This window comes from Adiantum capillus-veneris, chromosome 9 (genome assembly GCF_014529385.1).
Source record: "Adiantum capillus-veneris isolate H3 chromosome 9, ASM1452938v2, whole genome shotgun sequence".
Taxonomy (NCBI): Eukaryota; Viridiplantae; Streptophyta; class Polypodiopsida; order Polypodiales; family Pteridaceae; genus Adiantum; species Adiantum capillus-veneris.
The window spans coordinates 62,254,103-62,326,191 of record NC_140939.1 but is presented as its reverse complement, the minus strand read 5'-3'; the positions used below and the strand labels follow the sequence as shown (position 1 = coordinate 62,326,191).

At 40.9% G+C, this 72,089-nt stretch overlaps 1 protein-coding gene across 1 annotated transcript; it reads left to right on the top strand.

Annotated features, from left to right (window-relative positions):
- The first annotated feature begins 38,151 nt into the window (after positions 1-38,151).
- LOC147450565 (uncharacterized) lies at positions 38,152-39,879 on the top strand. Its single transcript, XM_086520483.1, has 6 exons — positions 38,152-38,296; positions 38,640-38,725; positions 38,805-38,855; positions 39,442-39,522; positions 39,617-39,718; positions 39,835-39,879. Exons 1-6 carry the CDS (start codon positions 38,152-38,154, stop codon positions 39,877-39,879), a joined length of 510 nt encoding a protein of 169 aa, XP_086376609.1.
- The last annotated feature ends 32,210 nt before the right edge of the window (positions 39,880-72,089 follow it).

The window sequence follows — 72,089 nt, the reverse complement described above, 5'->3', positions numbered from 1 at the left end:
GTTTAATAAAACACACACCTAGGTATAAATATTTAAATAAAATACCAAAAAATTTATAAAAATCCCTATATTTAGGCCATATATATAGTGAAATATTTATACACAAAAAATACCATAATAAACTTTTCTTTTTTTTCCCTTTTTTTTCTTTTTTTGGCTCAACTAGCCTCTTGACTAGCTAATTGAGGGTTTTAAGGAGATATGGGGAAATTCGCCTAGCTCACACACGCTGTGAGCGGGATGAAAACACACACAGCGCCTCTATAACGACCCGACACACACTCTTGGGAAGATACACACACACACACACTATGGGGCACCACTCGGCTTACACAACACACCTGGCCAAGACAGGGAACACACCTCTGGAGTGAGAGGAGAGAAACTATCCACTTGCCCACTCCACACAGAGACACACACACACACACACCCAAAAAACTCAGCTCAAAAGAGGAGAATTTCTGATGTTTAGATACAATTGAGCTTGGGCCAACACCAATGGGGCAAATAGCTCACACAATATAGGTAAAATAAGCCAGATACAATCACAAACTAGAGCAGAAACTTCGCTCATAGGAGAAACTTACACAGAAAAACAGCAGGAAAAGAGTGAGGAATTTGGCAAAATGGACAGCGCCATCGCGTCCGGAACGGCCCAAAACCCCAGTCTACAATGTCAAAGTGCTCAAATCCGACCTCGGATGAGCAGTTTACGGCCAAAACAGGCTCCAAAAACACCAAAAACACACCGCGGCTGTTCCTCCTCTCTTCTCCACGTTTTTTCTGGTCTTCTCTCAGTTTTTTCAGTTCCCACACTTAGCTTTATTACTTGGGCACCCTTGGCCTTTTAGATGACCTCAAACGGACCCCGAATAGGCCAAAAACTGACCTCGCAGTGCATAGTTGTCACCTTTTTGCATCATTCGCACACCTGGCACTCAGCTTTTTTCCAATAGTGCATCTCGCCACCACGTGAAGTGGCCCCAAAAAGTGGTCCTAATGATGACCTTTTTGCATAACTCTCACAAGAAAACACCCACGTTGTGTCCGTCCTCATCCGCGTGCAAATATTGACCTCGTTCGCCCTCCTGACGCCACTAGATGCCATCTGACGCACCTGCTGACGTCACGTCGTCGGCCCGCGGATAGCTTCCTCGAGAATTTTTACGTGCTATAAACTCCTCATTATTGTAGAAAAACACAGTGGTACTGGTAATAGTGAAAATCCATGCACTATGTACATGCTGTCCTACCTGTACACATGTGGGCCCCACATAACCACCTGGCTAAGAAAAATGGACAATCGTTTATTTGATGCACCATGCATGTATATGTACATATGCACAATCCCTTGCTCCAAAAAAATCCTGACATAATTTGCCCATCCCCTAGCCTGCTAGATCATTCATGATCAGCAACAGCAAAGAGAGATATGAGACTCGCCGCATCACAGGTCTCCTCATCCCTCACCAACACTGCTTGATCCACAGACAGCTCATCTTGCTCCACCATCATCAATCTAGCATGATACAGTTTAAGACGCAACCCATTTACCCTTGACGTATGTAAAATCCCATCCAGGTTAGCCAACTGATATGTACTATTCGGGAAACACTCCACTACCTTGAAAGGGCCTTCCCACTTAATTTGAAACTTCTTTTGGAAGGTGTTGTCCAGTTTGCTGTTGTAGCGCAAAACCAAGTCATGCTTCTTGATACCCTTACTTTTGACCTTTTCATTTATCTTTGCCAAAGCCTTACCCTGCATCTGCCCATAATGCTCCAATGCGCTCATCCTATCCAACTGGACCTCTTGTAACTGCAAGAGCCTCTCTTTGAATGCATCACTAGGCGACCCAAGCAACTTCTCTTACATCTTGACCGCAGGCAAGTTGACCGCAGGCAACTCTACCTCCATAGGCAATAGTGATTCCTTTCCATACACCAGATGAAATGGAGTAAACCCTGTACCTGTCTTCACCAAAGTACGGTAAGCCCATATTGCACTAGGCAATTCCAAATCCCAATTCTTTCCTTGGTGCTCTGTCACTTTAGAAAGAATTTGTACCAACTCACCATTGAATCTTTCATTTAAGCCATTACACTGTGGGTAATAAAGAGTGGTATGCTGGTGCCTAATCTTCATCTTTGTGCATAAGAAGTCTAGCAGTTTAGCTCTAAATCCTGGCCCCTTATCTGAAAGTAGCTCTAATGGCACCCCAAACTTGCAACATATTTCATCATACACAAATTTTGCCACATCCTTTGCAGTGATTTGTTTTACTGCTATAGCCTCTGCCCATCTAGAGAGATAGTCCACTGCAGTCAAAATATAGCTCTTGCCCCTGCTTGTGATAGGTAACGGGCCTATTGCTTCAATCCCCCACTTTTCAAACACATCAAATGCCATAATGGTTTTTCGTAGCTCTGGCTTCAACACTCTCTTCCCAAATGCTTGACACCTATTGCAAGACCTACACCAATGGTGAACATCCTTGTGCAGACTAGGCCATACATACCCTTCTTGCAAGATCTTATGCAAGGTGATCTTTAGAGCAAAATGGCCACCACATGCACCTTCATGATTCTCTTCCAACACTCTGTAAAGCTCCTCCCGCCAAGGTACACGTCTCAACACGAGATCAGCCCCTTTCATGTATAAGACATCACCAATCAATTTGTACCTGTATGCTCTACGCACAAAGCCATACTTCTTAGACTTCTGAATCTCCTTTGGAATGATTACTGTTAGCAAAAACTCCTCTTCTTGAGCCAAACTTTCCCGGCCATGATAAAGAGGTAAATTGGTCCTCAACACGAATAGCTCCCCAATCATGCCTTGAGCTGCTTCATGTGCCTCTCCATTTAGAGCACGTTCAATGTGTCTGATGCTCCATGCTTCGAAATTTTTTAACAGGCCTTTAATTCTGAAGCACATTTCCTTCAATGAGGTGTTCTTGCTCTTCCACACACCCAGCACTTGCTTCACCACTAACAAGGCATCACCTTTTATTCTCAACCTTCGAACCCCATGCTTCAAACAAATGTGTAATCCGGCTTCCAATGTAGCATATTCAGCCTCATTGTTACTATGCGCATCCAATTTGAACCCTCTCTTGCATACTAGCTTCCCCTCTGGATCATAAAGTGCTATACCCCCTGAAGCTGCATCATGGCTCTTTCTGTATGAACCATCAAAGAACAACACATGTGCATTGCTGATCTGTGGCACTTCTTCAACTACCTTTCTCACCACCTCTTCCTTAACAATAAGGGGATTCTCCTTGTAGGTCAACAAATCAGCTAGGGTAGCCCTTGTACTATCTTCTACTAGAAAAGAGAACTCAAACTCTTGCAGCTCAATTACCCATTTCTTCACCACATTTGACATGTTAGTACCATTAATTAACTGTGGCAAAAAGGCATAACTCGTCAAGAAAACAAAAGGCCGTGGTAGCAAGTAATGACGAAATCGTCGACAAGCAAATATTACACTGGCCATCACTAGCTCTACTTCCGATAACTTTCTCTCCGCTACCAACTTCACCCGGCTTGCACAATACACTGGCCTCATATAATGGCTGCCCTTCCCCTTTTGCAATAGCATGGCTCCAATGGCATCATCCCCTACTGATGGATTTACATAAAAAAATTTCTCCCAATCAGGAGCCTGGATGGCTGACAAACCCCCCAACACCTCTTTAACCTCTTGAAACACTTCTTCACACTTGTCATCCCATTGCAATGGATCATGCTTTGCCACTTGTTGTAATGGATATAGAATCTGAGAAGACAATGGAATAAACCTTGCCATGTACTTCACTTTGTGTATAAAGGTTGCCAATTGCTTCGTACTCGTAGGTGATGGAAGAAGAATAATAGACTTAACCTTGTCTGGATCAGCCTCAATGCCATTTTCTGACACCATGTGGCCCAATAACTTCACCCTTGGCTGTGCTAGATGACATTTCTTTGGATTTAGTTGTCCTCCACATTCATCATATCGAGCCAATACCATCTGCAACTTCTCATGGTGTTCAGCCCTACTGCTATAAACACAGAAGTCATCCATAAAAGCTTTAACACAACTACCAATGAATGGTTCCAACACCCAATTCGCTCTCTCTTGATAGAAGGAAGGTCCATTTGACAACCCAAATGGCAATACTGTGTAGCAATAGCAGCCCCATGGCGTAATAAAAGTGGTCTTTGTGCGGTCTTTAAGAGCAATCTTCAATTGAAAATAGCCTGAAAAACCATCACACACAATGTACCTCTCATAACCTGCCACTGAATCCAAGATCTGATCGATGAATGGAAGAGGATATGGGTTCTTCTTAGTGGCTACGTTTAAGGGCTTAAAATCTACACAAATCCTCCACTTCCCATCCTTCTTTGGACTGACTACTACTGGACTCACCCATTCTGTGGTCTCCACAGGGACTATGAACCCTGCCTTCAACAACTTGTCCACCTCTTCTCTCAAGGCTTCCATTTTCTCTTGACCCATCCTTCTTAGCCTTTGCCGCACTGGCTTAGCACCTTCTTTTAGCTCTATATGCATCTCTTCACCCTTGAACCCTCAGATCTCTTCATATGAAGTAATGAACAAATCAGGAAAACTAGCCAGCATATGCAAATATATGTCCTTCTCCATAGTTGAGAGGTCTCCACTGATCATTTGTGTCATTAATTCCTGCTTCTTTGACAACTCAACCTTGGTTTGCATCAGCCCTTCAATCACTTCATAAGGCCCTTCACTTTCATCTTCAACCCCATTCGCAAATGCGGCTAAACCAAACTCCTGTATTTCTTTGTCCATCAAAAGAAATGCAACATCAGCATCCTCATCACTGCTGGTAGTGCTATCACTGTCCTCATCTGTCACCGTGGAAGAGTCTTCATCACTAGAATCATCCTCATCTTCATAAAGCTCCTCTAATCGTTTCCTTGTGTCCATATTATAAAGCTTCTTGGTACCTGTCTTTCCATAGAGGCTAATCGTACCATGTCCCCAATCTTGAACAGCTCCCACTGCACGTAACCACGGTCTGCCCAGTATAATAGGATATGCTCCCAACCCTGCTGGCATCACATGAAAATCAACCACTGCCTTTGCATCATATGCCTCCACTTCTAAGCTCTTTACAACACCCAAGCATTTTACTTTTTGATGGTTTGCCAATCTGATCCGAAAACCTGACACCCCAGCCACTGTGAGACCCATCTTCTCAACGCATGAGTGTGTTATGACGCATATTTGAGCTCCTCCATCCACATAACCTTGTCCCAAATTTTTCCTTTTATGCCACACATCTACTATTGGACAAATGTCTGGTAGCTCGTCCATTGCCAAAACCTTCACTGAACCTCTCTCTGGCTCTTTCTACATTGGGTTAACCATCCTCTTCCACTGTCGCTTTAGCTTAGGCACCATCTCTATAAGCTACCCAAAAGTAACATCTGCCTTCCTGCTTGTTAGATCCTCCCTCAAGTCATAGTTTAATTGCCCATCCCCTAGTGGAAAATCTGAAACATGAAACTTTCAACGAGCTCTCCTTTTCCTCTTGGCCTTGACATCCTCGCCTTCATGGCTCTTTCCCTTCTTCTTGCTAGGACCTGGGACACTTCTTCCTTCCTTATCCTCTGTGGTCCTCTTCCCAATAGGCATCACTAATGTATCCTCTAGCTTTGATGCCTTCTCCAAGGTGACTACACTTAGCACTTTTGTCTTTCCTTTTTCCACCTGGGTCAGTCCACTGGTTCCTTCATCTCCCTTAATTTCGATGCCATAATCATTTGACCTAGTTAGCACCTGTCTTGGCAATGGATACATGTCTCCCCCCATCCTTGGTGGCTTATCACATTGCGGGCTGATGTGACCCAACTCTCCACAATTATAACATGTGGGCGTCTGCCTCCAAAACCTACCATTGCTTTGTCCAACACCATTCCTAGGTCTTTCTTCACCTCCTGGCTGATTTGCATACCTCCCTCGACCTCGATTATTTCCCACTTGACCTAGCATGTTTAGGCTGAGATTCTTCATCAAATCAACCATTTGCCTCATGTCTTGCCTTAGCCCATCATCTTGCACTGCTGTAGTGACCACTGCTGGCATAACCTGAGTAGTAACAGGAACCACTGGTTCATGATGAACCCCTGACATGCGACCTTGTAAAGATTCTATAGGCTGAAATTCAGACCTCATTGGCAAAGACTCCACCCCTAACTGGCTCATTTTCCTCAACTTCCACTCTGTGTTCCTTGCTACCTCTAGTGCATCTTCATATGTCCTAGGCTTCTTTAGCTCCACTCTCCAACGTATATTCTCCCAAAGACCAGCCAAGAACCTGTCCTTCTTCATCATGTCAGGCGGGGGTACCTGTGGTGCTAAGGCCTTGCACATTCGCTCCCATGCCAATGAAAACTTACGTATGTACGCATATACTGGCTCACCTTCCTTCTGCACCAAACCTTGTACTTCTTGCCACACTTTGTCAGGATCTTCTATCTTCACAAACTCCACTTCCAATCCATGCCTTAGATTGTCCCAACTCAATCTTACAGGTGGATCCGCTGCACGCAACTCCTCTTCAAATGCCTTGGACCAAACTCGTGCATCACTCTTCAAACAAATCTGGAGAAGGCGTAACATTTGCGTAGGGTCATGAATCTGGTTGCTAATGCAGGCAACCTCCATCTTTTCCAAAAATTCTTCCACATCTTCATCACTTTTTCCATGAAACTCGGGATAAGAGAAAGCCATGGCTACCCAAGTTACAATGCTTTGAGAACCCCTTCGAACACACGTGCCAGAACCCAAGACTTATGACTACCCAATCCCCAAAAACTTCAATGGAGCTCAACTTTAGATAAGGACAAACACATGCACATCAAATGAGTTTTCATAGTTAATCATCGGAATGACAACAGGCAAAGGACATTCCAAGATCTCTCGTAACCTTCTTGGCCCAAACATAAAGACTATGCGCTGCTGGAAAAAGATCTTCCTGGACACATGAACATTAATCTGAATTCTTTGAGTTAAATGAAAAGGAGTGAACTGAGGGCCATTTTGATCATCCATTAAAGCCAACCATGAAGCTCCCAAGAAGGCACACCTGACTCAACCTCTGATTTTGCCAAAATTTCAGCAGCATAACAGCATAAATGGCTCAAAATACCAAAAAACCAGCCATCATAACTTGGGAAAATTTCGACAGAGTTTCCCCAGAAGTAGAGCAGTAGGAACCCAAAATACAGACTGTCTATGTATGCATAAACTGTCAACAATAGAACCCGAGCATCAAGTAGGACTCACTAGTACATAGCCTATGGCGAGGTCACAAAAAGGGTGCTCCAGCTACCTGTATCACCGAAAGGATCTCCACATTTGAGAATCCCCCAGCTCAATAAAAACCTCACCCTATCGACCCTCACACGAAGGCTAATGCAAATCGCATATAGTCAAGTCTCAGAAATGACTATCTTCCAGACCAAGTCTCAGAAATGGCTGGGACTGCCGAATACAACCAAGTATGGCTCCACAAATTTGTACAATGGCAGTTTCCACAAGTAACGTACAATCCAGCAGACAATGCGCTCAAACAGGCGCCAAGTGATGCATTCCCACAACAACTGCAAGTGACATCATAGCTAGTATATCATTGTACTCCAGCTACATGTACCTGTGTGAATCACCTGTACCTGTACCTGTCCCTGTAACCTGTAACCTGTAACCTGGAACCTGTAATCTGCAACCTGCAACCTGTAATCCCGAAGCTCAAAGCTCGAAGCTCGAAGCTGAAGGTACTCGAAGAAGATTCTCCGTGGGGGCACCAAAAGAATGTGAGCGGGATGAAAACACATAGAGAGCCTCTATAACAACCCGACACACACTCTTGGGAAGATACACACACACACTATGGGGCACCACTCGGCTTACACAACACACCTGGCCGAGACAGGGAACACACCTCTGGAGTGAGAGGAGAGAAACTATCCACTTGCCCACTCCACACAGAGACACACACACACACCCAAAAAACTCAGCTCAAAAGAGGAGAATTTCTGATGTTTAGATACAATTGAGCTTGGGCCAACACCAATGGGGCAAATAGCTCACACAATATAGGTAAAATAAGCCAGATACAATCACAAACTAGAGCAGAAACTTCGCTCATAGGAGAAACTTACACAGAAAAACAGCAGGAAAAGAGTGAGGAATTTGGCAAAATGGACAGCGCCATCGCGTTCGGAACGGCCCAAAACCCCAGTCTACAATGTCAAAGTGCTCAAATCCGACCTCGGATAAGCAGTTTACGGCCAAAACAGGCTCCAAAAACACCAAAAACACACCTGCGGCTGTTCCTCCTCTCTTCTCCACGTTTTTTCTGGTCTTCTCTCAGTTTTTTCAATTCCCACACTTAGATTTATTACTTGGGCACCCTTGGCCTTTTAGATGACCTCAAACGGACCCCGAATAGGCCAAAAACTGACCTCGCAGTGCATAGTTATCACCTTTTTGCATCATTCGCACACCTGGCACTCAGCTTTTTTCCAATAATGCATCTCACCACCACGTGAAGTGGCCCCAAAAAGTGGTCCTAATGATGACCTTTCTGCATAACTCTCACAAGAAAACACCCACGTTGTGTCCGTCCTCATCCGCGTGCAAATATTGACCTCGTTCGCCCTCCTGACGCCACTAGATGCCATCTGACGCACATGTTGACCTCACGTCGTTGGCCCGCGGATAGCTTCCTCGAGAAGTTTTACACGCTATAAACTCCTCATTATTGTAGAAAAACACAGTGGTACTGGTAATAGTGAAAATCGATGCACTATGTACATGCTGTCCTACCTGTACACATGTGGGCCCCACATAACCACCTGGCTAAGGAAAATGGGCAATCCTTTATTTGATGCACCATGCATGTATATGTACATATGCGCAATCCCTTGCTCCAAAAAAATCCTGACAACGCTTATGTACAATGAAATGGTAGGGATAGCCACAGTGTTTGGGTTATTTTGGTAGGGTGAGGTAGCTCACTATGGCAATTTGGATAGCCAAAAAATGACTATCACTACAACTATGTGGTTTGTTGGAGTGAGTAGTAGTTATATGACAAAATGGTTTTTAGCAATGTGTTGTATGGTTTCCACTTTTGACTAGGTCGTTCAAGTAGCAAATAAAGAGTTATAAATATTTATTTGAGAGGTTTCTAGCTTTTCTTGTCAGGTTTCTATCAATGCTCTAGTGCTTTGGTGAGTGGACTACCGGGTTTCTAGCATTGAGTGGGTCTCTTTTAGTAATCCTTGACAAGTTTGTACGATTGTTTTCAGGTAGTGCTGGACTTGTTTTTGGTTTCTAATACTGAGTAGGTGCTTCTAGTATTTATTGGGAGGTTTGTACTGCTTATTGACAGGTTTCTAGCTACGACTATGTGAATTGTTGCACTGAGTACATGATCGGTAGCTCTATGACAAGGTGGTTTCTAGCAATGTGACATATGGTTTCTAGCTTTCACTAGGTGCTTTCAAGTAGCAATTAAATGGTTATCAATAATTCTCTGGACATTTATAGATTTAGGTTGTTGTTTTCGAGCACTACTTGAAAGGTTATTAACAGTTCTTGAGAGGTTTCTAGGTTTTCTTAATCATGTTTATAGTGCTTTGTAGAAAAATTGTGATTTGGTGATTGGACTACCACATTTCTAGACTGAGTCACTGTTTCTAGTAATCCTTGACAGGTAGGTACAAGTGTTTTTTGGTACTTCTTGACTTCTTTCTAGTTTCTAGAATGAGTAGGTGCTTTTGAATAGTTATTGAGAGGTTTGTACTGCATGTTGACAGGTTTGTAGTTGTGACCATGTGGTTTGTTGCATTGAGTAGATGATTGGTAGTTCTATGAGAAGGTAGTTTCTAGCAATGTGACATATGGTTTCTAGCTTCGACTAGCTGCTTCCAACTAGCAATTAAATGGTTATCAACAGTGCTTGGGAGGTTTCTAGTGATAGATTCTTGTTTTCCAGCACTGCTTGTGGAAGGTTTCTAGAAGTTCTTGAGGGGTTTCTAGCTCTTCTTGTCAAGTTTTTAGCACTTCTCTAGTGCTTTGTAGCACTCTTGTGCTTTGGTGATTGGACTATCCGGTTTCTAGCACTGAGTAGCTATTTCTAGTAATCCGTGACATGTTTCTACAAGTGTGTTCTGGTAGTGCTTGACTTGTTTCTAGTTTCTAGCACCACTAAGTAGGTGATTTCTAGTAGTTATTGTAAGGTTTGTACTATTTGTTGACAGGTTTCTAGCTATGACTATGTGGTTTGTTTTGCAATGAGTAGATGATTGGTAGTTCTATGAGAAGGTGGTTTCTAGAAATGTGACATATGGTAGCTTTGACTTAGTGCTTGGCAGGTTTCTAGCGGTAAATTCCTATTTTCTAGCATTGCTTGGAAGGTTATTAGCAGTTTTTGAGACGTTTCTAGACTTTCTTGTAAGGTTTCTAGCAGTTCTCCTCTTTGTAGCACTATTACGCTTTAGTGATTGGACTATCGGGTTTCTAGCACTCACTAGGTGTTTCTTACTAGTCCTTGAGAGGTTTTACGAGACTTTTCTTGTAGATCTTGACTTGTTCTAGTTTCTAGCACTAAGCAGGTGCTTTCTAGTAGTTATTGGGAGGTTTGTACTACTTGTTGTGACAAGTTTTTAGCTGCGACTATGTGGTTTGTTGCACTGAGTAGTGGTTATATGACAAGGTGGTTTCTAGCAATGTGTTATATGGTTTCCAACTTTGACTAGGTGGTTCAAGTAGCAAACAAAGGGTTATAAATATTACTTGGGAGGTTTCTAGTTGTTGATTCTTGTGTTTCAGCATTGCTTGGAAGGTTTCTAGCAATTCTTGAGAGGTTTCGAGATTTTCTTGTCATGTTTCTAGCAATTCTCTAGTGCTTTGTAGCACTATTGTGCTTTGATGAGTGAACTACTGGGTTAATTTCTAGCATTGAGTAGGTGTCTCTTAGTAATCCTTGACTGGTTTGTAGGATTGTTTTCACATAGTGACTGACTTGTTTCTGGTTTCTAGCAATTTAAGTGTTTTTAGTAGTTATTGGGAGGTTAGTACTCCTTTTTTACAGATTTCTAGTTGTGATTATGTGGTTTGTTGCACTGAGTAGATGCTTGGTAGTTCTATGACAAGGTGCTTTCTAGCAATGTGACATATGGTTTCTAGCTTTGACTAGGTGCTTTCTAGCAATGTGACATATGGTTTCTAGCTTTGACTAGGTGCTTTCAAGTAGCAATTAAATGGTTATTACTAGTGCTTGGGAGGTTTCCAACGGTAGATTCTTGTTTTCCAACACTGCTTGGAAGGTTATAAGCAATTCTTGAGAGATTTCTAGCTTTTCTTATCATGTTTCTACTAGTGCTTTGTAGCACTGTTGTGCTTTCGTGATTGGACTACAAGGTTTCTTGCAGTAAGTAGGTATTTTTTAGCACTCCTTGACAGGTTTGTATGAGTTTTGTTTTATAGTGCTTGACTTGTTTCTGGTTTCTAACACTAAGTAGGTGCTTTCTAGTAGTTATTGGGAGGTTTGTACTGCTTGTTTGACAGGTTTCTAGTTACGACTACTTTGTTTGTTGTACTGAGTAGATGATTGGTAGTTCTATGACAAGGTGGCTTCTAGCAATGTGACATATGGTTTCTAGCTTTGACTAGGTTCTTTCAAGTAGCAATTAGATGGTTATCGATAGTGTTCTAGACATTTCTAGCCTTAGATTTTTGTTTTCTAGCACTACTTGAAAGGTTATTAATAGTTCTTGAGAGGTTTCTAGGTTTTTTTGTCAGGTTTCTAGTGCTTTGTAGCACTCTTGTGCTTTGGTGATTGGACTACCACGTTTCTAGCTTTGAGTAGGTGTTTAGAGTAATACTTGAAAGGTTTGTGCGAGTGTTTTGTGGTAGTGCTTGAATTGTTTCTAGTTTCTAGAGATAAGTAGGAGCTTTCCAATAGTTATTGGGAGGTTTTTATTGTTTGTTGAAAGGTTTCTAGTTGTGACTATGTGGTTTGTTGCACTGAGTAGATGATTGGTAGTTCCATGACAAAGTGGTTTCTAGCAATGCGACATATGGTTTCTAGCTTTTACTATGTGCTTTCAACTAGTAGTTAAATGGCTATCAATAGTGGTTGGGAGGTTTCTAATGATAGATTCTTGTTTTCCAGCACTGCTTCACTGCAAGAGGTACTTCACATTAGCGACACTCACAGTGCAACGCTCAAAAGTGAAAATCCATGGCCTCGCTATGGGCGTTGATATTTTGTTTGTTGCATAGTGATGCCTATAGCAATGCTCATAGCGATGCCCATAGCTATGCCGAGACAGGGGTAAAAAATAAATTGATAACACCAAAAACTCAGATCTCATATCTGAGTTTCGACGCTCTAGCGAAACAGGTAAACCCGCGCTCTTCCTTTCTCTTTCTCTTTCCCCCCCCCCCCCCCCCCCCCCCCCCCCCCCCCACACACACACATGGGTGATTGGACTACCGGTTTTTGCTCTTCTTGTCAAATGTTTACCAGTTCTCTAGTGCCTTGTAGCACTCTTGTGCTTTGATGATTGGACTATCAGGTTTCTAGCACTTAGTGGGTGTTTCTACTTATCCTTGACACGTTTCTACAAGTGTGTTTTGGTAGTGCTTAACTTGTTTCTAGTTTCTAGCACTAAGTAGGTGCTTTCTAGTAGTTATTCTAAGGTTTGTACTATTTGCTGATAGGTTTCTATCTATGACTATGTGGTTTGTTGCACTGAGTAGATGATTGGTAGTCCTATGACAAGGTGGTTTCTAGAAATATAACATATGGTTTCTAGCTTTGACTATGTGCTTTCAAGTAGCAACTAGATGGTTATCAATAGTGCTCTAGACATTTATAGCTTTAGATTGTTGTTTTCCAGAACTACTTGAAAGGTTATTAACAATTCTTAAGAGGTTTCTAGGTTTTTCTGTCGGGTTTTTAGTGCTTTGTAGCAGTGTTGTGCTTTGGTGATTGGACTACCGTGTTTCTACCAATAAGTAGGTGTTTATAGTAAGACTTGACAGATTTGTATGAGTGTTTTGTGGTAGTTCTTCACTTGATTCTAGTTTCTAGAACTAAGTACATGACTTCCAATAGTTATTGGGAGGTTTGTACTGCTTGCTGACTGGTTTCTAGCTGTGACTATGTGGTTTGTTGCACTGATTAGATAATTGGTAGTTCCATGACAAAGTGGTTTCTAGAAATGTGACACATGGTTTCTAGCTTTGACTAGGTGCTATCAACTAGCAATTAAATGGCTATCAATAGTGGTTGGGATGTTTCTAGTGATAGATTCTTGTTTTCCAGCACTGCTTGGAAGGTTTCTAGTAGTTCTTAAGAGGTTTCTAGCTCTTCTTGTCAAGTTTCTAGAAGTTCTCTAGTTCTATGTATCACTCTTGTGCTTTGGGGATTGGACTACCAGGTTTTTAGCACTGAGTAGGTGTTCCTAGTAATCCTTGACATGTATCTCCAAGTGTTTTTTGGTAGTGCCTGACTTTTTTCTAGTTTCAAACACTAGGTAGGTGCTTATTGGGAGGTTTGTACTATTTGTTGACAGTTTTCTAGTTGTGACTATGTGGCTCGTTGTTGCAATGACTAGATGATTGGTAGTTTTGTGACAAGGTACTTTCCACCAATGTGTCGAATGGTTTCTAGCTTTGACTAGGTGCTTTCAAGTAGCAATTAAATGGTTATCATAGTGCTTGGGAGGTTGCTAGTGATAAATTCTTGTTTTTTAGCACTGCTTGGAACCCTTAAGAGGTTTTTAGCCTTTATTGTCAGGTTTCTAGTAGTTTTTTCCCCCGTGCATTGTATATACGCCCATCACTCTAGGGCTATCTATCTTTCCATTGCACACTAAGTAACACACTATTTATTGTGTGCCTTGAGCTTGCTTCATCTTCTCCAAGCTGTGTGTGTTTCTCTGCAACCGTAATTCCAACATTCTACTAGTTATTGGGAGGTTTGTATTGCTTGTTGATAGGGTTTTAGCTTCGACTATGTGGTTTGTTACACTGAGTAATAGTTATATGACAAGGTGGTTTCTAGCAATGTGTTATATGGTTTTCAGCTTTGACTAGGTGGTTCAAGTAGCAAATGAAGGGTTATAAATATTGCTTTGGAGGATTCTAGCTATAGATTCTTGTTTTTCACCATTGCTTGGAAGCTTTCTTCTCAGGTTTCTATCAATGATCTAGTGCTTTGTTGCACTATTGGGCTTTGGTGAGTGAACTACCGGGTTTCTAGCACTTAGTAGGTGTCTCTTAGTAATCTTTGACAGGTTTTCAGGTCTTGCTTCTCTTGTTCCTGGTTTCTAGCAGTAGGTAGGTGCTTTTTGGTATCTATTGTGAGTTTGGTACTCCTTTTTGACAGGTTTTTAGCTGTGATTGTGTGGTTTGTTGCACTGACTAGATGTTTGGTAGTTCTATGACAAGGTGCTTTCTAGCAATGTGACATATGTTTTCTAGCTTTGACTAGGTGCTTTCAAGTAGCAAGTAAATGGTTATCAATAATGCTTGGGAGGTTTCTAGTGATAGATTCTTGTTTTTCAACACTGCTTGGAGAGTTATAAGCAATTCTTGAGAGCTTTCTAGATCTTCTTGTCAGGTTTCTACTAGTGCTTTGTAGCATTGTGACTACCAGGTTTCTTGCACTGAGTAGGTAAATTTTAGCACTCCTTGACAGGTTTGGACGAGTGTTTTTTGATAGTCCTTGACTTGTTTTTGGTTTTTATAACTAAGTAGGTGCTTTCTAGTAGTAATTGGGAGGTTTGTACTTTGCTTGTTGACACGCGTCTAGCTACAACTATGTGGTTTGTTGCACTGAGTAGATGATTGGTAGTTCTATGATAAGGTGGTTTCCAGCAATGTGACATATGGTTTATGGCTTTAACTAGGTGCTTTCAAGTAGCATTTAGATGGTTATCAATAGTGCTCTAGACATTTCTAGCTTTAGATTGTTGTTTTCTAGCACTATTTAAAAGGTTATTAACAGTTATGTAAAGGTTTCTAGGTTTTGTTGGAAGGTTTCTAGTGCTTTGTAGCACTGTTCTTCTTTGGTGATTGGACTACCACGTTTCTATCACTCAGCAGGTGTTTATAAGAATACTTGACAGGTTTGTACGAGTGGTTTGTGGTAGTGGTTGACTTATTTCTAGTTTCTAGAACTAAATAGGTGCTTTCCAGTAGTCATTGGGAGGTTTGTACTGCTTGTTGACAGGTGTCTAACTGAGACTATGTGGTTTGTTGCACTGAGTAGATGATTGGTGATTCCATGACAAAGTGGTTTCTAGCAATGTGACATATGGTTTCTAGCTTTGACTAGGTTCTTTCAACTAGCAATTAAATGGCTATCAATAGTGGTTGGGAGGTTTTTAGTGATAGATTCTTGTTTTCCAGCACTACTTCGAAGGTTTCTAGCAGTTCTTGAGAGGTTTTTATCTCTTCTTGTGAAGTTTCTAGTAGTTCTTTAGTTCTTTGTAGCACTCTTGTGCTTTGGTAATTGGACAAGCAAGTTTCTAGCACTGAGTAGGTGTTTCTAGTAATCCTTGACATGTATCTACAAGTGTTTCTTGGTAGTGCCAGACTTGTTTCTAGTTTCAAACACTAAGTAGGTGCTTATTGGGAGGTTTGTACTATTTGTTGACAAGTTTCTAGCTGTGACTATGTGGTTCGTTGTTGCAATGACTATATGATTTGTAGTTTTGTGACAAGATGCTTTCTACCAATGTGTCAGATGGTTTCTAGCTTTGACTAGGTGCTTTCAAGTAGCAATTAAATGGTTATCAATAGTGCTTGAGAGGTTTCTATTTTTAGATTCTTGTTTTTTAGCACTGTTTGGAAGGCTAGTAGCAGCTCTTGAGAGGTTTACAGTAGCCATTATTGTTAGGTTTCTAGCAATTTTTTGGTACTTTGTAGCAAACTTTTTCTTTGGTGATTGGACTACCACGTTTCTAGCAATGAGTAGGTGTTTCTAGTAATCGTTGATAGGTAGGTACGCGTGTTTTTTAGTACTGCTTGACTTGTTTCTAGTTTCTAGAACTTAATAGGTGATTTCCAATAGTTGTTGGGAGGTATGCACTGCTTGTTGATACGTTTCTATCTATGACTATGTGGTTTTTTTGCACTGAGTAGATTATTATTAATTCTATCAAAAGGTGGTTTCTAGCAATGTGACATATGGTTTCTAGCTTTCACTACGTGCTTTGAACTAGCAATTAAATGGTTAGCAGCAGTACTTGGGAGGTTTCTAGTGATAGATTCTTGCTTTCTAGTGCTGCTTGGAAGGTTTTTAGAAATTCTTTAGAGGTTTCTAGCTCTTCTTGTCAAAAATTTAGCAATTATCTAGTGCCTTGTATCACTCTTGTGCTTTGGTGATTGGACTACAGGGTTTCTAGCACTGAGTAGGTGTTTCTAGTAATCCTTGACATGTTTCTAGAAGTGTGTTTTGGTAGTGCTTGACTTGTTTCTAGTTCCTAGCACTAAGTAGGTGCTTTCTAGTAGTTATTCTAAGGTTTGTAATATTTTTTTGATAGGTTTCTAGCTATGACTATGTGGTTTGTTGCACTGAGTAGATGATTGGTAGTCCTATGACAAGGTGGTTTCTAGCAATGCAACATATGGTTTCTAGCTTTGACTAGGTGCTTTCAAGTAGGAATTAGATGGTTGTCAATAGTGCTCTAGATATTTCTAACTTTAGATTGTTGTTTTCGAGCACTACTTGAAAGGTTATTAACAATTCTTGAGAGATTTCTAGGTTTTGTTGTCAGGTTTCTAGTGCTTTGTAGCAGTGTTGTGCTTTGGTGATTGGACTACCTTGTTTCTAGCAATGAGTAGGTGTTTAAAGTAATACTTGACAGGTTTTTATGAGTGTTTTATGGTAGTGCTTGACTTGTTTCTAGTTCGTAGAACTTAGTAGGTGATTTCCAATAGTTATTGGGAGGTTTCTAGTTGTGACTATGCGGTTTGTTGCACTGATTAGATGATTGGTAGTTCCATGACAAAGTGGTTTCTAGAAATGTGACATATGGTTTCTAGATTTGACTAGGTATTGTCAACTAGGAATTAAATGGCTATGAATAGTGGTTGGGATGTTTTAGTGATAGATTCTTGTTTCCCAACACCGCTTGGAAGGTTTCTAGCAATTCTTGAGAGGTTTCTAGCTCTTCTTGTCAAGTTTCTAGAAGTTCTCTAGTTCTTTGTAGCACTCTTGTGCTTTGGTGATTGTACTAGCAGGTTTCTAGCACTATGAAAGTGTTTCTAGTAATCCTTGACATGTATCTACAAGTGTTTCTTGGTAGTGCCTGACTAGTTTCTAGTTTCAAACACTAAGTAGGTGCCTATTGGGAGGTTTGTACTATTTGTTGATAGGTTTCTAGCTATGACTATGTGGTTTGTTTTTGCAATGACTAGATGATTGGTAGTTTTTTGACACGCTGCTTTCTACCAATGTGACATATGGTTTCTAGGTTTGACTAGGTGCTTTCAAGTCGCAATTAAATGGTTATCAACAGTGCTTGGGAGGTTTATAGTGATAGATTCTTGTCGTTTACCACTGCTTGGAAGGCTATTAGCATCTCTTCAGAGGTTCATAGCCTTTATTGTTAGGTTTCTAGCAGTTTTCTAGCACTTTGTAGAAAAATTTTGCTTTGGTGATTGGACTACCACGTTTATAGCAATGAGTAGGTGTTTTTATTAATCCTTGACAGGCAGGTACGAGTGTTTTTTGGTAGAGCTTGACTTGTTTCTAGTTTCTAGAACTCAATAGGTGGTTTCTAATAATTATTGGGAGGTTTGTACTGCTTCTTGATAGGTTTCTATCTGCAACTATGTGATTTGTTGCGCTGAGTAGATGATTATTAGTTCTATCAAAAGGTGGTTGCTAGCAATGTGACATATGGTTTCTAGCGTTGACTAGGTGCTTTCAACTAGCAATTAAATGGTTAGCAATAGTGCTTGGGAGGTTTCCAATGATAGATTCTTGTTTTCTAGCACTGCTTAGAAGGTTGCTAGAAGTTCTTGAGAGGTTTCTAGCTCTTCTTGTCAAGTTTCTAGAAGTTCTCTAGTTCCTTGTAGCACTCTTGTGCTTTGGTGACTGGACTATCGAGTTTCTAACACTGAGTAGGTGTTTCTAGTAATCCTTGACATGTTTCTACAAGTGTGTTTTGGTGCTGCTTCACTTGTTTCTAGTTTCTAGCACTAAGTATGTGGTTTCTAGTAGCTATTCCAAGGTTTGTACTATTTGTTGATAGGTTTCTAGCTAGGAGTATGTGGTTTGTTGCACTGAGTAGATAATTGGTAGTCCTGTGTGACAAGGTGGTTTCTAGCAATGTAACATATGGTTTCTAACTTTGACTAGGTGCTTTCAAGTAGCAATTAGATGGTTATCAATAGTGCACTGGACATTTATAGCTTTAGATTATTGTTCTCCAAAACTACTGATAGCCATTTTTCGGCTATCCAAAATTGTCATAGTGAGCTTCCTCACCCTACCAAATTCACCCAAACCCTATGGCTATCCCTACCATTTCACTGTACATAGGCGTGTGTGAGTTAGGGGACTTTTCCCATATTTTCTGAAAAACCCTCAATTAGCTAGTCACTGGGTTAGTTGAGCCAAAAAAAATAAAAAAATAATTTAAAAAAGGTATATTATGGCCTTTGTGTGTAAATATTTCATTATATATATGGCCTAAATATAGGGGATTTTATAATTATTTTGATATTTTATTTAAATATTTATACCTAGGTGTGTGTTTTATTAAACTTATGTATGCCTTCTTTCATCCTCTTGCACCATAAGTGTATTTTTTGCCAATGTGTACATACTCTAACCTCATATTTTTCTTTTATACAAACCACCCCCACATTTTCACCCTCACCCTCGTGAAAACAAAAAAATTGATTTCTACTTTCTTAGTCATGTTTATTATATTATTTTCATTTACTTGCATACCTTTTCCTCTTTCACCCAAAATAATACAAAGAGGGACCATATCATATGATTCCAATATCTTTCCATATCCATAATTCCTCCATATTTGTTTAATTATTTTTTCTCATTATTCTAACACCATGTGCTCATTGAGCTAAAATCAATGAATAGTCCATACACTAGTCCCACCATGTATATATTGCTTTATTCACCAATAATCCTTCTCCATGCATGTGTAAAGGGCAACTTGGATGCTTTGTATTATGATATGACAAAGGAGGGGCTCACTCTTGGATACATTGTACAAATTCAACAAAGGAGGGGGAGACTAAAAGACTTTTGCAGGCATTAAGAAAAGGCTTTTTAGTGAGAATTTTGGCACCTATCTTCACTCAAAATTTGAAGAAATAATCAACAAAGAAAATATAGACCACAATTTGAGTAATCACCTCAAATGTTTTCATGATTTTTGGAGTTACCAACGGTGAGATAGGATTTTTTCAGTGGACCCTAGTCTGCCCACTTTTCTCACAAAGTAACCCATAGTCTTCTCTACCTCCTTTCCAACTTCCACACTCATCCACTCATTCCAACCTGCAACTTTCATGGCTTACTTCATCTTCTTCACCATTTCCATCTCTCCTTACTCCATAGCTCAAAAGATTATCATCTCTACACACATATAGCTCAATTTCTCTCTAGAATCATATTCATATTACCATAACCTCTTCATCCTGTCATAAAAGGAGAAAAAATCAGCAAATAACCATTCTCAAGCCCTGCAAAAGGAAGAGTTTGGTCATGGAGAATTCAACTTCCCCATGGTCACAAGAACTGCACTGACAAAGTTCTACAACCGCTTCATTCACTAGAGGAGAAGGTGGAAATTTTCATTTACATCTTGTGGTTTCCACCAAATTGTGTATATTCTCATCCTTCTCTTACTTTTTATCATTGTATAAATCATATAATGCACCTTGAGTGCATATGCCATGTAATTTTACCCCATCCTACTAACTTCAAACTACTAACACTAACTGCTAACCCTTTTTTTGTAAATTGCACCCACTCTACTCTACCGTGGAGTAGGCAACCTCACACAAAAAATCACTCACCTCTATAGAATCTTCTCTATTTCACCTCAATAATTCTCTCCTCTTGAGCCCACATCCATGTGACTCAAGAGACAAGAGAGCCCCACTCTCATAAGAACATATAAAAATTTTTATAAACATGGTTTTCTATGAAAATGTTGATTAGGTATAATCCTAATTAGGGCTCTCCTCACCTATAAATAGAGCCCTTCTCCCTTTGTAAATGGCAGGATCCCTACACTATTGCTCACTACTTTGAGAGTGCCGTTCACCATCTTAGCTATAGGGAGTGAGAGTGAGCTCTCTATGCACCATTACATGTGGTGTATATGAAAGCTTCTTTGAGCTAGTTGTAACATTGCATGGGAGTGAGTGATTCATAACTTCCAATCAAAGTTGTACCTACTCTTGCGTATCAATTTAATCAATAAGTTGGGTGCAAATCGCGGGTCAAAACCCTCTTGAGTCTCTCCAATTCACGCTTGGAAACCTCATCTAAGGTGACGCGTTTTCATTTTGAGATTCTTTTGTAGTATCTGCTTGTATGGGACTCAAGAGCTCTTGTGTTTGTTTTTTTGCTTGGAAAAACATTATAAGAGGGTTGTATTGTGAGAGGTCTTCCATAACCCTAAGATAATGTGTAGATTGCAACATCATCACGCTTAATCGTGTCTCTTGACTCTCCTCCAAGCTGTTCATACACCCACGTCAATCATTAAAATTGAAGCTAAATTCTTGCACAAAGATCTCTCTCTCTCCTTTTTTTTTGTGTGTTTGGTGTGTGTATTTGTAGCATTTAAATTAGTGATAGTGTACCCTTCCTTCTCGCTTGTATTGCTAAGGGATTCTCCTCTTTTGCGTCCTAGTTCGCTCTCTAACTAGGTGGTGCCCCTATCTTGTTTGGGTTTGGATGTGGGTTGGTTGTTGTGTTGTGCTTGTGGTTGCCCCCAGCCCCAATTGAGCAGCACGAGAGCCTTCAGGGGTGTTTAGAGGTCGCCTCTCTTGTTGCCCACCCCGGACCGCCTCACTACTTGAAAGGTTTCTAGGTTTTAATGTCAGGTTTCTAGTGCTTTGTAGCAGTGTTGTGCTTTGGTGATTGGACTACCGCATTTCTAGCAATAAGTAGGTGTTTATAGTAGTACTTGACATATTTGTATGAGTGTTTTGTGGTAGTACCTGACTTGTTTCTAGTTTCTAGAACTGAGTACGTGATTCCAATAGTTATTGGGAGGTGTTTACTGCTTGTTCACAAGTTTCTAGTTGTGACTATGTGGTTTGTTGCACTGATTCGATGATTGGTAGTTCCATGACAAAGTGTTTTCTAGAAATGTGACATATGGTTTCTAGCTTTGACTAGGTGCTATCAACTAGGACTTAAATTGCTGTCAATAGTGGTTGGGATGTTTCTAGTGATAGATTCTTGTTTTCCAGCACTGCTTGGAAGGTTTCTAGCAGTTCTTGAGACGTTTCTATCTCTTCTTATCAAGTTTCTAGCAGTTCTCTAGTTCTCTGTAGCACTCTTGTGCTTTGGTGATTGGACTAGCAGGTTTCTAACACTCAGAAGGTGTTTCAGCTAGTAATCCTTGACATGTATCTACAAGTGTTTTTTGGTAGTGCCTGACTAGTTTCTAGTTTCAAACACTAAGTAGGTGCTTATTGGGAGGTTTGTACTATTTGGTTATAGGTTTCTAGCTGTAGCTATGTGGTTTGTTGTTGCAATGACTAGATGATTGGTAGTTTTTTGACACTGTGCTTTCTACCAATGTGACATATGGTTTCTAGCTTTGACTAGGTGCTTTCAAGTCGCAATTAAATGGTTATCAAAAACAGTGCCTGGGAGGTTTATAGTGATAGATTCTTGTCTGTTAGCACTACTTGGAAGGCTATTAGCATCTCTTCAGAGGTTTAAAGACTTTATTGTTAGTTTTCTAGCAGCTTTCTAGCACTTTGTAGAAAACTTTTACTTTGGTGATTGGACTACCACGTTTATAGCAACGAGTAGGTGTTTTTATTAATCCTTGATTGGCAAGTACGAGTGTTTTTTGGTAGAGCTTTTCTTGTTTTTAGTTTCTAGAACTCAATAGGTGGTTTCGAATAATTATTGGGAGGTTTGTACTGCTTGGTGATAGGTTTCTATCTATGACTATGTGGTTTGTTGCACTGGGTAGATGATTATTAGTTTTATCAAAAGGTGGTTTCTTGCAATGTGATAGATGGTTTCTACCTTTGACTAGGAGCTTTCAAGTAGGAATTTAAAGGTTAGCACTAGTGCTTGGGAGGTTTCTAGTGATAGATTCTTGTTTTCTAGCACTGCTTAGAAGGTTGCTAGAAGTTCTTTAGAGGTTTCTACCTATTTTCTCTAGTTCCTTGTAGCACTCTTGTGCTTTGATGATTGGACTATCGGGTTTCTAGCACTGAGTAGGTGTTTCTAGTAATCCTTGACATGTTTCTACCAGTGTGTTTTGGTAGTGCTTGACTTATTTCTAGTTTCTAGCACTAAGTAGGTGCTTTCTAGTAGTTATTCTAAGGTTTGTACTATTTGTTGATAGGTTTCTATCTATGACTATGTGGTTTGTTGCAGTGAGTAGATGATTGGTAGTCCTATGACAAGGTGGTTTCTAGCAATATAACCTATGGTTTCTATTTTTGACTAGGTGCTTTCAAGTAGCAATTAAAGAGGGTAATCAATAGTGCGTTGGACATTTATATCTCTAGATTGTTGTTTTCCAGTTTTCCAGAACTACTTGAAAGGTTATGAATAGTTCTTGATAGGTTTCTAGGTTTTTTTGTCAGGTTTCTAGTGCTTTGTAGTAGTGTTGTGCTTTGGTAATTGGACTACCGCATTTCTAGCACTAAGTAGGTGTTTATAGTAGTACTTGACAGATAGTGCTTGAATTGTTTCTAGTTTCTAGAACTGAGTACCTGACTTCCAATAGAGGTTTGTACTGCTTGTTGAAAGGTTTCTAGTTGTGACTATGTGGTTTGTTGCACTGATTAGATGATTGGTAGTTCCATGACAAAGTGCTTTCTAGAAATGTGACACATGGTTTCTAGCTTTGACTAGGTGCTGTCAACTAGGAATTAAATGGCTATCAATAGTGGTTGGGATGTTTCTAGTGATAGATTCTTGTTTTCCAGCACTGCTTGGAAGGTCTCTAGTAGTTCTTGAGAGGTTTCTAGCTGTTCTTGTCAGGTTTCTAGTAGTTCTCTAGTTCTGTGTAGCACTCTTCTGCTTTGGTGATTGGACTAGTAGGTTTCTAGCACTGAGTAGGTAGTAATCCTTGACATGTATCTACAAGTGGTTTCTGGTAGTGCCTGACTTGGTTCTACTTTCAAATACTAAGTAGGTGCTTATTGGGAGGTTTGTACTATTTTTTGAGAGTTTTCTAGCTGTGACTATGTGGCTTGTTGTTGCAATGACTAGATGATTGGTAGTTTTGTGACAAAATACTTTCTACCAAGGTGTCAAATGGTTTCTAGCTTTGACTAGCCGCATTCAAGTAGCAATTAAATGGTTATCAATAGTGCTAGGGAGCTTTACAGTGATAGATTCTTGTTTTTTAGCACTGCTTGGAAGGCTATGAGCAGCTCTTGAGAGGTTTATAGCCTTTATTGTTAGGTTTCTAGTAGTTTTCTAGCGCTTTGTAGCAAAATTTTTCTTTGGTGATTGGACTACCACGTTTATAGCAATGAGTAGGTGTTTTCAATAATCCTTGACAGGCACGTACAAGTGGTTTTTGGTAGAGCTTGACTTGTTTCTAGTTTTTGGAACTCAATAGGTGGTTTCCAATAGTTATTGGTGCAGGTTTGTACTGCTTGTTGATAGGTTTCTATTTGCGACTATGTGGTTTGCTGCACTGAGTAGATGATTATTAGTTCTATCAAAAGGTGGTTTCTAGCAATGTGACATATGGTTTCTAGCTTTGACTAGGTGCTTTGAACTAGCAATTAAATTGTTAGCAACAATGTCTTGGGAGGTTTCTAGTGATAGATTCTTCTTTTCTAGCACTGCTTGGAAGGTTTCTAGAAGTTCTTCAGAGGTATCTAGTTGTTCTTGTCATTTTTTTAGCAGTTCTTTGGTGCCTTGTAGCACTCTTGTGCTTTGGTGATTTGACTATCGGGTTTCTACCACTAAGTAGGTGTTTCTGGTAATCCTTGACATGTTTCTACAAGTGTGTTTTGGTAGTGCTTGACTTGTTTCTAGTTTCTAGCACCAAGTAGGTGCTTTCTAGTAGTTTTTCTAAGGTTTGTACTATTTGTTGATACGTGTATAGCTATGACTATGTGGTTTGTTGCACTGACTAGATGCTCGAGGAGGTCACCTAATAAAAATGTAACCTATCACGTGAGTTGAACACAAGGGTATTAAAAATTCTTCAAACTTACAAAAATATGTATACGGAAGGGCATTATTTTCTCAAATTTGAAAAAAACTTACAGATTTTAAAAGAAAAGGGTACATTATATTCTTAACCACAGATAAGGGGTTTTACAAACATGTCTTGAACGCACGTGATATGGTAGTTTTAGACATAGTGAACCCCCTGGGAGTAGATGATTGGTAGTCCTATGACAAGGTGGTTTCTAGAAATGTCACATATGGTTTCTAGCTTTGACTAGGTGCTTTCAAGTAGCAATTACTTGCTTATCGATAGTGCTCTTGACATTTCTAGCTTTAGATTTTTGTTTTCCAGAACTACTTGAAAGGTTATTAACAGTTTTTGAGAGGTTTCTAGTGCTTTGTAGCAGTGTTGTGCTTTGTTGATTGAACTACCACATATCTAGCTAAGAGTAGGTGTTTAAAGTAGTACTTGACAAATATGTATGAGTGTTTTGTGGTAGTATTTGACTTGTTTCTAGTTTCTAGAACTAAGGGCATGACTTCCAATAGTTATTGGGAGGTTTGTACTACTTGTTCACAGGTTTCTAGTTGTGACTATGTGGTTTGTTGCACTGATTAGATGATTGGTAGCTCCATGACAAAGCGTTTTCTAGAAATGTGACATATGGGTTCTAGCTTTGACTAGGTGCTATCAACTAGGAGTTTTTGTTGTCAATAGTGGTTGGGATGTTTCTAGTGATAGATTCTTGTTTTCCAGCACCACTTGGAAGGTTTCTAGCAACTCTTGAGAGGTTTCTAGCTCTTCTTGTCAAGTTTCTAGCAATTCTCTAGTTCTCTGTGGCACTCTTGTGCTTTGGTGATTGGACTAGCAGGTTTCTAGCACTGAGAAGGTGTTTCTAGTAATCCTTGACATGTATCTAGAAGTGTTTTTTGGTAGTGCCTGACTAGTTTCTAGTTTCAAACACTAAGTAGGTGCTTATTGGGAGGTTTGTACTATTTGGTTACAAGTTTCTAGATGTGGCTATGTGGTTTGTTGTTGCAATGACGAGATGATTGGTACTTTTTTTGACATTGTGCTTTGTACCAATGTGACATATGGTTTCTAGCTTTGACTAGGTGCTTTCAAGTAGTAATTAAATGCTTATCAATAGTGCTTGGGAGGTTTATAGTGATACATTCTTGTCTTTTAGCACTGCTCGGAAGGCTATTAGCATCTCTTCAGAGGTTCATAGCCTTTATTGTTAGGTTTCTAGCAATTTTCTGCAAACTTTTGCTTTGGTGATTGGACTACCATGTTTATAGCAATGAGTAGGTGGTTCTATTAATCCTTGACAGCCAGGTATGAGTGTTTTTTGGTAGAGCTTGATTTGTTTCTAGTTTCTAGAACTCAATAGGTGGTTTCCAATAGTTATTCAAAGGTTTGTACGGCTTGTTTTCTAACAATAATTAGAAGGTTGCTAGAAGTTCTTGAGAGGTTTCTAGCTCTTCCTGTCAAGTTTTTAGCAGTTCTCTAGTGCCTTGTAGCACTCTTGTGCTTTGGTGACTGGACTATCGTGTTTTTAGCAGTGAGTAGATGTTTCTAGTAATCTTTGACATGTTTCTACAAGTGTGTTTTGATACTGCTTTACTTGTTTCTAGTTTCTAGCACTAAGTATGTGGTTTCGAGTAGCTATTCCAAGGTTTGTACTATTTGTTGATAGGTTTCTAGCTAGGACAATGAGGTTTGTCGCACTGAGTAGATGATTGGTAGTCCTATGACAAGGTGGTTTCTAGCAATGTAACATGTGGTTTCTAGCTTTGACTAGGTGCTTTCAAGTAGCAATTAGATGGTTATCAACAGTACGCTAGACATTTATAGCTTTAGATTGTTGTTCTCTAGAACTACTTGAAAGGTTTTTTTGTCAGGTTTCTAGTGCTTTGTAGCAAGTGTTGTGCTTTGGTGATTGGACTACCGCATTTCTAGCAATAAGTAGGTGTTTATAGTAGTACTTGACAGATTTGTATGAGTGTTTTGTGGTAGTACTTGACTTGTTTCTAGTTTCTAGAACTGAGTACGTGACTTCCAATACTTATTGAGAGGTTTGTACTGCTTGTTGACAGGTTTCTAGTTGTGACTATGTGGTTTGTTGCACTGATTAGATGATTGGTAGTTCCATGAAAAAGTGTTTTCTAGAAATGTGACATATGGTTTCTAGCTTTGACTAGGTGCTCTCAACTAGGAATTAAATTGCTGTCAATAGTGGTTGCGATGTTTCTAGTGATAGATTCTTGTTTTCCAACAATGAGTCGAAGGTTTCTAGCAGTGCTTGAGAGGTTTCTAGCTCTTCTTGTCAGTTTTCTAGCAGTTCTCTAGTTCTCTGTAGAACTCTTGTGCTTTGGTCATTGGACTAGCAGGTTTCTAGCACTGAGAAGGTGTTTCTAGTAATCCTTGACATGTATCTACATGTGTTTTTTGGTAGTGACTAACTAGTTTCTAGTTTCAAACACTAAGTAGGTGCTTATTGGGCGGTTTGTACCATTTGGTTACAGGTTTCTAGCTGTGGCTATGTGGTTTGTTGTTGCAATGACTAGATGATTGGTAGTTTTTTTGACACGGTGCTTTCTACCAATGTGACATATGGTTTCTAGCTTTGACTAGGTGCTTTCAAGTAGCAATTAAATGGTTATCAAAAACAGTGCTTGGGAGGTTTATAGTGATAGATTCTTGTCTTTTAGCACTACTTGGAAGGCTATTAGCAGCTCTTCAGAGGTTCATAACCTTTATTGTTAGGTTTCTAGCAGTTTTCTAGCACTTTGTAGGAAACCTTTACTTTTGGTGATTGGACTACACGTTTATAGCAACGACTAGGTGTTGTTATTAATCCTTGATAGGCAACTACGAGTGTTTTTGGTAGAGCCTGGCTTGTTTCTAGTTTCTAGAACTCAATAGGTGGTTTCCAATAATTATTGGGAGGTTTGTACTGCTTGGTGATAGGTTTCTATCTACGACTATGTGGTTTGTTGCACTGAGTAGCTGATTATTAGTTTTATCAAAAAGTGATTTCTAGCAATGTTACAAATGGTTTCTAGCTTTGACTAGGTGCTTTCAACTAGCAATTGAATGGTTAGCAGTAGTGCTTGGGAGGTTTTTAGTTATAGATTCTTGTTTTCTAGTACTGCTTAAAGGGTTGCTAGAAGTTGTTCAGAGGTTTCTAGCTATTCTTGTCAAGTTTGTAGCAGTTCTCTAGTGCCTTGTAGGACTCTTGTGCTTTGATGATTGGAATATCGGGTTTCTAGCACTAAGTAGGTGTTTCTAGTAATCCTTGACATGTTTCTACAAGTGTGTTTTGGTAGTGCTTGACTTATTTATAGTTTCTAGCACTAAGTAGGTGCTTTCTAGTAGTTATTCTAAGGTTTGTACTATTTGTTGATAGGTTTCTAGCTAGGACAATGAGGTTTTTTTCACTGAGTAGATGATTGGTAGTCCTATAACAAAGTGGTTTTTAGCGATATAACATATGGTTCTAGCTTTGACTAGGTTCTTTCAAGTAGCAATTAGATGGTTATCAATAGTGCGCTAGACATTTATAGATTTACATTGCTGTTTTCCATAACTAATTGAAAGGTTATTAACAGTTGTGGAAAGGTTTCTAGGTTTTGTTGTCAGATTTCTAGTGCTTTGTATCAGTGTTGTGCTTTGGTAATTGGACTACCGCGTTTCTAGCAATAAGTAGGTGTTTAGAGTAGTACTTGACAGATTTGTATGAGTGTTTTGTGGTAGTGCTTGAATTGTTTCTAGTTTCTAGAACTGAGTACATGACTTCCAATAGTTTTTGGGAGGTTTGTACTGCTTGTTGACAGGTTTCTAGTTGTGAGTATGATGTTTGTTGCACTGATTAGATGATTGGTAGTTCCATGACAAAGTGCTTTCTAGAAATGTGACACATGGTTTCTAGCTTTGACTAGGTGCTGTCAACTAGGAATTAAATGGCTGTCAATAGTGGTTGGGATGTTTCTAGTGATAGATTCATCTTTTCTACCACTGCTTGGAAGGTTTCTAGTAGTTCTTGAGAGGTTTCTAGCTGTTCTTATCAAGTTTCTAGCATTTCTCTAGTTATGTGTAGCACTCTCGTGCTTTGGTGATTGGACTAGCACGTTTCTAGCACTGAGTAGGTGTTTCTAGTAATCCTTGACATGTATCTACAAGTGGTTTTTGGTAGTTCCTGACTTGTTTCTACTTTCAAATACTAAGTAGGTGCTTATTGGGAGGTTTGTACTATTTTTTGACAGTTTTCTAGCTGTGACTATGTGGCTCGTTGTTGCAATGACTAGATGATTGGTAGTTTTGTGACAAGGTACTTTCTACCAAGGTGTCAAATGGTTTCTACCTTTGACTAGCTGCTTTCAAGTAGCAATTAAATGGTTATCAATAGTGCTAGGGAGCTTTCTAGTGATAGATTCTTGTTTTTTAGCACTGCTTGGAAGGCTATGAGCAGCTCTTGAGAGGTTTATAGCCTTTATTGTTAGGTTTCTAGTAGTTTTCTAGCGCTTTGTAGCAAAATTTTGATTTGGTGATTGGACTACCACTTTTATAGCAATGAGTAGGTGTTTTCATTAATCCTTGACAGGCACGTATGAGTGGTTTTTGGGAGGGCTTGACTTGTTTCTAGTTTCTGGAACTCAATAGGTGGTTTCCAATAGTTATTGGTGCAGGTTTGTACTGCTTGTTGATAGGTTTCTATCTGTGACTATGTGGTTTGCTGCACTGAGTAGATGATTATTAGTTCTATCAAAAGGTGGTTTCTAGCAATGTGACATATGGTTTCTAGCTTTGACTAGGTGCTTTGAACTAGCAATTAAATTGTTAGAAACAATGTCTTGGGAGGTTTCTAGTGATAGATTCTTCTTTTCTAGCACTGCTTGGAAGGTTTCTAGATGTTCTTCAGAGGTTTCTAGCTGTTCTTGTCACGTTTTTAGTAGTTCTTTGGTGCCTTGTAGCACTCTTGTGCTTTGGTGATTTGACTATCGGGTTTCTACCACTAAGTAGGTGTTTCTGGTAATCCTTGACATGTTTCTACAAGTGTGTTTTGGTAGCTAGTGCTTGACTTCTTTCTAGTTTCTAGCACTAAGTAGGTGCTTTCTAGTAGTTTTTCTAAGGTTTGTACTATTTGTTGATAGGTGTCTAGCTATGACTATGTGGTTTGTTGCACTGACTAGATGCTCGAGGAGGTCACCTAATAAAAATGTAACCTATCATGTGAGTTGAACACAAGGGTATTAAAAATTCTTCAAACTTACAAAAATATGTATACGGAAGGGCATTATTTTCTCAAATTTGAAAAAAACTTACAGATTTTAAAAGAAAAGGGTACATTATATTCTTAACAAAATTCACAGATAAGGGGTTTTACAAACATGTCTTGAACGCACGTGATATGGTAGTTTTACACATAGTGAACCCCCTAGGAGTAGATGATTGGTAGTCCTATGACAAGGTGCTACAAGCGGGAGAACGTGGCTTCCCTACAAAATACCCAAAATAGCACAATAAACAGCATAAAACAGACTAATCGGCATACCTGGCACAATCACGTGGTGGGAGTAGATGATTGGTAGTCCTATGACAAGGTGCTACAAGCGGTAGAACGTGGCTTCCCTACAAAATACCCAAAATAACACAATAAACAGCATAAAACAGACTAATCGGCATACCTGGCACAATCACGTGGTCGCATGATCGCAAGATACACAAACAGAGAGAGACTGAGAGCGAGAGAGATGGAGAGAGCACGTGCAAGCGCACCTCCTAGAGCGGAGTGCTACACCAGCATGACAAGAGAGAAGAAAAGAGAGAAGTGAAGAATGAAACGGACACTGGGTGCAATCTTCCCCCGTGCAAGAGTGAACATTTCCCTCTTGCACGTATTTGTTTTATAGATTTCTTGAATGGTCAAATGTGAGTACAAACTGGCCGGCCGGTCATAAATGGCCAAAGCTCATAAAAGAGCACTTGAATAAATATACATAGAATGTAATATCCTTTTGCATAATCCATTATCTGTTGATTCTTTTGCCACCTATCAGTTGCAATAGATAATAAAATATCAATTCTATAACATACCTCTCCGTTGGAAAGAAACTGTCCTTAGTTGCGAAGATAAAAATCTGGAAACAATACTTGTCAAAAACAATGATTAGAAATTTGTATCAAATAGTAAAAAATTCATAAAATTAGACAACATTGTTTATGCCTGCCGTCATCCACATACTACCTATTCTAGTGTCCCATACCACTAGAATAAGTAGTATATGTCATATCCTGAGGAATCGGGATATCATTGGTCACACTCATCGTCAACCTCATAAATGTCAAGTCTCATCACATAAACACTACTAAATAATCACCAGATACCAAATTCCAATCCAATTCCAATTCCACAATATAAGTCCAAATCCAAATCACTTTCATTATGTACCCGGGTAACAAAATCATACCAGTTACAGTGGTGGCCAGCCACTCTAGCATGATTTTGTGATTGGTGTTGCCTAAATTGGCGAATCTACACCAATAAGACGTACTGCCTAAATCGGCGAATCTACACTAATGCTGCCTAAACCGGCAAATCTGCATTTGATATTGTTTAAAGTTCATAAATCTGCATTTTATCAATGTGCTGCCTAAATCGGCGGATATACACCAAGATGAGTATGTACACACTACCTAAATTGGCGAATCTGTGTGCATGTGACCACTAGACCAAGCAAGGCATACGAAGAAAACATTTCTTACCTATTTGACACCAAATTAGAGTATGTTCCAGTAGCAAAGCACTTACAAACTGTGGTTCGATATTCGCGAGCACCTGGCTCAAATGACGAGCTGCATAGCTAATGAATAATCATGGAAATAAAATGTCATAACGTGCAAGTAGTAAGCTTTGACTGTAGCAATGTATTTTCTATTGAAAATTAAATGAGTGTCTGGAATGTAAACTACATTGAGAAATTGAATACGTAAAATTTTGGTGAAGAAATAGTGATTGAGCGATGCGATAAAGAAACCAGTTTAAAGAAGTATGCGTACCTGCATTGTTTTTCATGAATGACACATTGTACGAGAGGATTAGTATACTGAACCAAATAAGTACCAAGCAAAAAGGGTTAAAATAATTTTGCAAAACAAAGAGAGGATTCATGTAAATGGTATACTGAAAACACTTGCGTCCTTAATGGTGTGCTAATTACAATAAAGTCGAAAATGGGGTAGTTCAGATGATGGTATGGAGCCGTAAAATTGTGAAAAAATAAAAGAACATAAGGTTATCAGGATTGACCAGTGCAAGTAGTAGGTGCAGAATGAGCCATTTAAAGAGGAAAAAAATCCCCAAAATTTGTAATTTATGCAAATTTCAACTATGGATATGTGTGCATAACAGTCAACAACATCAAATGATGAATGAACATTAAGTGATGAAGGAGTCGTACGTAGATGCTAGAGGTTAAATGACAATAGGTTGCTAGAGATGAATATAGACCATGATCCTTATATATGTTGTTGGACAACAAGCACTGTCGATATCAATAGAACACACACATCGTGACTAGTATATATATATATATATATATTCCATTTAGTATATCATTTCTTCGCTATATACTTTAGTTTAATGTATTTTTTAAAAAAAATAATATATATATGTATTTAAGTATTGTATTATTATACAAATATATGTTTTAATTGTCAAAATTACAACATTATTGATGTCAATGGCCAAATTACACCCCAGAGAGTATTGGCCCCAAACCTTGGCGCCCCTTTTGGTATCTCTTTATATTGCTAACAAGGTGGTCGGGGGTTGTGAAGAGCGAGAGAAAAATGAAATGAAATGTTACACGAACCGTGTTTGAAATGCAAAAATTACCTATGAAAACAAAGTGATATAATTCTTATGGATCTAATACAATGTCTGGGTACGAAAATAGACTAAAATCATTGTCGTCGTCGTCAAGTCCCATAGATGCCCGGGATTGGGCGCAAAAATTATTGCATTAGTCATGGAAGAGCTTCTGGAAATGTCAACCATTGTAAGTAGTCATATTGGGAGGGGAAAGAGAGAGAGCGCCATAAAATGCTATATTACTTGTCTTCCAAAGGCGTAGCTACCGGACCAAACTGATACAATCGTTATGGTTCTAATACAATGTATGGGTACAAAAAATGAAGAAAAGTGAAAGATTCAATTGAAAGCCTAAAAACGCATCATTATCGTCATCATCTATGTACATGGATGCCTGGCATCGGACGTTGTTCGAGAAAGTATTGTAGCGGCCGTTGCAGAGCTTCGTCATTGCCTGCAGTTGTAAGTAGCCGTACTGGGGAAGAGGGAAGAGAGAAAGGGAGGGTGGCCGGGAGTTTGGTATAGCCAAAGAGAGAGACAGAGAGAGAGAGATAGCGAGAGAGAGAGAGAGAGAGAGAGAGAGAGAGAGAAATGAACTTTCAAAAGGCCAAAATTGTACATGAGGCCAAACGGATACCATCCGTGTGAATTTGATCCAATGCCTAGGAGCAAAACAAATGCAGTAAAGTGAGAATGAAAATGATTTATTATTATTATTATTATTATTTTATTTTATTTTTCCATCATCATCGTCGGCATCGGGTGTTTGTCAAGGCAGCGAGCTCTGCAGAGCTTGGTCAATGTCCGCTCTTGTACGCCATCGTACTCGAGGAGTCGGGGAGAGGGAGATAGATAGAGATTTTGATGCATCCACTGAGGTTGTTCTCATGGAGACGCCCTCAGTTGTCGACGACGAAGAGAGAAAGGGAGATCCTTGGAGTAGTGGAAGAGAGGGAGATAAGGGAGGTGGGGGAAAGAGGGTTGCTTGCAGTACTCCGTGCAGAGACTCTCGAAAATTGGGTTAGCGCGCCGTATTTTCCATTCTGCAAATCACAGGATTTCCCACATGCGCTTCTTGAAGGAGATGTTGCTGCCACTTTTGCTATTTTCTGAGTCTTCTCTACTCCGCAGCCGGCCCCTACTTGCATGAACTGTCAAGAATGGGCTTTCCCAGCCTGCTTTGGTCCATGGCTTGCTTCATTCACATGTTTTCCGGGTGAGTTCTCTTCAATACTCCCACATTCAGAACCCACATTCTCTGCAGATTTGTTTTTTGTTGTCGCATTTTTGATCCTTGGTCTGATCATCCTACTATTTTTTTGCCTTGCGCATGATCTTCTTACCTGCAGGCCTGTGGTGATGCTTCTCTATTCCTTGTAAGTGTCCTCACTTGCATGCATCTCTTTTTGACAAGCTCTTCTCTGAAAATTCTGATGGTGGTCTCCTGACGTTGGAGGCAGCTGCTATACTGCTTATGAGCTTTACTTGTTGGTCCGTCTTTGTAAGTCATCGGATTGGGAGAAAGAGCGAGAAGATTGAATGGGAGCACCTAGGAAATATGGGCGCCAGTGATTGCCTCGTGTGCTGACACCATGCATGCTCAGAAAATTAGCGACAACTTAGAGAGAGAGAGAGAGAGAGAGAGAGAGAGAGAGAGAGTGGATGCCTGGCTATCCGACAAGGGCTTGCATGGCGGTTGAGTAGTGCGCAACCAATTTCGGGCAGCCATCTGAAGAGAGAGAGAGAGAGAGAGAAAGAGTGAGAGCGCCGTTTTCTCTGGTGGCTGATAATAGCGTTGAGATATGGGCCGCTCTTTAGTTGGTGCAGTTGGGGACCACTGAAAATCACTGGTTGTAGATGCGAAGCTGCATGGTGGGTGGCATGCAGATGAAACTGCAGGTCGGCCGCCCCCTTTTTTTTGTTTGAAAATCTGCATGGCGGTTGGGTGGTTGAGCCGAACGAGAGAGAGAGAGAGAGAGAGAGAGAGAGAGAGAGAGCACAAGGGAGATATTGTGGGCGCCACTGATTGTTGTGGGGTGGGTTGACGCCATGCAAGCCCTAGCGGCAATTGTGTGTGAGAGAGAGAGAGTTGGTGAGCCAGTGAGAGTGTGTGACGTCGATAGTGGACATTAATCGAGATAGATAAAAAATATATATCACTGCTTGTGGGTGCATTGACATTTAGTTAGAGAGTTTCAAAGCTTGAGAGGCAACAAAGTACAGCCAAACACGGGACTGAAGTGCAGAGCAACAAGGTGGGGCTCCGTGTCTGTGGGTCACGAAGTTCGGGTCTGTGGTCGCGGTTGTGTACTGAGTTGAGGAAGGTGAATGCACCACAGGGTTAGGTAGCGAGGCATTAGGAGAATGAGTCTAGCTTGCATGTACCACATGCAGTAGGGGTTCTCCAACTGTTGCATGCATGAAGCACTCAATTGAGACTCCCGACATTGTCGTCTATCGTCTCCTTTTTAAAAAAAATAATAATTGGAGGAAATTATTTTTCGTGTAACTATTTTCGTTCGTAGACCAAGAAAGAGGGACGAGTGCGTGAATTTTCTATTCCACCCACCAACGACCTTTGCTCTTCCGGTCGACTCCAAGTCGGCAATGGAGTTCCGGCACAACGCACATCTCGTTGGTGGTCACTCTTGTTTAAAAAAAGGTCGAGAGTTGTGGTGCATTAGGAACCCTTCCTTCTATGGAATCTAATTGATAATCTCCCTTTCAAAACATCTGATTTGCTATTTCCTTTCCTTCTATAAATGTAGTATATGGTCCTCTCATGTGAAAAATCCTATAATTCGTCTTCATCTTTATGCAATATATTGTTCAACTGAAACTTATCTCGCCTGTTAAGATCTAATTTTCCTATAGCTAGCTTTCCAATAGTTATATCAATACTGAATGTGCCTCTAAGATTAACAAGAATGATCTCTAAATAAATCGGGGAGTTTTTAACTACATATGTATATTTGACCTATTGATCCTATGCCCAATATGTTTCTATGGCAAGACATACAATTAAAGCTTGATTGGTAAATACAATTGATAAATAAGTGAAATCATTAAGCAAATTATTAAGCAAAATTATGCGAATTTTACATCATAATTTTCACTTATCTTTGTAAAAGCATTTCTCTGTCACACGTATAGGGAGCATTTCCAAAGCTTTGATACCACTGCTACAAGTGGGAGAACATGGCTTCCCTGCAAAATACCCAAAATAACACAATAAACAGCATAAAACGGACTAATCGGCATACCTGGCACAATCACGTGGTCGCATGATCGCAAGATACACGAGCAAAGAGAGACTAAGAGTGAGAGAGATGGAGAGAGCACGGCAAGAGAGAAGAGAAGAGAGGAGAGAAGAATGAAATGGACACAGGGTGCAATCTCCCCTCGTGCAAGAGTGACCATTTTCCTCTTGCATGTATTTGTTTTACAGATTTCTTGAATGGTCAAATGTGAGTACAAACTGGTCGGCCGGTCATAAATGGCCAAAGATCATAAAAGAGCACTTGAATAAATATACATAAAATATAATATCCTTTTGCATAATCCATTATCTGTTGATTCTTTTGCCACCTGTCAGCTGCAATAAATAATAAAATATCAATTCTATAACACAAGGTGGTTTCTAGCTTTGACTAGGTGCTTTCAAGTAGCAATTAAATGGTTATCAATAGTGCTCTCGATGTTTCTAGCTTTAGATTGTTGTTTTCTAGCACTACTTGAAAGGTTATTAAGAGTTCTTAAGAGGTTTCTAGGTTTCAAGTTTCTAGTTCTTTGTAGCAGTGTTGTGCTTTGGTGATTGGACTACCACGTTTCTAGCAATGAGTAGGTGTTTATATTAATACTTGACAAGTTTGTACGAGTATTTTGTGGTAGTGCTTGACTTGTTTCTAGTTTGTAGAACTGAGTAGGTGCTTTCGAATAATTTTTGGGAGGTTTGTTCTGCTTGTTGACAAGTTTCTAGTTGTGACTATGTGGCTTGTTGCAGTGATTAGATGATTGGTAGTTCCATGACAAAGTGGTTTCTAGCAATGTGACATATGCTTTCTAGCTTTGACTAGGTGTTGTCAACTAGTAATTAAACGGCTATCAATAGTGGTTAGGAGGTTTCTAGTGACAGATTCTTGTTTCCTAGCACTGCTTGGAAGGTTTCTAGTAGTTCTTGAGAGGATTCTAGCTCTTCTTGTCAAGTTTCTAGAAGTTCTCTAGTTCTTTGTAGCACTCTTGTGCTTTGGTGATTGGACTAGCAGGTTTCTAGCACTGAGTAGGTGTTTCTAGTGATCCTTGACATGTATGTACAAGTGTTTTTTGGTAGTCCCTCACTTGTTTCTAGTTTCAAATACTAAGTAGGTGCTTCTTGGGGGGTTCGTACTATTTGTTGACAGATTTCTAGCTGTGACTACGTGGTTCATTGCAATGACTAGATGATTGGTACTTCTGCGACAAGGTGCTTTCTACCAAAATGACATGGTTTTGACTAGGTGCGTTCAAGTAGCAATTAAATGGTTATCAAAAGTTCTTGGGAGGTTCTAGTGATAGATTCTTGTTTTTTAGCACTACTTGAAATGTTATTAGCAGCTCTTGACAGGTTTATAACCTTTATTGTTAGGTTTCTAGCAGTTTTCTAGTGCTTTCTAGCAAAGTTTTTCTTTGGTGATTGCACTAACACGTTCTAGCACTGAGTAGGTGTTTCTAGTAATCCTTGACAGGTAGGTATGAGTGTTTTTGGTACTACTTGACTTGTTTGTAGTTTCTAGAACTCAGTAGGTGAGCTTTCCAATAGTTATTGGGAGGTTTGTACTACTTGTTGATAGGTTTTTAGCTCTGATTATGTGGTTTGTTGCACTGAGTAGATGATTGGTACTTCTATGACAAGGTGGTTTCTAGCAATGTGACATATGGTTTCAAGCTTTGACTATGTGCTGTAAACTAGCAATTAAATGGTTAGCAATAGTTCTTGGGAGGTTTCTAGTGATAGATTCTTGTTTTCCAGCACTGATTTGAAGGTTTCTAGAAGTTATTCAGAGGTTTCCAACTCTTCTTGTCATCTTTTTAGCATTTCTCTAGTGCCTTGTAGCACTCTTGTGCTTTGGTGATTGGACTACCGAGTTTCTAGCACTGAGTAGGTGTTTCTAGGAATCCTTGACATTTTGTAAAAGTGTGTTTTTGTAGTGCTTGACTTGTTTCTAGTTTCTAGCACTAAGGAGGTGCTTTCTAGTAGTTATTCTAGGGTTTGTACTATTTGTTGACATATTTCTAGTTGTGACTATGTGGTTTGTTTTTCAATGAGTAGATGAGTGGTAGTTCTATGACAAAGTGGTTTCTAGAAATGTGACACATGGTTTCTAGCTTTGACTAGGTGCTGTCAACTAGGAATTAAATGGCTATCAATAGTGGTTGGGATGTATCTAGTTATAGATTCTTGTTTTCCAGCACTGCTTGGAAGGTTTCTAGTAGTTCTTGAGAGGTTTCTAGCTCTTCTTGTCAAGTTTCTAGCAGTTCTCTAGTTCTGTGTAGCACTCTTGTGATTTGGTGATTGGACTAGCAGGTTTCTAGCACTGAGTAGGTGTTTCTAGTAATCCTTGACATGTATCTACAAGTGTTTCTTGGTAGTGCCTGACTAGTTTCTAGTTTCAAACACTAAGTAGGTGCGTATTGGGAGGTTTGACATGTATCTCGGTGTTGAGAATGACGGAAGATCTACAGGCTAAAATCAACCGATTTTGCATGCTTCACAATCCAGTGATGCAAAAGTGGATTTTACAATACGAGGATGCAAAGCAAGAGTGAGTCGAGTGGATACGGGGAAGACGATCAACAATGCATTATCTGGTGGGTCTAGAGAGCCAACCAGCATGCATGAGCTTAAGATCGTTGCACAACCAATTGAAAAGCGAACAACAGTGCCGTGAAGAAGTAACTGAGGAGGAGTGGGAGTACTCTCAGGGTTGTGCAACCAAGATAAGTTTGCAATGTATGACTAGCGACTTTCTAGATGTTTGAACAGCCACTCATAATCTTTGTTGGATGTAGTATAAGTCATACACAGTAGCATGGTGTAAAGGTTGACATTTTAGGGTGGAACGGATCGACAAAAAGCATTCTACACAAGATTGTGGAATCATGGCAAAATTTGAACAGTCTAGTGGACGACGGTCCTCTGATGCAGATCATGTGGTGGTGGAGCTCACTTAATTTGGCATGCTACAAGAGATTTTGAGGATCGATTATAGAGGATTTTTTATCGACTTGTTCGACGTGCAATGGTTCAAGATAAACATGGAGGGTCGCAACACAACCGTGCGCAGAGGAGAGTCTTTTCCTTGAGTTGGATTCAACTAAAAAATGGACCAACCTAAGAGAAACTTTTGTACTACCTGAACATTGTGAGCAAGTAAGTCTGTAAACATTTAACATCCAATTTGAGAAGTTATGTGCTTGGAAGCTCTCATGTAATTATGTGGCTCTGGAAGGTGATATTTCATCCTATAAAGTCTGCATCAAATTGGTGGTACGTCATAGAGGTAACCCCTCGTAGTGCAGGGACATATGAGGGCTTCCATGTGCCAATCACCCTGGCATCAATGGAGGAGATTGGAGAAGATGCTCAGTCCAGAAGCCGTTGAGGTGGTGCCAGACAAGCATCAAGATGCTACTCTCTATGGGGTGCATGCAGAGGATCTACAAAATGAAACAGAGGAAATTTGCCTAAATGGAGAGCTCTATATAGACATAGGGAGGTACTCGGTCGACATCAGCAACGGCATCATCTTGGATGACAAAGGCAAGAAGGTGATCTCGTGCATGCGCGGTCTTTGCTCTTAGGTGTTTTGGCACTATATACTAAACACCTAGAGTGAAGTGCCAAATGAATTAAAAGACGGAGTCATTAGCATGCTGCATGACAAGTTTCCTATGTCATGTCGGGATGAATGCTTCAATGAAAACCTAATGAAGGTTTAAATGTGAAAATACTACAAGTACAAGTGTTTTGAAGTACAAAAAGCAATAAAGCATGGGTGGAATAGAACAAATTGGCTGGCAAAAGAAGATTGGAAGAATGCGAAGCAAGCAACATGCAAGAATCCTAACAAGTGGAAGCAACAAAAGGAGGCAACCAAAGCGCAAGTAGAGGCAGAAAGATCGCACCACTTGGGGAGCGACAGGTGGGCATCATTTGAGGCCAATTTTGTTAGTGTTTTTGCATTGCTCTTTAGGTTTGGTAGTTACATCAATTTGTACTTTTAAATTATAACATAATGGATTCTTTATATGTTTTGAACAGTGGTCGATGACAGGATGTGACCCCACACTGTACAAGCGCGAGTACGCTGATAAAAAGGGCTTAAATGCCTTGATGAAAATTCTGAGTTCTCACGGTGGCATGGTTAGTATTTCACTTTACTCTTTTACATTTATTGTATTTTAATGATAAGCTAAGAAAATACATTGTTTTGTAATATAGTTTATACTTACAGAAAATCTTATTGTTTTTTTCTATAGAATCCGATAGATATGCCGCTTGGACGCGATGAGACGTCTGATTAGACGACGTCATTCTAGTCGTAGCTAGATAGCATTATTTTTCTTTTTTCATAGCATGTATAATGAGATGACGTGTATACGTCTTTTTGTAACTAGTGGAAAACCATGTATTTTCTCAATAATGACAATTGTGTTGTAACTATTACATTTGCAAAGCTTAATTTTGCCTATGATGTGTATAATTGTCATTGATTTACTTTTGTTCAATTACTTTTGTCAGTTTTGTATCTTTATTCTGCAAACAATACTATGCATGATGGAGTTAATGGTTATATTGGCTTGTGGGTGACTACTTTGGGTCTATACCTTGCACTTTCTTTCAAAGGTGAATCTGGGCTTATCTTGGATTCATCTAGGTTTACTCTCGGGTGTCACTATAAGCGTCTCTATATAAGGTTCTGCAACGTCGCTATAAGCGTCACTACAGAAGGACTGTAATCGTCACGCTATATGCGTTGCTATATAGCACCGTGTATAGCAACGCATATAGAGACAGTTATAGCGACGTTCCCGTAGCGACGGTGTTAGCAACGGTCTTAGCGACACCGGGGAGTATAAAAACCAAATGTATTTTTGTCACTAAAAGCGTCACAAGTTCACATAACCTCTTGTAGTGCTTGGAAGGTTTCTAGTAGTTCTTGAGAGTTTTCTAGCTCTTCTTGTCAAGCTTCTAGTAGTTCTCTAGCTCTTTGTAGCACTCTTGTGCTTTCGTGATTGGACTAGCAGGTTTTTAGCACTAAGTAGGTGTTTCTAGTAATCCTTGACATGTATCTACAAATGTTTTTCGGAAGTGCCTGACTTGTTTCTATTTTTAAACACTAATTAGGTGCTTATTGGGAGGTCTGTACTATTCGTTGACTTTCTAGTTGTGACTATGTGGTTTGTTGTGATGACCAAATGATTGGTAGTTCTGTGACAAGGTGCTTTCTACCAATGTGACATATGCTTTCTAGCTTTAACTAGGTGCTTTCAAGTAGAAATTTAATGGTTATCAATAGAGCTTGGGAGGTTTCTATTGTTAGATTCTTGTTTTTTAGCACTTCTTGGAAGGCTAGTAGCAGCTCGTGTTTTTTAGCACTGCTTGCAACGTTATAAGTAGCTCTCTTGAGAGGTTTATAGCCTTTATTATTAGGTTTCTAGCAGTTTCTAGTGCTTTGTAGCAAAATTTTGCTTTGGTGATTAGACTACCACGTTTCTAGCATTGAGTAGGTGTTTCTAGTAATCCTTGACAGGTAGGTACAAGTGTTTTTTGGTACTACTTGACTTGTTTCTAGTTTCTAAATCTGAGTAGATGCTTTCCAATAGTTATCGGGAGGTTTGTACTTCTTGTTGATAGGTTTCTAGCTGCGACTATGTGGTTTGTTGCACTAGGTAGATGATTGGTAGTTCTATGAGAAGGTGGTTTCTAGCAATGTGCAATAAAATGGTTATCAATAGTGCTTGGGAGGTTTCTAGTGATAGATTCTTGTTTTCCAACACTGCTTGGAAGGTTTCTAGAAGTTCTTTAGAGGTTTCTCGCTCTTCTTGTCAAGTTTCTAGCAATTCTCTAGTGCCTTGTAGCACTCTTGTGCTTTGGTGGTTGGACTACCGGGTTTCTAGCACTGAGTAGGTGTTTCTAATAATCCTTGACATGTTTCTGCAAGTGTGTTTCAATAATGCTTGATTTGTTTCTAGTTTTTAGCATTATGTAGGTGCTTTCTAGTAGTTATTCTAATGTTTGGTCTATTTGTTGACAGGTTTCTAGTCGTGACTATGTGGTTTGTTTTGTAATGAGTAGATGAGTGGTAGTTCTATGAGAAGGTGATTTCTAGCAATGTGACATATGGTTTCTAGCTTTGACTTTGTGCTTGAGAGGTTTCTAGCGGTAGATTCCTATTTTCTAGGACTGTTTGAAAGGTTATTAGCAATTTTTGAGAGGTTTCTAGCCTTTCTTGTAGGGTTTCTAGCAGTTATCTACTGCTTTGTAGCACTGTTATGCTTTAGTGATTGGAATATCGGGTTTCTAGCACTCAGTAGTAGGTGTCTCTTAGTAGTCCTTAGAGGTTTTTACGAGACTTTTCTTGTAGTTCTTGACGTGTTCTAGTTTCTAGCACTAAGTAGGTGCTTTCTATGTTACCATATACATGTGGTAGTGATGTGTGTGAACACACTAGGACCGTCGGGGCATTTTTTCCCTCTTTAGGAGGTTTTTTCCCCGTGCATTGTATATACGCCCATCACTCTAGGGCTATCTATCTTTCCATTGCACACTAAGTAACACACTCTCTATTGTGTGCCTTGAGATTCCTTCGTCTTCTCCAAGTTGTGTGTGTTTCTCTACAACCCTAATTCCAACAATTGGTATCAGAGCAGGTCACATCCTCCCGGGCTTAGTCGCCAGCTGCTCCAGCATACGCCTGCTCATTTTCTCCGTTTTCAGTGAGCTTTAGCGAGCGTTCGCAGGTCGACAAAAAATTTGGGGAAGCTCAAAGAGCTAGGTCTGCTTAGAATTTTGATTTGGGATCATTTCGGCCTCCGTTTCCACTACAGGCAATACTGCACAGGCTATTTCATCATTTTGTGCAGAATTTCTGTCAGTGCCATTTTCTACACAATAGGTGCCTTATAGTCTTCTAAGGTTTGTGCTATATATCACAAGTTGTTCCCGCCCCGTTTCTCCTATTTTTGGGCAGTTTTCACATCAGGTGCAGCATTTACCATGGGTGACAACAACAACACAGATGTGTTCAAGATGTTTGCTATTGCGGACAGGTTGGATGGGGACAACTACCCTATGTGGGCTTATATGATGCAACATGTTCTTGTGTCAAAGGGTGTCTGGAACATTGTGCAGGGCATTGATGTACATCCTGGTTCTGAGGATGTAGGCGATGTTGAGGATGTTGCACGTCTTGCTGCAAGGATTGTAGCTGTTAGAGTTGTTTTGCCTACGACAGAACAAGCTCGTTGGGATGTTAAGGATGCACAGGCTCATGCATTGATTGCGTTGTCTGTGAAGCGCACCATTGTTCCTCACATCCGTTTAGCAAAATTTGCAAAACAGGCTTGGGATATTTTAGCAGGTCTTTATGCAAGACGCAATGAGGCTAAAATTGCTTTGCTACGTAAAGAGTTGGAGTCGAAGATTATGCATGAGGAAGATGATATGGACACTTTCCTTGCTAGTGTCAAGGATATCAATGAGCAGCTTATTTTTGTAGGTGAAGTCATTTCAGACAGTTCCCTTGTGCAGACTGTTCTTGATGCCTTACCAGATTCCTACCAGACTTTTGCTAGTACTTGGAGACTGATGACCCAAGGAAATTCTTAAGTTGTAAAGTTTGATGCATTATGCACATTGTTGTTGCAAGAGTCACTTTCTAGAAAAAACAAGACTAGGCAGCATGCGACCAGGCTTTTATTGCTTCTCAAAGAAAGGGTGGTAACAATAATGTAGCCACTTCTTATGGATCTGCTACGAGTGGCAAAAATTATGTTCCTAATGCTTCTGCTGGCAGTACTTCGTCTGGCAATTCTGGTGATAAGGGCAAAAAGAAGATGCGTTGCCATTATTGTAAAGCCAATGATCACTTGATAAAGTCGTGTCCTAAGATGAATGCCAAAGAGGCTAAGAAGAAAGAGGGTGGTTCCACTGCAAATGCTGGCTCCACTACAAATGCAGCCATTGTTGAGTCTTCTGTGAAAGGAGACTGTGTTGCTGATGTGGATGCAGAATGTGCTTTTCGAGTAGAGTGCACTTACAATCTTGCTGTCCATGATGCATGCTTGTCAGTTGCTGCAGATTCACATGTGTGGTATTTCGACAGTGGTGCTACAAAGCACATTACCTCACATCGTGAATTGTTTACCTCTCTTGAGTCTGTCCCTCATGGGAATTCAGTCACTTGTGCCAACAACGTCTCTTATCCAGTTCAAGAAGTTGGAAAGATTGTGCTCACTACTGCTAATGGTAGTTCCTTCACACTTGTTGATGCACTTTATGTCCCTGGGATCAAGAAGAATCTCTTGTCTGTATCCGCACTTGCTAGACTTGAACTTGTAGTCAAATTTGTGGATGACAGATGTACAATTCATGATCTCAGTTTTGGTGATGAAATTGTTGCATCTGGGCTTTTGTGTCGTGGGTTGTATAAGCTAACTTTGTATGACAAGTTTGGACAAAACTTTGCAAATGCTGTTGCAAATTCGAGGGATATTTCAGATGCAAAACTTTGGCATGCACGTTTTGGTCATCTGAATTTTGCCAGTTTGCTGCGTTTGCAAAAATGTGATATGGTTGCTTCTTTGCCACCTCTTGAAGCACCTGTCAAACATGTTTGTGAAGGCTGTATTTTGGGTAAGATGCAGCGTTCTAAGTTTCCAAAGGATGGTTCAGTTCGGGCCACATGCAGGTTGCAGCTTGTGCATAGTGATGTTTGTGGGCCCATGCAAACTCCGTCCTTGGGCAATTACCTGTACTTCGTGACTTTCATTGATGATTACTCCAGGCATGCATGGGTATTTCCGCTTAAAGAGAAGTCCGATGTTTTTATGTGCTTCAAACAATTTCTGTCTATGGCTGAAAATTTCTCGAAATGTACTATGGGCACCCTCCGTTCTGATCGAGGGGGGGAGTATATGTCTCATAAATTTAATGCATTTCTGGCTAGTCATGGGATAAAACACCAATGTACAGTGCCTTATACACCTCAGCAAAATGGTGTTGCTGAGAGGAAAAACAGGTCACTGACGGAAATGGCACCATGTATTGTCAAAAGTCAAGCATTGCCGCGTTCTTTTTGGCTTGAGGCCATTATGTGTGCCACTTATGTACTTAACAGGTGTCCTACAAAAGCTTTGCAGTCTATTACTCCATATGAAGCATGGCATGATAGAAAGCCTTCTATTGAGCACATGCGTGTTTTTGGTTGTTTGGCATATGCTTTGGTGCCACAAGTGCAGTGCAGAAAATTGGATGATAAGGCTGTCAAATGCATTTTTGTTTGTTATAGTGATGAAGGCAAAGGTTACAGGTTGTATCATCCGCAAACAAAACGTATTCTGGTTTCACGGGATGTAGTGTTTGTGGAAGATTCTGTTCAGCCCTTGCTGTCATGTACTAGAGACAGTAATGTAAGCTCACAGGACATTTATGACACTTTGTTGCCTCTTTTCAGTGGTGGAAATACGAATGTAATTTCCAATGAGGCAAATGTACAGCCTATGGGGGTTTCTGAAAATGTTCTAGATCAGCCTATTACTGATGCAGATGTACATGATGTACTTGATGAGGAAAGGGATGAAAATGAGCAAGCTAGAGTGATGCCAAAATGGCTGGTGCACACTTTGCGTGACAGTGAATTGGATGCACCTTTGTCTAGTCGTACTCATTTAGGCTCTCGCCATGCATCTTATGCATCAGATTGTTATGCTTTGGGTGTGTCTAGCTTACATGATGTTGACGAGCCTCTGACTTTTGATGAAGCACAAAATTCAGAAAATTGGATGGTTGCCATGCAATCACAATATGATGCACTTATAGAAAATGACACATGGACTTTATGTGATTTGCCTCTTGGCAAAAAGGCCATTGGTACAAAGTGGGTTTACGAGTTGAAACGCAAGCCGGATGGTGAGATCGATCGCCATAAGGGTCGACTTGTTGCAAAGAGTTATGCACAGCAAAAATTCATAGATTATGAAGAGACTTTTGCTCCCACTTTTCCTATGACTACTGTGCGTTTTCTATGTGCATTGACAGCTCATTTTGGTTGGGATGTACATCAATCAGACATTGTTACTGCTTTCTTGAATGGTGACATATTTGAGGAAGTTTATGTAACGTAGCCTCGCGGTTTTTTCATAAAAGGACAAGAGGACAAAGGGTGCAAATGTAACAAGGCTTTGTATGGGTTGAAGCAATCTCCTCGTGCTTGGTATGAGAAAGCTGACACTCATTTGGTCAAACAAGGCTTTCGTAACAGTCCAACAGAAAGCACATTGTATGTAAAGCATGAGGGTGATGTACTTCTCATTCTGGTTCTTTATGTTGATGATTTCCTGATCACTGGACCAAATGAGAGAGATATTGCTGAATTTAAGGCTGATTTGAATGCTACTTTCAAGATGAAAGATTTGGGGCTGTTGCATCATTATTTGGGTATACAGTTTAAGCAGTGTGATGGTGGTATTGCCTTGTGTCCGAAAAGTTACATAGAGACATTGCTATGTAAGTTTGGACTTGAGGATTGCAAACCTATTGCCACTACCATGGAAACAGGTTTGAAGTTGAGTCTACATGATGCTGGTGATCCTACTGATGTCACTCTTTACCAAACTGCTGTTGGCTGCCTCATTTATGTATGCAACACGAGGACAGATATTCAGTTTGCAGTCTCACAGGTCGGCAGATTTATGCATAGCCCAGGGTCTAAGTATTGGCAGACTGTCAAGATGATTTTTCGCTACCTTAGTGGCACTTTACATCTTGGCTTGTTTTATCCCAAGGGGGGATCATTGCCGCCAGACTTACATGCTTTTTTGGACTCAGATTGGGCTGGTTGTTTTGACACGAGAGTGTCCACAAGTGGTTTTTGTTTCATGCTTGGCAGTTCATGTATATCATGGTTGAGCAAGAAGCAACCTACTGTGGCCACTTCGAGTTGTGAGGCTGAGTACAAGGAAGTCTTCATAGCTACGGTTGAGTGTGTATGGCTCAGACGCCTTATGGATGATTTGGGTGTTGGACAGGACACTGCCAAAACTATCTACACTGACAGTCAGAGTGCATTGGCAGTTGCGAGGAACCCAATTTTTCATGCTCGCACAAAGCACATTGAGGTGCATTACCACTATGTCAAGGAGAGGCTCTTAGCACGAGAGATCAGCTTGGCTTATGTGCCAACACAGGACAACCTTGCAGATATTTTCACAAAGGCATTGTCTCGTGAGAAGCTTGAAGATTTCCGCAAAGCTTTGGGCTTACTCCCCTTTGTGGACTGATCTTGTCCTCAGGGCATGGCACTTCCCTTTACTCATGTGCCAGCTCTCGTTCACTGCATCACTCCAGGGGGGATTTGTTACCATATACATGTGGTAGTGATGTGTGTGAACACACTAGGACCGCCGGGGAATTTTTCCCTCTTTAGGAGGTTTTTTCCCCCGTGCATTGTATATACGCCCATCACTCTAGGGTTATCTATCTTTCCATTGCACACTAAGTAACACACTCTCTATTGTGTGCCTTGAGCTTCCTTCGTCTTCTCCAAGCTGTGTGTGTTTCTCTGCAACCCTAATTCCAACATTCTACTGGTTATTGGGAGGTTTGTACTACTTGTTGACAGGGTTTTAGCTATGACTATGTGGTTTGTTGCACTGAGTAATAGTTATATGACAAGGTGGTTTCTAGCAATGTGTTATATGGTTTTCAGCTTTGACTAGGTGGTTCAAGTAGCAATTAAAGGGTTATAGATATTGCTTTGGAGGTGAACTACCGGGTTTCTAGCACTTAGTAGGTGTCTCTTAGTAATCTTTGACAGGTTTGTACGATTGTTTTCAGGTAGTGATTCTCTTGTTCCTGGTTTCTAGCAGTAGGTAGGTGCTTTCTAGAAGTTATTGTGAGTTTTGTACTCCTTTTTGACAAGTTTTTAGCTGTGATTATGTGGTTTGTTGCACTGGCTAGATGCTTGGTAGTTCTATGACAAGGTGCTTTCTAGCAATGGAACATATGTTTTCTAGCTTTGACTAGGTGCTTTCAAGTAGAAATTAAATGGTTATCAATAGTGTTTGGGAGGTTTCTAGTGATAGATTCTTGTTTTTCAACACTGCTTGGAGGGTTATAAGCAATTCTTGAGAGCTTTCTAGATTTTCTTGTCAGGTTTTCTACTAGTGCTTTGTAGCATTGTGACTACCAGGTTTCTTGCACTGAGTAGGTAAATTTTAGCACTCCTTGATAGGTTTGTACGAGTGTTTTTTGATAGTCCTTGACTTGTTTTTGGTTTCTAACACTAAGTAGGTGCTTTCTAGTAGTAATTGGGAGGTTTTTACTTTGCTTGTTGACAGGTGTCTAGCTAGAACTATGTGGTTTGTTGCACTGAGTAGATGATTGGTAGTTCTATTACAAGGTGGTTTCCAGCAATGTGATACATGGTTTCTAGCTTTGACTAGGTGCTTTCAAGTAGCAATCAGATGGTTATCAATAGTGCTCAAGACATTTCTAGCTTTAGATTGTTGTTTTCTAGCACTATTTGAAAGGTTAATAACTGTTCTGGAAAGGTTTCTAGGTTTTGTTGGGAGATTTCTAGTGCTTTGTAGCATTGTTCTGCTTTGGTGATTGGACTACCACGTTTCTAGAACTGAGTAGGTGTTTATAGTAATACTTCACAGGTTTGTACGTGTGTTTTGTGGTAGGGTTGGAGGCTTATTTCTAGTTTCTAGAACTAAATAGGTTCTTTCTAGTAGTCATTGGGACGTTTGTCTAGCTGCGACTATGTGGTTTGTTGCACTAAGTAGATGATTGGTGATTCCATGAAAAAGTGGTTTCTAGCAATATGACATATGATTTCTAGCTTTGACTAGGTTCTTTCAACTAGAAATTAAATGGCTATCAATAGTGGTTGGGAGGCTTCTAGTGATAGATTCTTGTTTTCCAACACTGCTTTGAAGGTTTCTAGTAGTTCTTGAGAGGTGTTTAGCTCTTCTTGTCAAGTTTCTAGTAGTTCTTTAGCTCTTTGTAGCACTCTTGTGCTTTGGTAATTGGACTAGCAGGTTTCTAGCACTGAGTAGGTGTTTCTAGTAATCCTTGATATGTATCTACAAGTGTTTCTTGGTAGTGCCAGACTTGTTTCTAGTTTCAAACACTAAGTAGGTGCGTATTGGGAGGTTTGTATTATTTGTTGACAAGTTTCTAGCTATGACTATGTGGTTCATTGTTGCAATGACTAGATGATTGGTAGTTCTGTGACAAGGTGCTTTCTACCAATGTGTTAGATGGTTTCTAGCTTTGACTAGGTGCTTTCAAGTAGCAATTAAATGGTTATCAATAGTGCTTGGGTGGTTTCTTTTGTTAGATTCTTGTTTTTTAGCACTACTTGGAAGGCTAGTAGCAGCTCTTGAGAGGTTTATAGCCATTATTGTTATGTTTCTAGCAATTTTCTAGTACTTTGTAGCAAACTTTTGCTTTGGTGATTGGACTACCACGTTTCTAGCAATAAGTAGGTGTTTTTAGTACGTCTCTACCAGCAACAAAAATATGGAGCCAAGTTGCATTTATACAGGCGAAGAACGCCCGCACAACATTTTTTATGTGTATAAAAAATGGGTGTAAATAGGAAACCAGAATGGGGGGGCATTTAGAGCCATTGTGCCAACAAGGCTTGAACCCAAGATCTAAATGTGGCCACGATTGCAAGTTGGCTACATTGTCCACCCCAACTCTCACCCATTTGTGTCTCGCAATGGGTTCGAAAGTGCACAAAAAAAATGGCCCCGGCAGTCCTCCTAAAGGGGGGTGGTTTTTTATTGGCCCCTTTACCCTAAGGTAGAAAAAAATTCTCTTGACAGCCTGCCAATGCTTAGACCCTGGGCTATGCATAAATCTGCTGACCTCTGAGACTGCAAACTGAATATCCGATCTCATGTTGCATACATAAATGAGGCAGCCAACAACAGTTTGGTAAAGAGTGCCATCAGCAGGATTGCGAGCATCATGTAGACTCAAATTCAAACCTGTTTCCATGGGAGTGGCAATAGGTTTGCAATCCTCAAGTCCAAACTTACATAGCAATGTCTCTATGTAACTTTTCTGACACAAGGCAATACCACCATCACACTACTTAAACTGTATACCAAAGTAATGATGCAACAGCCCCAAATATTTCATCTTGAAAGTAGCATTCAAATCAGCCTTAAATTCATCAATATGTCTCTCATTTGTTCCAGTGATTAGCAAATCATCAACATAAAGAACCACAATGAGAAGTACATCACCCTCACGCTTTACATACAATGTGCTTTCTGTTGGACTGTTACGAAAGCCTCGTTTAACCAAATGAGTGTCAGCTTTCTCATACCAAGCATGAGGAGATTGCTTCAACCCATACAAAGCCTTCTTACATATGCACACTTTGTCCTCTTGTCCTTTTATGACAAAACCGCGAGGCTGCGTTACATAAACTTCCTCAAATATGTCATCATTCAAGAAAGCAGTAACAATGTCTAATTGATGTACATCCCAACCAAAATGAGCTGCCAATGCACATAGAAAACATACAGTAGTCATACGACAAGTGGGAGAAAAAGTCTCTTCATAATCTATGCCTTTTTGCTGTGCATAACCCTTTGCAACTAGTCGAGCTTTATGGCGATCAATCTCACCATCCGGCTTGCATTTCAAGTTGTAAACCCACTTCGTACCAATGGCCTTTTTGCCAAGAGGCAAATCACATAAAGTCCATGTGTCATTTTCTATGAGTGCATCATATTTTGATTGCATGGCAGCCATCCAATTTTCTGAATTATGTGCTTCATCAAAAGACACAGGCTCCTCAACATCATGTAAGCTAGACACAACCAAAGCATAACAATTTGATGCACAAGATGCATGGCGAGACTGAACGAGTACGACTAGACAAAGGTGCATCCAATTTAGTGTCATGCAAACTGTGCACCAGCCATTTTGGCATACCTCTAGCCTGCTCATTTTCAGCCCTTTCCTCATCAAGTATATCATGTACATCTGCATCAATAATAGGCTGATCTAAAACATTTTTAGAAACCCCCATAGGCTGTACATTTGCCTCATTGGAACTTACATTCGAATTTTCACCACTAAAAAGAGGCAACAAAGTGTCATAAATGTCCTTTGAGCTTACATTACTGTCTCTAGTACATGACCGCAAGGGCTGAACAGAATCTTCCACAAACACTACATCCCGTGAAACCAGAATACGTTTTGTTTGCGGATGATACAACCTATAACCTTTGCTTTCAGCACTATAACCAACAAAAATACATTTCACAGCCTTATCATCCAATTTTCTGCGTTGTGTTTGTGGCACCAAAGCATATGCCAAACAGCCAAAAACACTCATGTGCTCAATAGAAGGCTTTCTATCATGCCATGCTTCATATGGAGTAATAGACTACAAGGCTTTCGTAGGACACCTGTTAAGTACATAAGTGGAACACATGATGGCCTCAAGCCAAAAAGAATGCGGCAAAGCTTGACTTTTGACCATACATCGTGCCATTTCTGTCAGTGATCTCTTTTTCCTCTCAGCAACACCATTTTTCTGAGGTGTATAAGGCACTGTACATTGGTGTTTTATCCCACAACTAGCCAGAAATGCATTAAATTCATGAGACATACTCCCCCCCTCGACCGGAACAGAGGGTGCCCAAAGTACATTTCGAGACATTTTTAGCCATAGCCAGAAATTGTTTGAAGCACATAAAAACTTCGGACTTCGCTTTAAGCAGAAATACCCATGCATTACTGGAGTAATCATCAATGAAAGTCACGAAGTACAAGTAATTGCCCAAGGATGGAGTTTGCATGGGCCCACAAACATTACTATGCACAAGCTGCAACGTGCATGTGGCCCGAACGAAACCATCCTTTGGAAATTTAGAACGCTGCATCTTACCCAAAATACAGCCTTCACAAACATGTTTGACAGGTGCTTCAAGAGGCAGCAAAGAAGCAACTATATCAGATTTTTTGCAAACGCAACAAACTGGAAAAATTCAGATGACCAAAACGTGCATGCCAAAGTTTTGCATCTGAAATAGCCCTTGAATCTGCAACAACATTTGCAAAATTTTGTCCACACTTGTCATACAAAGTTAGTTTATACAGTCCACGGCACAAAATCCCAGATGCAACAATTTCATCACCAATACTGAGATCATGAATTGTATATCTGTCATCCACAAATTTGACTACAAGTCCAAGTCTAGCAAGTGCGGATACAGACAAGAGATTCTTCTTGATCCTAGGTACATAAAGTGCATCAACAAGTGTGAAGGAACTACCATTAGCAGCAGTGAGCACAATCTTTCCAACTTCCTGAACTGGATAAGAGGCGATGTTGGCACAAGTGACTGAATTCCCATGAGGGACAGACTCGAGAGAGGTAAACAGTTCACGATGTGAGGTAATGTGCTTTGTAGCACCACTGTTGAAATACCACACATGTGAATCTGCAGCAACTGACAAGCATGCATCATGGACAGCAGGATTGTAAGTGCACTCTACACTAAAAACCCATTCTACATCAACATCAGCAACACAGTCTCCTTTCACAAAAGACTCAACAATGGTTGCATTTGTAGTGGAATCAGCATTTGCAGTGGAACCACCCTGTTTCTTCTTAGCCTCTTTGGCCTTCAACTTCGGACACAACTTGATCAAGTGATCATTTGCTTTACAATAATGGCAATGCATATTCCTTTTGCCCTTATCACTAGAATTTCCAAGCGAATTGCTACCAGCAGAAGCATTAGGAACATAAGTTTTGCCACTCGCAGCAGAACCATAAGAAGTGGTTGCATTGTTGTTACCACCCTTTCTTTGAGAAGCAATAAAAGCCTGTTCAACTACACGCTGTCTAGTCCTGTTTTTTCTGGAAAGTGACTCTTGCAACAGCAATGTGCATAATGCATCAAACTTGACAACTTCTGGATTTCCTTGGGTCATAAGTCTCCAAGTACTAGCAAAATTCTGGTGGGAATCTCGTAAGGCATCAAGAACAGTCTGCATGTAACATTTAATGGCCTAAAAACATGTGTGTAGCGGAAATTAGCATGAACATAGTGGGCATTTCATTAGAATAGATTCGTAATTATAATTACAAGAGTGCTTGGGTGGAGAGAGCAACAAAAAGCATAAGTGATAGCCTTCTGACATGTGTCCCCCATTCCCCTTTTGTGAGAGCTTTAGGTAATTAAATAATTAAACTAAACTCTCATTGGACCCCTTTGCTTCCTGGCCAATAGGAATGAGGCAAGCCATTGGGCTGTTGAATGCTCATTGGACCCCTTGGGAGACTGTCCAATAGTCTTCTTGAGGACTTAATTCTCATTATTTCTTGTATTTAGTGTTTTTAAATTAATTAAACTAGATTTACTCTAGCCTAATTCTCATTGGTCCACCTCCAAGGCCATCCAATAGGAATTGGGCACACCTTGTGGGAATCTAGGCTAGGGAGCTGACATGTGTCCCTAATTCCCTTTGTGTAAAGGGAGCCTGTGTGTGTGTGTGTGTGTGTGACTTTCTCTCTCATCCCCTACTCCCAAGGATCACCCCCTCCTATGTAGGGATTTGAAAAGACTTTTTGGTCACACACAAAGCATCCAATTTCCCCTAGGGTTGACCTTTGGACATAACCTTTGAATTTTGGAACCTTAGCATTTTGGAAGTCTTGATGGGCTGAACCTTAGGGTCTTTTTAGCCCATTGTTTCACATGGATCTTTTGCAGATGGCCCCCCCTTTGGATCCCTATTTTCCCTCCTTTGGATCCCTACTATGGACGGTCTGCTAGATTAACCAATATTCTAGCTTTTTCTCCCTTGGCACTTCCCCATATTAAATGATCAGTTTAACATGAGAAAATAATTTAGGATAATTAGATATTGATTATTATGACATTACCTCTCTCTTGAAATCATAGTCGTCCTCGACTATGGTGTAGAGAAGATAAAGCATATTCATGAGTCCTTTTCTTAGTAGGTAGAGGATCCCTATGTTACGCTATGACATCATTCCACAATGGATGACTAGTCCATTTGGCGCTTGAGAGCCTGAGGCTTCCGCAAGCATGTCTGCACATTAGTCCTATCAGTCTTCCATAGTAGAGTGACAAGCTCTACTTGGTGTTTGGGAGACCTCGTCTCCACAAACTTGATCTAAGCATGCATACTACTTAATTTTTGTGCACAATAAAGAAAAAGAGAGTCTTATAAGACAAAAAAAACTTTGTTCATTTTCAACATTTTGTACATTTGCTTACTCTTGGGAAGCATTGTAAGCATTGACAAGGTTTAGGTTATCCTTTAATTGTATGCCTTGCATCCATCTAGCATCTTCAAAAGGATAATTCTTAAAATTAATAAGATATCCTCGGATACTCTTACCGCCTCTTAATACCTTGTCTTCATGTCGGAGAATGGACTCGGGCTGCATCACCTCCTCTTGGTGCATGCCCTTGTTCGCCGCACTTGAAGCACCGGTTATCCTTGAGATATCGCTTGAGCTCTTCAGGAGAGAGTTTGTTCTTACCTTTGTAAACTCCCTTCTCTTTAGATTTGTTGGATTTGCCCTTAGGAGAATTTTGGACATTGTCCTTCCCCTTAGGCTCATTGGAACCCTTGTTTTTCGGGGGCTTATTATTTCTTTTAGCACCCGTTTGGAAATTAATTTGAGAGGCCACCATAGTATGATGTATTACCACCGATATGGTACGTGGCCTTTGGGAGTTGACATACTCCGCCATTTCTTCGGTTAAGCCCGCACAAAAGTTTTGCTTTTGCTCTCCAAAATCCAACTTTTTGAAGACAGTGGCTTTGAGTTGTAGATCCCAAAACTTGTCTACATATTTATGGATGGATTCATAGGGAGAGAGCTTTAAGCTTCGCCATTCAGTGAGTACTTTTTCTTTGGCATCGGTGGCCAAAAACTACTTCATAATGGAAGCTCTTAAAGCTTTCCATGTTCGTGGAGCTTCACCGTTGGCTCGTAGGCTAGACCACCATTGTCTGGCGGACTTTTGAAAGTGCATAGCTAAATGGCGTAGCTTAGAGGACTCCGTGAAGCCCTCATCTCCAAACGCCGCATCAAATTGTTGGATAAAGGCCAAGACTTTGTCCGTAGCACCAAAGGTACCATCATAGGTAAGGAAAGAGATGCTCTTCCCTCCCTCTTTGAATTTCTTCAACTTGGATGACCTCTTCCATGCGGCATAGGATTTTCTATGGCCTCTTCTTTTTGATGGTTCAAAGGTTGTACCATCACTTTCTTCACAAGGTGAAGAATTTGAAGAAGGTGGAGAAGAGGGTGACCTCTTTCTCGCCTTTTTCTTGTCTTGATGTTCGTTGTCTTCACCATCACTGTAACAAGACTTGATTTCGAGGTGTTTTAGTAATAAATTTTGTTTTCTAGGAAGTTTTTGTCATTTTAAAGTTAGTCCACTATGTAGAAGGATGTGTGGATTGTTTTCGTCTGATAAAATTTTTTTGATCCGTAAGGCACTTTCTGGGGCATTTTTGAAGGCGTTAACGTGGGATTTTGAAAAAGTGATGTATGAAGCAATTGAAGCCTGCGTTATAAGGAACAACTTTGGTTCTTTGAGTCTTTAGAGATTTTGATGTTTCGATGCTCGTTGAAGGCCAAAGATTAAGAAAAAGGTTGGATTTGCTGTTTTTGCATCGTTTTTGTAGAAAATGCTGTTTTGCAGGTTGATTTTCAGCAAATCGGAGCAGGCTATGGAAATTTTCCATCACATAGCCGTCGAAGAGCGCAGCGAGGGCAACAAGATTGTATGAGACGGGGACTTGGGCTGTTTTGGCTCCGTTTGGGAGTTATGATCAGTTGAAGACAGCTGAAAAATTGTGGACTTTAAAAAAAAAAAACTGACCTCTACGGATCGCTTCGCGATCACGTTTTTTTACCTTGTTCTCGCAGGTATATTGGCGCGCAAGTCGAGTCGACCGAACGCCAAAAATAGAAAAGCGGCTATTTTAAGAGGTCGCACGCTTTTGGAGGAGAATAGAAGGACGGGTGGTGCGTTTTGGGGGGATTCACCATTCTCTCTTCTGCGAGTGCGAGTGAGAGTGCGAGTGCGAGTGCGAGTGAGACGCTGCATGCAAGCGAATTGAAGCTCGGGGGTGGTCGGGAGGTTCGAGCTCCATACAACGGAGTGCGCCCATATATTTTGCTCCTCTGTTGTATCAAAACTCTACAAAGATTCATCAATACAAAGATCTCTTTCTCTATCTTTTGCAATCGATCTCTATTATGCGGTTCCCGTGACAATTGGTATCAGAGCAAGCGGTTGATTCTGGACATGGATGGATACGAGAAGAAGATAAAGGAGCAAGAATACCTGATTCGACGACTACGAGAGGATCTGGAAATTTCAAATCGGGAGCGTACTGAGGCTCTGCCAGGCAAAGCAACACGAGACCCTGATATCTATGTGGAAATTAATGGTGAACAGGAAGACGGAAACCATGCTATTCCACCAGGAAGCAATAATCAACGAGTGGGCACTGGGGCACCGGGCGGTGGAGATGGTGGTGATGATGGAGATGATGATGATGGGAACGGTGGTGATGGACGTCGCGGTCGTCCACACGAAAGAGAGCGGAATGACGGCGAAGCGGAAACTAAGGAAAGGAGAGGACGAAGAAGGGAACGTGATGAAGAAGATGCAGATGAAGATTCTGAAAGGGCAGCTTTGCAGCAAGTCTTCAAGAAGGCAAAGATTAACGAGTTTAATGGCATCGAGAAAACTGGTGAAGATCTCGAAGCATGGATTGAAGAGTTAGAAGATTATTTTGCATTGAAGAAGTTCTCTGAAGAGGCAAAAGCAAAGGTTGCAGTTGTTCATCTTCGACAAACCGCAAAGCTTTGGTGGAAAGCATACCTTAAACAGCGAACAAAGGTTACTCCAATCACTTGGGAGGAATTTAAAATGCAAGCGTATAAAAGGTACTGTTCTCCACACTATGAGATGGATAAAAAGATGGAGTTTTACAAGTTTCAGCAGCAACCTGAGGACGAGTCAAGTCTTACTGTACATGAGTATAAGGAGAAGTTTTTGCGACTTCACAAGTATGCACCGGAAGTAGAAGGAGAGGCGTTGACAAACAAATTTATCGAAGGACTGCGTAAAGATCTGTATTATCAAGTAAAGGGTGCAGGGGCTACCGATTTTCTGGATGCTATTGCGAAGGCCGAAAATTATGAGAAGAAGGTGAAGTATGAGAGCCGCAACCCTACTCCAAGCAGAATTATACCTACCGGGCATAGAATGCAGAATAGGCCTTTTTAGACAAACACTGAGTTTCCCCGAAGGAATTTTACAAATAATCAGAGAAGACCATCCAATAATTTTTCAAATCAGAATCAGAATTTCAATCGAAATCAGAGTACAAATCAGAATGCTGTAAACAACCGCAATCAAAATTTGGGTCAAAATGATGCAAATCAGAATCAAAGAAGACGACAACCGCTGCGGTGGCAACATGATCCTGCTTTTCTAGAACGAGCAAGGAGATTTGGGTTATGTTTTCGTTGCGGTGAGCAAGGTCACAAGACGTTCGAATGCCCAAATAAGGAGATCGATCAAGCTGTTCTTGCACGAATGGAAGCCAATATGAATGCGATGGACACCACGATTGAGGAAGCGAGCGAGGAAGATAAGTGCTCTGAAATTCCTATGAAATGCATGACAACGTCTGTCCATCATTTAAAGGCATCCGTTATAAGAATTCGGGGTAAGATAGGAACTGAAATTGTGAATTTTCTCATTGATTCGGGTAGTACGCATTGTTTTATGTCTAACAAGCTTGCGCAGACTTTGAAATTGAATTCTGATTCCCAGATTAGGAGACCTGTAGAATTGGCCAATGGGAAGAAACATTATACACAGGGTCATATTCAAAACTTACCTTTTTTGCTGAACAAAGAGAAACATTCGGGAGAATTTTATGTTATTAGCATGGGTGAACGGGATGTAATTCTGGGAATGGATTGGTTGGCTGCGAACCATGCATTGATTGATTGTGAGAGGGGTGAGTTGGTTTTTAAAAACAGAGATGGTCATGCGATTAAAGCTGAGGAGAGAAATACTAAATCACTTCTGATTTCTGCCATGAAACTTTTGAGGGGGGTGAGACAAGGGTGTGAAACGTTTCTTGTGTTTGCTAACGAGATTAAAGAGGATTCTAGGAATAAACAGAAAGGGGAAAATCCAGAATTTGTAGAGGATCTCTTACATGAATTTAAGGATATGTTCCCGGACGATCTTCCTGGTATGCCTCCGCCTAGAGCGGTAGACCACGCTGTGAGCGGGATGAAAACACACACAGCGCCTCTATAACGACCCGACACACACTCTTGGGAAGATACACACACACACTATGGGGCACCACTCGGCTTACACAACACACCTGGCCGAGACCGGGAACACACCTCTGGAGTGAGAGGAGAGAGACTATCCACTTGCCCACTCCACACAGACACACACACATACACACCCAAAAAACTCAGCTCAAAAGAGGAGAATTTATGATTTTTGGATACAAATGAGCTTGGGCCAACACCAATGGGGCAAACAGCTCACACAATATGGGTAAAATAAGCCAGATACAATCACAAACTGGAGCAGAAACTTCGCTCATAGGAGAAACTTACACAGAAAAACAGCAGGAAAAGAGTGAGGAATTTGGCAAAATGACCAGCGCCATCGCGTCCGGAACGGCCCAAAACCCCAGTCTACAATGTCAAAGTGCTCAAATCCGACCTCTGATGAGCAGTTTACGGCCAAAACAAGCTCCAAAATGAGCAAAAAACACAGCTGCGGTTGTTCCTCCTCTCTTCTCCACGTTTTTTCTGGTCTTTTCTCTGTTTTTTCAGTTCCCACACTTAGCTTTTTTAGTTGGGCACCCTTGGCCTTTTAGATGACCTCAAACAGACCCCGAACAGGCCAAAAACTGACCTCGCAGTGCATAGTTGTCACCTTTTTGCATCATTCGCACACCTGGCACTTAGCTTTTTTCCACTAATGCATCTCGCCACCACGTGAAGTGGCCCCAAAAAGTGATCCTAATGATGATCTTTCTGCATAACTCTCACAAGAAAACACCCACGTTGTGTTCGTCCTCATCCGCGTGCAAATATTGACCTCGTTCGCCCTCCTGACGCCACTAGATGCCATCTGACGCACCTGCTGACCTCACGTTGTCGGCCCGCGGATAGCTTCCTCGAGAAGTTTTACGCGCTATAAACTCCTCATTATTGTAGAAAAAATATACTGGTACTGGAGATAGTGAAAATCGATGAACTATGTACATGCTGTCCTACCTGTACACATGTGGGCCCCACGTAACCACCTGGCTAAGGAAAATGGGAAATTCTTTATTTGATGCACCATGCATGTGTATGTACATATGCGCAATCCCTTGCTCCAAAAAACTCCTGACAACGCCATAGATCTATATCCAGGAGCAACACCTTATTCAAGGGCTCCATACAGGTTCAATATTGATGGGCTTAAAGAGCTCAAGATACAACTTGATGACCTTCTGAAAAAGGGTTTTATTAAACCTAGTGTATCTCCTTGGGGGAGTCATGTGTTATTCCAAAATAAAAAGGATGGTACATATAGGTTATGCATTGACTACAGGGGGTTAAACAAACAGACCATTAAGAACAAATATCTCCTCTTCCTCACATAGATGAATTGCTTAGCCATTTGAGTGGTGCCACAATATTTTCAAAGGTTGATCTTCGTTCTGGCTACCATCAAATCCGCATTAAGGTCGAGGACATTCCAAAGACTGCTTTTCGTACACATTATGGGCATTATGAATTTACAGTTCTTGCTTTTGGTTTGACTAATGCACCAGCAACTTTCATGTGCTTAATGAATAATATTTTTCACCCGTATCTTGATGACTTCATTCTGGTATTCTTGGATAATATTTTGTGTATTCTACGAATGAAGAAGATCATGCATTGCACTTAAAGAAAAGATTTGAGGTTTTGCGTGAACATAAATTGTATGCCAAAGCAAGTAAGTATTCTTTTGCAAAGGATCAGATTGTGTATTTGGGAAGAGTGATTTCTAAAGAGGGGATTCACATTGATCTTGATAAAGTTAAGACTATGTTAGTAAGAGATGTAAGAAGCTTTATGGGTCTAGCACAATATGAGAGAGCACACATTAAAGATTTCTCTAAGATAGCAAGTCCTTTGACCGAATTGACCAAGAAAGACAAGGGTTTTGTGTGGACTTCTAGTTGTGAGACTACTTTTGAGACCTTGATCGCTAAAATAGCGGAAAATTTTGTTTTAAAAGTTCCTGAGATGGGCAAACCATTTGTTGTGTCCTGTGATGCTAGTGGTGAACAATTAGGTTGTGTTTTGACACAAGAAGGAAGAGTGGTTGCATATGAGTTTAGGAAATTAAGACGACATGAATTGAACTATGCAACACATGATCTAGAATTGCTTGCTGTTGTTCATGCATTGAAACATTGGCGTCATCTTTTGCTTGGTGTCAAATTTGAATTGCGTACTGATCATCAAAGTTTGAAGTATATTTTCACGCAGCCATTGTTAAACAACAGACAAAGGAGATGGATTGAATTGTTGGCTGAGTATGATTTTGACTTGAAGTATTTGTGTGGGAAAGAAAATAAAGTTGCAGATGCATTGAGTCGTAGGCCCATGTGTAATTTGTTGACTGTTGTGCGATCCAATTTGGTTGATGAAATACATGCCGAAGTTGAAAGCGATTCTTTTTACATGCCTATTTTGAAATTCTTGCGTGAGAATATTGGTGAGATGTATGTATAAGGAAAATCTGTATTATTATGACCGCTTGTGTATTCCTGCAAATTCTGCTTTTAAGAGTCAAATTCTGCATGAGTGTCATAACTCACCTTTTTCTGGTCATCCTGGATTGAGTAAGACAGATGAAAATATTAAAAGTTCATTCTTTTGGCCACGTATGAAATTGGATGTTAAGAATTATGTGCGTGAATGCTTTCAATGTCAACAAGTTAAAATTGAACATAAGAGGATGCCTGGTGACCTTCAACCCTTAGACATTCCTTTACAGAAGTGCGAGTCTATATCCATGGACTTTATTATTAGACTTCCTACTACTCGTGGAGGGTATGACTCGATCTTTGTGGTAGTAGATAGACTCACAAAACAGGCTCACTTCTTTCCCGTGAAAATAACTGATACTGCTTTGACCATTGCACGCTTGTTTGTGAAAGAGATATTTCGTTTGCATGGCATGCCTAAGAGCATAGTGTCTGACAGAAATTCTAAGTTCACTTCACATTTCTGGAGAGCGACTTCCTCGTTCTAACCACAAATTGTGAGCATCAGGTGGGAGGTCTATGAAGTGCTTCACTATTGTCAACCAAAACACACTGTCAATGAGTGCCAGCCAACAAAGGCAACGAAGGGGCTGAAATCATCTACATCGACATTCATCGCAAAGAAGTCATCCACATCAAAGGAGGAAAGAAAATGGTGAGGCCTCTCTTCCCTAAGGAAACTGCAATCAAAGTTATAGCCTCTACTGCAAAATGGCCTAAAGGGGCTGCTCAAGGCAAAGGTAAGGAAAGGTTAAGCCAGTCTGGAAACACATGACCCCAAAGGGAGAAGCATCTGGCCAAGCAAGTGCTTCAAGCTCGGAGAGCCGAGTTGTACCCAGCTTGCCAAAGAGGAAGTCATCCGAAGCTAAGTGGCGGAAGGTCGCCTACCGATTCGCACGACGCATGTGAGTACTACAAGTCCACTTCGACAATCCTGAAGAAGAATGGTAAGAAGATTCCCATGTCCTAAGGAAGAGTGGTTTGGCTACTTCTCTTGCTGTTTTGGAAGACGGGTAGAGGGTCTTCCTCCTCTCCCTGTACAATGTATCTTGAAGAATCTCTCCACCTCGAGTGAAACCCAGTGGGCTAGAGACAAGTTGCAACTCAATGGAGTGGAATTCTAGCAGCACGCCGACTACGGCAATTATCTCCAATTGCTGCTAGCCAAAAGGCTGGTAGTGGTTAGACGCGTTTCCATCACCCCGTACGTGCTGAGCGACGAAGGAAAGGTAGAGCCCATCAAAGGCGATGACCTCCTGTGGATGTGCCGACTCATCAACACTGGCACGGTAAGAGTATAAGTATGTACTCCACCCTCTGTGCATGATGGAAAACGGGCCGACAACATTCCCGTTTAGATTCCTGCAGCCTATGCATGTGAATATCTATGTAGATAGGAAAACCTTCTACCAACAGAAGATCGTGTACCTATTTGGTGCGGCGATGCTAGGAGAAATTCTAAATTCCCCAAACCCTATCATTCTCCCCATATTGGATTACCACCATTCCTTTAATGTTTCTATCTTTATGTTGTTTTAATCTATCCACCCAACTCTGTAAAAAGCCGCTATGAGCTGCTACTGTTGTTAGTATAATATTAAAAAAAAGGAAAAAAGGGTTTGTAATTTTCTGAGTCACTACTATGTCAAGTGTTTTTTTCCCCACGTTTAGTGGAAAGAAGGGAGAAGATCTCACCCCGCCGACTTTCTGGATGATTTCGACATCGCTTGTGTGGTTTCCAACAAGGATGATGACGCTTCACGACTTCAAAATTTTTCTCTACTGATGAAAATAGAGGCCAAGTCCTGGTACAATGCATTGCCCCAGGCTACCAAGAATGCATGCGATGTGTTACGGGCTACCTTTCTAAAGAGGTTTGGTGGAGGCACAACCTCGGAGAGGCTATGGCAGCTACTGACGAAGTTGAAGCAGGGAGGTCTGCTAGAGTATGCCACCTACGAGTCCAAGTTTGTGGACTTATGGGAGAGATGGGTTGCCTCACTAGAGGAAGGCAAAGGAGCACCAAATTTCCTAAATAAGGACCGTTTCATTGCTGGCCTGGTCGCCGCTTAGAGAGAAGGTGAAGGGAAGGTTTCCGGCAACATATGAGTTGGCAGTAGAAGTAGCTGGCCTTAAAGACAAGAATCTGCGCATGCAAGCAAGAGTAAACGAGTCAGAGGAAATAAGCTCAGTATGACCAACCCCAGTGACTACAACAGCCAGTCATAGAGCCCAACCACAAGAGGCATCAGAGGAGCAACAAAACCTGCTGAGTTGCATCACCACCCAACTAGATAGTTTATCCCCATGAAACTGGTGCATCAAGGGCATGCACCTGTTAGAAATCCAAAACAAGGAAGTGGAAAATGAAGATAGAACCAAGAGTACCACTGCTACAATCGCAGGGAAGACGGCCATGGTATGTACTACTGCCCACATCCAAGGAGGCAGAATTTCAATAGAGGGGGGAGACAGAATCAGATCTCTCCACCAAGGGCAAGACCACCACCACCCAGGAAACCATGGCCAATCCCACCGGTCTAGATCCTTCCACCACCCGTACGACAACAACCACCACCACAACCTCTTATTCCACCACTACCCCCACCACCTGCTGTAAACCAAGCGGTGAGTGTTAGTAGCTTAGAGGCTAAGGGGAAGGCAAAGGTAGAAGAATCAGTTCGAGAGAAGCAGAAAGGGAAAGCAAAGGTAGAAGAAGTGGATTCTATGGGAGTGAAGCCTTCCAGGCACGAGGAAGCCTCACAAAGAGAAGAGAATATGAAAGGGAAGGCTGAGTCTAGCAAGAAAGTAGCTAAACCACGACGAAAGATAAACATCGTGGATTTCTCACTAGGTGAGTATGCTAAACCCTATGACTTAGTTCAAAATGTGTTAATGCAGGGCCCGAAGATAACTTGGCACCAATTACTCCACCTTGCACCAAAAATGAGGAGACAATGGACAAAAATGGTGAGTACCAGGAAATCAAGACCCAAGATAGCTGGGGCTATCTTTGGAAGGGATCTCGATGAAATCCTACCAACTATGGATGCCTTCATGAAGGGGCAACGAATCTCAAATGTCTACATAGATGGTGGCGCACAAATATGCGTCATGAGTGAAAAAATGATGCACCATCTAGGTCTAGAGGTGAGTAGGCCAGCACCCTACCGAGCCAAAATGGCAAACAATGTAAGAGTGAAATGCGTGGGCATTGTGAATGTGGTCAAAGTAAAAGCATTCAATAGAGAAGTGGAGGTAGACATATTTGTCATGCCACACAAAGGGGAGGGCTACCCTATCATTCTTGGGAGACCCTAGCTCATGTCTATGGAAGCTAAGCAAGGCTGGAGCACCGGGATTATTTAGATGAAGGACGCTAAAGGGAAGTCTGTATGCAACGCTATGAGGACTGGGAAGCAACGCAACATGATCTTAGAGGCTTCAGAAAATGAGTCCACCAGTGACTATTTGTCTACCTTAGGAGAAGAGACAACCACCACTGATGGGAGTGACTGTAGCATTGAGGTGATGGGGGTCATTCTTAAAGACCCAAAGAGATTGACACAATCTGAGACACCCTCAACAGACCAAGTGGAGCCATCAGGTACGCAATCCCTAGAGGATGCAGGTAAATTACAAAGGATGCTCTCAAATGAGTTAACCGATGAAGAAACGAAGGAATATGTATCCATGCTCGGTAATTTCACCACATTGTTCATTGATGGCTATGATAAGATCACAGGAATCACAGTAGAACAACACCACATAAAGCTCAAGGAAGGCAGGTGCAAAGGCTTAGAAGACTTGGAGTAATCCAACAAGAGGCACTACTTAAAGAAGTGACAAGTTTGCTACAGGCACGTTTCATCTACCCTGTCAAAGACTCTGAATGGGTCTCCCCAGTAGTAGTCACACCAAAGAATAATGGGAAGTGGAGAGTATGTGTGGACTATAAACCTCTCAATGCAGCCATGAAGAGGGATAACTTTCCCCTCCCATTCAAGGATGAAATTCTCAATTAAGTGGCGGGTCACGAACGATACATAGTGTGCGATGGCTACTCAAGATACTTCCAGATTAGCATTGAGGAAGAAGACCAGAAGAAGACAACCTTCATCACACCTTGGCGATGCTTTGCTTGCAGAGTGATGCCTTTTGGCCTCACTAACGCTCCGGCCACATTTCAGTGCTATGTGACCTTTGTTTTACAACCCTACTTTGGAACGTCAATATGGGTTTTCATAGATGATTTTTGCATCTATAGTTCATGAGCCCTCCATTTAAGCAAAGTCTATGATGGATTAACCAGGCTGCAAACCTTAGGTGGCCAGCTCAATGTGGATAAGTTTCACATTGGTGAAAGCAAAGTCACTCTCCTTGGCCATGTAATTTCAGCAAAAGGGATTGAGGATGACCCCATCAAGATTCAAGCTCTGGTATCCTTGTCATCACCCACCACCGCTAAGAAGTTGGTTTCTTTCCTTCAGAAGGTAAGATACTTAAGAAGGTTCATTCACTTGCTATCTCAAGTGGTCCTCCCTCTACAACAAATCACCCAGAGGGATGTCTTCTCATAAAGTGAAGAAAACGAGCAACAATTTACCGAGGTGAAGCAAATCCTAGCTAAGCTTCCCACCATTTCACCCCCTAAATGGGACAAGCCATTTTATGTGAACCCTAGTGTAGGAAGTGATACACTCGGAGCCGTGCTAATGCAAAAGGACCCCCAAAATTCTTTCATCTGTCCTATTTACTTCTCTAGTCATGTCATGACCCCGTCAAAAAAGGGATTTACCAAAGTAGAACACATGGTTCTTGCACTAATGTTTGCTACCACAAAGCTCCGCTCCTATCTTCTGCCTAGACCCTTTGTAATCCTGACAATGGAGGAGGTTTTCCCATATGTAATGCGACACATGGATGTGTCATCTAGGATCTCTAAGGTCAACACAGAAGAAAAAGAAGAAACAACAATGGTAGAAATTCCTAAGCTAGAAAGAGCTCACTCTATTCTTTGACAGAGCATACAAAAGAATAGTGGATCAGTTTGCAGTTGGCATAGTCATTTTCAATGAGCGTAATCTCCATCAGGCAGTTATTACACTCCCACTCCAACAATGAAGTAGACTATGCAGCTCTGATTCTTGGGTTGGAACAATGTATCTCACAAGGAATTCAACGCCTAGCTGTTTTTGGCGATGCTTTTCTTTTGATAAGGCTAACAAACGGCACTTGGGTTTGTAAAAATCAGGTTTTACTTGGTAAACTACACCAAGTTAAGGATCTTCTAAGGAAGTTTGAAGCAGTAAAACTATTTCATGTCCCTAGAGCAGAAAATCAGGAGGCAGATGCTCTAGCCAAAGAAAGAATACAGGACGTTCCCGTAGGAGCAATCAAATCGAAACTACCCCTCTTTCAAGGTAGTGATGATATGCCTCATATCATTAACTTTCTAGATACAGGAGAATGTCCGGAAGGGTACACCAAAGGCCAGAAACAGTGGCTGGCAAGGAAGGCTACCAGATACCGCCTTGTAAACGACCACTTGTATTGTAAGGGCAAGGATCAAATTCTCAGGCGAGTGCCAACCTCTAGTGAGATCACAGAGGTAATTTCAAGTTTCCATTATGGCATCTGCGGCGGTCGTTTTGCTCTAGATATCACCAGTAGGAGGATTCTACAAGGAGGGTACTCTTGGCCTAGTCTAAACAGGGATGTACACCATTGGTGTAAAACATGCAAGGCTTGTCAAGTGGCCAGTGATTGCACATTAACCTATGAGCCACAAACTCCTATCAACTCATATGGTCCATTTGAGAAATGGGGAATAGATGCAATCGGTCCTTTACCAAGGGACCACTCAGGTAAATTGTACATTATAGTGGGTGTAGATTACATGACTTGATGGGTAGAAGCAACAGCCACCACCAGCATTACAGCTCAAGAGGTAGAAAAGTTCATTTTTGAGCACATCTGTTGCCGTTTTGGCACTCCTCTAGAGATAATATCAGATAGGTGACCAGGTTTCAGAGGTGATTTGGTGGGAGAGCTGATGAGAAAGTTAGGCATCACACGCCAACATTCCACACCATACTATCCACAGTGTAATGGCCTAGTAGAAAAGGTAAACGGAATGATTTTCAAAATCATCACAAAACAGGTGAACAATCACACAGGAGACTGGGATAAACATCTCATGGCAGCTCTGTGGGCTTGCCGAACAACATTCAAAACATCACTAGGTTTCACCCCTTTCCATCTAGTTTATGGGAAGGAGGCAATTCTACCCATTGAGGTACAGATAGCTAGCTTAGGAGTCTTGGCTAGCCAGATTACAGCGCCCAATCGTAAATCTCTGAAACCACATCCTGGATCTGGAGAGGCTCCAACTAGATAGGGAAGAATCAATCAATCACTATGCAGTGTAGGCAGAATGACGCCGGCTCACCTTCAATCAATGGCTTAAAGAAAAGGGTCTGGAAAAGGGTATGTTAGTGCTGAGATACGACAACAGATTTGACACCAAGAAGGACAAGAAATTTTAACCTAGATGGAAAGGACCATTCATTATCAAAAGGTGCTATGACAACGGCAGCTATAAGCTAATGGAAGCAGATGGGAGAATTCACAAGACTAGAGTCAATGGATGGAGGCTGAAAAGGTATTTTCTCACGTTTGATCCAGAGTTCATGCTAGACATTCCAGAAGAGGTAGAACCCTCTAACTCCACAACTAAAGATGCAGAGGAAAGGCTAGAAGCATGAACGACTCTAGTCAGATGGGAGGGCTAATCATGGTTGGTTTTCGAAACCGTGACCGTGAGAACCACACCCTAAGGAAGGGAAGGCTTATTACCAAAGAAGGAAAAAAAAAGAGCTCTTACCATTCACCATACCCCTCCTCTAAGGTTAACCACTAGCGGGGCGCCACCAGTTTGGCCACACATCTCTCCATTATCGCCAGAAAACGGACTCACTCTCTCTCCTACTGCTCGGCTCTGTTAGGAAATAAGACGTAGCTAAATAGATAATTGAGTAGATTAATTAATGGAGAGATACAGATTTACATACATGAGATTATAGAGTAGAGAGAGAGAGAGAGAGTACACACGATATACGTGGTTCACCCAATGTGGGCTACGTCCACAGAAAAGCAGCCACTCGATGGCTTTAGTACTTCAAAACAAGAAGTAGTTTACAAAGGGATTATACCCTTAATGGAGCTCCCGCCTTGCTTCACTCTCACCACCTCACACTCACCTTGTTGCATCAACTTCACACTATGAAATGTGTAGAAATGTCCTTCTTTTATAGGACAAAAGGGTTGCCCTCTCTTATGAGAGGCAGCCATGTGTAGCCTCCCTTGTGTGAATAAGTCCAAATCGGACCCTCCAATCCGCCCATGTGTGGCCGCCCTTGAGAAGACAAGCCCGGTTTTGAATTCAGCCACCGGCCATTGAATTCGGTCACCGGCCACCAGCCATTGACTTCCGACCACCGGCCACCGGCCATTGACTACCGGCCACCGGCCACCAGCCATTGACTTCCGACCACCGGCCACCGGCCATTGACTACCGGCCACCGGCCAACCGACGGTTGTTTTCCGACCACTTTTCGGTCGCCGTCCGGCCATAATATTCCGGCGAAAAGGAATATTCTAATGAGGAAAAATAAAGTCTCGGGGGCTTCCGCCCCCGAGGCCCCTAAAGTTGCCCCTGATTTTTTACTGTGAAAATTTTGGTTTCCGGTGAGTGATTTTCCTTCACGCACGATGGCTTCTCCTCATAATGGGGGCCTTACAAATGTGCACTTTTACCACAGAAAATTACAAGGGTAAATCAGGCTCCATACTTAACAATCTCCCACTTGGAGACTGATCTCCAAACCAAACCTGTGACTGCTTTCCATTCTGGCTTCTTATCCTTGAATGCCGATTGAAGATGAGCAAAAGCTCAAAATCTCCTTGTTGACCACCTTTGTAAACATGTCTGCAGGATTTTCACTTGTATGCACCTTTCCTAGCTTTAGTTGTCCCTTTTCCAAAAGAGTGCGTATGAAGTGATATCTCACCTCAATGTGCTTTGTCCTTGAATGAAAGGCTGAGTTCTTCACAAGATGGATAGTGCTTTGGCTATCACTGTACAACACACAATTGTCTTGTTTGAATCCAAGATCTTCTAAGAATCTGTGAAGCCACAAAATTTCTTTGCTTGCCTCCTTCATTGCTACATACTCTGCTTCCGTGGTAGAAAGTGAGACCACTTTCTGCAGCTTTGAAGCCCAGCTTACTGCTGTGCCTCCAACCGTGAACACATAGCCAGTAGTGCTCCTTCGTGTATCTTTGTCACATGCCATATCTGCATCAGCATACCCTTCTAGAAAAATATCAGTTCTTCCAAAATACAAAGCATTTGTTGTTGTCCCTTTTAGATACCAAAGTATCCACTTCATAGCTTGCCAATGCTCTTTACCTAGGTTTTCCATTAACCTACTCACAACTCCCACTGCATGTGCAATGTCTGGCCTTGTCCATACCATAGCATACATTCGAGAACCTACTGCTGCAGCATATGGAACTTTAGACATATAGGCTATCTTCTCTTGTGTCCTTTGTTAGTTTAAAGTGACCAGCCAAAGGTGTAGAAACTGGTTTTGCATTTTGCATTGCAAACATTTCTAGTACCTTCTTGATGTAATCTTCTTGAGATAGCTTTATTGTCTTCTTCGTCCTGTCCCTGGATATTTTCATACCAAGTATCCTCTTTGCAGCACCTAAATCTTTCATTGAAAAAGATTTAGACAGTTCCTCTTTTAGGTCTTTGATGTCCTGCATGTTAGCACTTGCAATCAACATGTCATCAACATACAACATTAGGATGATAAATTTCCCATCTCCCAAATTCTTCATGTAGACGCAGTGATCCGAGTTGCATCTTGTGAATCCATGATCCAACATCCATCGATCAAACTTCAAGTACCATTGTCTTGATGCTTGCTTTAAACCATACAAGCTCTTCTTTAATCTGCAAACCATTTTCTCCTTACCTTTTACTTCATACCCCTTTGGTTGAAGCATGTAGATTTCCTCCTCTAAGTCACCATGAGGGAATGCCGTATTTACATCCATTTGCTCGAGATTTAGATCATGAGCATCCACAAGGCTTAACACAAGCCTAATTGAGTTCATTTTTACAACACAGGAGAAAATATTTCATTGAAGTCAATACCTTTATTTTGAGAAAAACCTTTTACCACAAGCCTAGACTTGTACCTTTTCTTCCCACCTTCTTCTTCCTTCACCTTGTACACCCATTTGTTTTGAAGTGCTCGCTTACCTTTAGGCAGCTTAACCAATTCCCATGTTTGGTTGCAATATAGTGAGTCCATATCCACTTGCATGCTCTTCGTCCATTCTTCTTTGGATTCATGTTTTATAGCTTCTTCGTATGATTCCGGCTCTCCAGAATCTGAGATCAAGAGATGGTTGAAGGAAGGAACAAACCTTTCTGGACGTCTACTTGCTCTTGTAGATCTTCAAGGAATAGGTTGAGGCTCCTCATTTGGTTGACGTTGTTGCACATTGTCACCGTTTGCAGTCCTTGAGTCTTCCCCGTCCTCAATCTCCATGTATTCATCACCTATTTCTTTTGTTTGATTTCTTTCCAAGTAATCTTTGTACATATTTTGTTCGTTAAAAATTACATCCCTACTCCTTAAGATTTTACTATCTTCAGGATTCCATAGGCGATACCCAAAGTCACCTTCTCCATAGCCAATGAAGAAACACTTTTTAGACTTTGCATCTAGCTTTGATCTTAGGCTTCTATCTATGTGCATGAAAGCCTCACACCCAAACACTTTGAGAAATGCATAATTTGCCGGTTTACCTGTCCATGCCTCTTTTGGAATTCCCCCATCCAATGCCATTGAGGGTGACCGATTGATTAAGTACACAGACGTACTTATAGCTTCCGCCCAAAGCTAAAGCGGTAGGCCTGCATGTAGCCACATGCTTCATGCTCGCTCCATGATCTTCCTGTTCATCCTTTCCGAAATACCATTTTGCTGAGGTGTCCTTGGGGTTGTCCTTTGCCTCCGAATGCCATTGCTAGCACAAAAGCTTTCAAAAGCTTGGCTGCAATATTCACCTCCATTGTCGGATCTGAGGCATTTAACCTTGGTACCTGTTTCATTCTCCACAAAGGCTTTCTACCTTTGAAATATGGAAAATGCATCGGATTTATTCTTCATGACATAAACCCATGTTTTTCTAGTCGCATCGTCTATGAATGTTACATAGTACAATGAGCCACCAAGTGATGGTGTACTTGCAGGACCCCAAACATCAGAATGAACCAACTCAAGTTTTTTATTTTTTCTTTCATTTCCTGATTTTTGTAATTTTACCCTCTTTTGTTTACCATAAACACAATCTTCACAGAACTCTATGTCCACTTCTTTCAAACCTGGTAGAAGCTTCTTTGTTTGAAGGATTTGCATTCCTTTGGCACTCATATGCCCAAGTCGGTAGTGCCACACCTCACTATCAACTTTTGTAGTTGCTGCACAAGATGAAGGTTGCATACTAACAGTAAAACACAAGTAAAGTGTACCAACTTTTTCTCCCTTGGCAACCACCAAAGATTCCTTTGAGATCTTCCACCGTTTGTTTCCGAATGCAATGTTGTGACCTTCATCGTCCAATTGCCCTGTAGAGATCAAATTTTTGCGAAGAGAAGGAACATGCCTAACATCTTTAAGCTTCCATTCATTTCCGTTAGTATTTTGACAGAAACTATACCTTTGCCGACAATCTCACAAGCTTCATCATCTTCCAACTATACATACCCTAAATTACCTTTGGTGTAGTCTTGGAAATGTTGCTTGTGTGGTGTCGCATGGAATGAAGCCCCGGAATCTACTATCCAGGAATTAGACACATTGTCTAATGAGAGAATTAGAGCATCTTGATCTACTTTACCTACCACATTGGCCATTGATGTTGGCTTGTTGTCTTGAGACTGTGTCTCCTTCTTCTTCTTGGACCAACAATCCTTCTTGACGTGGCCCTTCTTGTCGCAGTTCCAACATTCAAGTGCTGACTTTGTGTGTGACTTGCTCCGCCTTGAGCGATCATGACCCTTTTGGTTTTGAACCTCTCCTTAGGCCTTCCTCTTGTTTCCACTGACAGTGCAGCACTTGATGATTCTCCCATGCTTATCCTTCGTATTTCCTCGCTTAGGAGAACACCCACAATATCATCAAACTTAAGAGTATTTGTGCCAGAAATAGAATTACTTGGAGCCATCACAAGGCTATCCCAACTATCTGGTAGAGATGATAGTATAAGAAGAGCTCGCACTTCGTCATTGAAATTGATTTTCACCGATCGAAGTTGACTTATGTTTGTGTAAAAGTCATTTAGGTGTTCTGCAACTGAACCATTCTCTGCCATCTTTAGATTGAACAAGCGCTTCATAAGAAATACCTTATTGGATGCCGATGGTTTCTCGTAGAAGTCGTCAAGTGACTTCATCAAGTCCTCCATGGTCTTCATCTCCAAAACATTGAAGGCCACCGTTGACACCAAGATTAACCGGATTGTTCATAGTGCC

Bases quoted from the DNA above. Each gene is read 5' to 3' on its own strand.
- LOC147450565 (XM_086520483.1), top strand. From the start codon at position 38,152: ATGCATTATCTGGTGGGTCTAGAGAGCCAACCAGCATGCATGAGCTTA. The intron at 38,297-38,639 runs GTTTGCAATGTA...AACCGTGCGCAG, and splicing joins GGGTTGTGCAACCAAGATAA to AGGAGAGTCTTTTCCTTGAG. The intron at 38,856-39,441 runs GTAACCCCTCGT...AAGCAACAAAAG, and splicing joins ATTGGTGGTACGTCATAGAG to GAGGCAACCAAAGCGCAAGT.